Here is a 56,327-nt window from a genome sequence, read left to right on the forward strand (position 1 = left end):
TAATTTCACTTACTTTTTTTTACATCAAATTCACGATAATTGCAGCAGCCGTGTTAAAACCCAGTTTTTCTTACACATTTTTATAAAAAAAAACAACAATTGCGCATGCGCATTTCAACTTCCGGATACGTTCGGTTTTATCGAGGAGCTTTGTTTCATATTATTCAAAGAGCTATAAAAATAAATTTTATATTTCTTTGTAATTTTCAGCTCTTCGTAGTCTTATATATTAAATATATTTAGGACTCGGGTATTTAAATATGATTCAAGAAAGCTCGGCCTACATTATAACATGAACTTGCTCTGTTGCCTATTTTTACACAGAGCGGCTTTATCAAAGAAAGGAAAATATTTATAGACTAAAACATCAGTATTATGTAACAGACTGAAAAAAGTCTTACCGCCAATCTTGACAATTACTCCGTGAAACAATTCCTTCGGTTTTCCAGGTAACTTCCATGGCATTTCCACCAAACCCCGAACAGTAAATTCTGACAGAATCTTTAACGAAGGGTCATTCCTATTGACAACACTTAAACTAGCATCTTCCTTGAAGTAAACGCAAGCAAACATTTTCCAAACGTAGACGAATGAATCTTTTAATGGTTAAAAACCTTTTACTGATAATTAAGTACTGAACAAGTGTTTTTTTGTTTGTTTGTTTTTGTCAATAGATCCTCTGAGAGCATAAAACACAGTCAAACTGAAGCCTAATAGTGGATAGTATTCAAACTGACCAATCGGTGCACGATGTCATTGTGTAATAGTAGAAGGGGGCTTATCAGCATATCAAATTTCATTAGAGTAGATAGGGCCACTTACAGGGAAAAACAGAAACAATGTTGTACAAATAAGTTTCATTGCACATGTGTTGGCCTATTTGTAAGAGTTTCAAACCAAAGAGCTATCTTTGTTCAACTAAATATCAGTGATTGTAAATTATCATTTTAAATGAAGACAAACAGTCAAATCACCACACACATTTGGAATTTTTTAAAACGATTACCATGCCCTCCACGGAACCCCATTTTTTGTGGTCGTAGAATTTGCTCCAGATGTTACCGGACTAGCACTTGTATACATCAGTTAGGAAACGCTTGTAATGGTGATTTAGAAACAGGTTCCTTTTTAAGTTATCGTACAAATACCATGGAGAAACGTAGGCGGGGACCGTATGGCAAACGGAAGTTTTTGGAGTCCGATGATAAAACTGACGAAACCGCCGGGACCTCAAAATCTGCCAACGAATCGTATTTAGTAGATGAATGTCTTAAACGGCCAAATGAAGTTTATAGTATATTTGACAACATCGATGCATTCGAAGACAACTTAAGTCCACAGCAAAATAGCCATGAAAACGATATCAACACACAAACTGCAAGGGTAAGACAGATAAAGGTTTTTTTTTTGGTTTTTTTTCTTCACAGCATTAACTTTGTACTTTGGGAACCAGACTGCAATTCCAAGCTGGGAACCAGACTGATCAAATATGGCCGCCCCCATGAAGTCGCCAGTGAATGCAACTAATGCGTGTGAAACTGAGTTCAGTAGACAGTAACTGTCATATTTTGGTGTGAAATAGGTAAAAACAGTTCATTTGCTAACTCACTGATTACAAGATGCATTCAAGATTTTCTTTTGCACGTGTCTAATCGAATATTAGACCAAGAAGTTAGACGTGAAAAAGTTGTCATTTGACTTTCAACATTTAACGTTTTTATTATCAAAGCTTTTTTCGACATAACTATTAACATGGAAATTAAATATGTTAAATGAACTTGTAAAGCGATATGAGATATCAGGGATATATTATAAACTAGCTATATTTATATAGGGGCGTGGACTGCCAAAAATAAATGTTATATTATAAGGTATAACTTTAAGGGCATTTTCTCCAAGTAGTTTAGAGCCCTGGAGCCCAAGAACTAGGGACCTAAATGGGCTACTGGGCCCCTGCTAATTTATATCCATGGTTATGCCAGGTCTTGTATTTAGGACTAATCAAATAAATATAAGAAATAGTTTGTTGTGAATTTTATATGCGATAATAAAATAAATGGCATTGGCTACGATTACGGTACTGTAACCCTAGCCTCCGGTTCTAGGATTACGGGAGTTCTGTATTCCTAGACAACCTATGAGAATAGGCTAGGATTACGGAAGTATTTAAGAGGCATCAAATTTATGTTAAGACATGCATAAATGACATTGTAAACTTACTCATTTCACTTAATTTTACTAAATATTTTGTGCTGAGGCTCGATCGGCCGTTTTGGGTTAGTATAATCTTAGTGGTGGTGGGCGGAAATATAGAATTATCTATGTTTCGTATATACCTGCATTTTTTTCATCAAGTCACCACAAATGGTCTTTAATAATATACAATATGGTTATAAATAATAAAATCCAAAGTATAGAACTTTGATACTCATGCTTCTAATATATTTCTGCGCGCCGCCATAAAAATAATAAAATTTAAGATTATACTAACCCAAAACGGCGGATAGAAAACACGTAATAATAAGGCAGGCTCGAAAAATTAAGTGAAATAAGTTAGTTTACAACATCATTTATGCATGTCCTAACATATACTTGATGCTTCTTAAAATAATCCTGTAATCCTAGCCTATCCTCATAGGGTTTTTCTAGGTATACGGAACTTCCGAATTCCAGAAACCGGAGGGACAGGTATGAATTGGTACCCCAGTTAGGCACTTCCTGTCTTTTAAAAAGTGATAATGAGTGACTGTATACTACAGACTATTTCAAATCAGTAGTATTAAAAGATTTATTTATGTTGTTTTTCATTTCTTCTGCAGGAGAGTGAAGCGAATCAGCCATGTGGTTCAAGGACAGACATTTCAGCTGTAATAGATTTTAATGAAGAAAACACTATCACAGTACAGGACTTCAAAACTGTAGATGATGAAAATGTAACATATACAGATTCTACTGATGATCAGGGTATAGAAGACAGAGATGTTGATTTTAACTTTAGCAACAATGAAAGTGAAGTTATAACTTACTTGATATTGATTCTGATTTGGAATACACAGAAGATGATATAAATTTGGATTGATGAAGATCCTGAATCAGAACCTTTATATCCTGGTGCCGCAGTTTCAGTTGGTGCCCTAATTTTTATTGTTGGCATTATTTTGTACAAAACATAAACTTAGCTGGGGATGGTATTCACCCGCTTCTAAATATTTTTTGCTGTTGTTTACCACATGGACACAGAATGGAACCACTTGCATGAATTCACAAAATTTTTTAAGAACTTGAAAACTCCAATTGTGAAACATTTTTATTGTGAATTCTGTCTTGGTTTCCTTGTGGAGCATAATGCTGACGTTTGTTTCCCCTTTTCTACGTTTGGGGAAAAGGGATTAAAACAGAATAAAGAATACTTTCTGGAGATGCCAGTGGAGTCCCAGCTACAGAATTTGTTTCACACAGGAAGGTTTTTATACTCACATTCAACATAGATTCACCGGAATAAAAATGATGTTTTGAGTGACATTTATGATGGAAAATTTAAAAAGAATTATGTTGAAAAAAATGGACCTCTTTCTTTTGCAGATAATTTATCATTTTACATTTAACACAGATGGTGCATCAGTATTTAAAGTAGCAAAGTTTCTGTATGGCCACTGTTTCTTTTATCAATGAACTACCTTTCAAACTTTGAATGAAAAAAGAGTATATGATTCTAGCTGGGCTTTGGTTTGGGAACAGAAAGCCATCTATGGGCACATTTTTACAACCCTTTTTTGCAAAAATTCAAGACATTTGAGCAAGGGATTCGCTATCCGTAAAGAGCGAGGCCAGTTTTTGTGCAAAGCTTTTTTACTGTGCGGCACCTTTAGACTTTCCTGCAAGATGCTTACTTTGCAATAGTGTACAATTGAATGGGGCACATTCTTGCTGGAAGTGCCTGCAAAAAGGTCAAACTGCAAAAGTAGGAAAAGGTCATTGCCATGTGTACCCATTTCAATCTGAAGGCCCTAAACTTCCAGAACGCACAAAAGAATCTGTAATCTATGATTCTAGAAAAGCTCTTGACAAGTTAGAATCTGGGGGAAAAAAAATATTCTGTAAATGGAATAAAAGGGCCATCTTGCTTTCTTTTTTCCTCATTTTGATATTGTTCAAGGCATTGGCATTGACACATGCACGGCTTTTTATTAGGGAAATTTAAAAACTACTGTTTTAAAACTTTGGGGTTTTTAAAATGTGCACAAAGGTAAAGCTTTTAATTTTGGCAGTCTGGTTATGGAAGTTGACCGTAAAACTTCTTTCAATCTGTCCAACACTCAGTATTTCAAGGTTACCAAGATCAATTCAGAATGAATTGAAATACTGGAACATCTGAATTCAGATCTTTTTTGTTGTTTTATGTGCACCTGTACTCGTGGTATTTTAGACAAAGATAGATTACAGCATTTTTTACTGCTTATAAATGCTGTTCATATCCTCTTGAAAGCAGGCGTACAGAAACACAGATAAAATCTGCAGACCTAATGTTAACTGAATTTGTAAAAAAATTTCCTAATTTGTATGATACTTGTTTTAGACCCTTAATTTTGCATCAGCTATTACATTTGTCTGATAATGTGTTAACCCTTGGACCACTTTTCACACATAGCTGTTTTCCATTTGAAGACAAAAATGGGGTTTTACTAAAAATGATCCGCGGAACACAAAATATTGATAGCCAGATAATAACAGGTGTTTCTTTTCCTTCAGAAGTTCCAGAATTAAATTGAAAACAATAATAAAGGGTCAGAACTTGAAAAGCTGTATAATTCCATTGAACATCCAACTATTCTTACAAGAGGTTTGAAGATTACAGATAATATATGTTTTAGGATCTGTTAAAAGAAGAGTTCTTAAAAATGAGGAACAATTGCATTGTGTCACTATTTGGATATGATCCAGTTTTAACTGAATGTGTAAAATATTTCAAAAGGATGGAATTTTAAGATTACTTGATATATGGAACATCATATTTTTAGAATGAAGAAGAGGGACCAATTCTACTATCTGTTATAAAAATGTAGATATTCATAACATGACAAAAGTAAAACAATGTTTTGGGTGTGGGGAAAGATTTTCTCATAAAGATGTTAGTGATGACCTTTATAAGAATGTATTTGCTGTTGTTAATGAACTGAATTGCAAGAAGTATTCACCAATCAGTACTATCTGTTGAAGAGTCCAGACAGCTGTCTGTAGTGCCTTTAAATTCCATTGTGGAAGGTTGTATGTATGTGTCTTTTAAAACAGTAGACAATGTAAAGCATTCATATGTTTGCAGATTTCCAAACACACTAGAGTCAGATTAACTCTTTAAAACTCACGAGCTTTTCGACTGTGTCGATCGAAAATCCCGAGTAACAAAATGCCTATTTTTTGTCTTTGCCTAATAATGTTCAGAATTTTCCCTTGCACATTCTCTCCAAATCTGGGGTCAATTAGCCAATGGGAAAGGGTGAAACATGAAGAAATGAAAAACAGAATAAATTGGGAAATAAAAAATGCCCATTGATTTTGCTGATTGGGAAAAAAAAGCCAAATAGTGAAATTTCCCAAAATTTTTTTAAGTTACAAGTGTATTTTCAAAACTTCTCAGTACTCAAGAATGTAACTCAAGCATTATACCCCAATTAGCATTGTAATTCATAATGGATGTTCTTTTGGGTTGCTTAATTTTTTTAGAACTGATCTGAAAAATTCATTATTCTGTATTTTATTTTTGATTTAGAAAAGGCGGGAACCAAAAAAAAAAATCTATCAGTATTACTATATTTCTTGTCTTTGAAAGTTTGATTTTCAAAAATTTGAAGACTTTTCTCTCCGTATCATATTTTCAGTATTTTTTTTCTTTTAATGATTTTGAAATTACTAAATCATGACTAATTTGTTGACGATAAACAAAAGAAAATTTTCTGTTGTTTTCTTTTTAAAAAACAAACATACAGGGCACTTAATGTAATTTTAAATTTGGTTAAGCACAGTTACTGTGATTGTTTTGATTTTTATAGAGCAATTAAACGATATTGTATAACGAAGAAATTACTACACCTTGTTTATTTTTCATTTGCTATGTTTTTAATCAATGTACATGAACATTCTGCAGTTTTGTATTTCCTGTATTTTTATGCCTGACTTTACGTTCTGAATTTCATTTAAATTTTCAACTTAAAAAATCTAAGATTTGATTTCTGCAGTTTGATTCTGACAAGGGGTAAAATGTATGGTAAACAATAAACTATTACTTACACTAGATTGAGCACAAGTGTCTAAGTTTATTTTACGTGTTTTCCTTTTTTCAGACATTTTGGACTTGAATTTTTTTTTGACTGCACCAAAGATTTTTGTTTTAAAATCTCAAAGTACCATTTTACGTCTTTAATTCAAAATTCTAAGTTCAACTTTACGCCTGTAACTCTGGAAATTTCCTGAACTTTGCGTTTACGCCTGTAAATTTTGAATTTTACGCCAGTAAATTTTGAGACGAAATTGATGAAAACAAGTTACTCCCAATTATACACGTAAAATATAGTTACGTGTATTTTACGTGCTTTTTACGCACGGAATACGCCTCATTTTTTCATACGGGCATCCTCTAAAAATGGCAGCTTTGCTACTGTGTAAAAGTTAAGAGAATATCACCTGTATATCTTATTATTCCATATGACTTAATACTTACATGTACACTTGTACAGTTTTCCCCTGTATGAATCAATTCAGACATTCTCAACAAAAAATGTAAAAAAAGTGTTAAAGATCTTTTTTTTTTGTCATATTTTATTGTCTTATTTATATTGTGCATGCTACAGACAAATTGAATAGTTTTGAATTTAGTGTGACATGCCCCTTTTATAGACATATATAGAAAAATAAATGTTTACCTGATATTTAGACTCTTTGTTTCATGTCAATTTAAATTTTAATATCATATGTTAGAATAAAAATCAATCATCATCAAATAATGATTTTTATAAATATTTTCCATGTTTTTGAACTTAGAATTTTTACTGCTTCCCACCTTAAAACTGGCATGAAATTTTTAAGTCCAGCGTTAACACAAAAAGCTTGCGCAAGCTTGCAACTAAAAAAGCTTGCGCAAGCTTGCAAAGCTATCGCAAGCTTGCAGAATTCTGTATGTAAATACACGCAAGCTTGCGTAAGCTTTCTGCAAGCTTGCAATAGTCATGATCAGCCTGTACAAGCTTGTCACAAGCTTGCCGCAAGCTTGCCGCAAGCTTGCGGCAAGCATTCATTTTGGTTTGGGAAATTGCAATTAGAGAAACCGTTAGTGAACAGCATGGATTCATGCTGGTTGCAAAATCACTATTTTGGTTAGATCTATACATAGATCTCTGAATTCGGCTACCCCTGTCGGGCCTGTCAGTTGTTTAGATGGCATAGAAGCTATGAATATATGGGACGCACCATGACATTTTGGGTCCAAATTCGGCGTTACGTCATTTGAGAAAACATCGATTAAAGTTACGTCACAAAAAAATGGTGGACGTTACCACGTGTTAGCGGCAATTAATGCATTTCTTGTTTCCAATAATACTCAACCTTGCCACAAGAAAAAAATGAAGTGACTTTTATAAACATTTCCGTGTTCTTTAAAATTTTTAAATGATTGATAATTTATCACCCTTTGAATCGACACGCCATTTGTAAACATCGAAGGTCGCGGAGAAAATGAAACTACCAAAAACAATTATTTGATGATTTATTTCGATTGTATAAAGAATGACAGTTAGCGAATCTCAAGGTAAGTAAGTATTTAAGCGATATGTAGTGTTAAAAATATTATTTGAGTTCATATCGACAGTTTTGTCCGATATCTTTTCCAAAAATAGCCCGGATTTGACACTAATCAGCTTATGACAGATTCGAGGTAGACTTAGCGCAGTTCACATTTTATTTACAAGTGTCAATATATTGTAGACTTTATTTTATTTACTAAATCTGCCATAAATTCAACTTTTTTTTTAAATCGGTTTTGAATCTTATTCAGTAGAATCTGTATGCAAGACAATTACAAGAAGTATTCAGTAGAATCAGTATGCAAGACAATTACATAAGACCTTGTGACTCTGGTGCCAGACAAAATTACAACAGTCAGTCATAATGTTTAGTTACATATTAAAGTTAAAGCCCTGATCATTTTATAAATATAGCCATGCCATGAAAGTGACTGATTAGGAATAGTTGAAACACATCTATTGTCAGCTTCAAACACTAATTTCTTACATGTACTGTAATTCAAATCAGTCCATACATAAAATGTCTACAAGGCATAAATATTGTTTTTACACGGAAAGAGACAGTTTTTTCCAAAGCTTTTCATGTTAAATTTGCATACTGTTCACTTGGTCATTATTTCTGGATTCCTCACCATTTTGTACTGTTCTTAGCAAGTGACTAAAAACCACTTAGTAAAATAAATAAACTTTAGATACATTTTGTTTTGAAAGCCTTGCCAGGAATTCAAACCTATTACTCTTTTTATAGAAATCTTTGTGCTAAATATGTACTGAGCTGACTGCCCAGGGCATTTTTATCTCACATTTGAAGATTTCAGCCTTTTTCAGTATTTTTTCATTTTACAGATCAAACACTGAGGATTGTTTGGCTTGATGCAATGACCTTAAACAGTGAAATGATTTTCCAGGAAGGTCTATACACAAAAAGCTGGATTTTATGGGGGTTTGTACATTTCTTCATACATTTTTACAGTTACTAAACTGCTATTCTAAGAAAGATAAAGACATTAAAGTAGCATAAACATAAATGATCTATTTCATTCATAACATTTTAAGAAAAATGATATTGATTATAGACCCATTCAACAAATATGTGTAATATATTAAGAAGTGAATAAGTAATGACATACAATAATTTAATATATCAATAAAGACATGTATGTATTTTTTCATATTTTCAAAATTATTTTCACAGTATTTGTGTTTATATTAAGTTTGATTGCATAAATTGTATGTCTAGTCTGTAGGAATCTTAGCTAGTTTATGTATTCTTGAAAAGCTACTTTTTCTGCATGAATACTGTAAGATTATTGGATGAGTTTATACTTATCAAATCTGCTTTCATTCAGCTTTTAACAAAAAGACTCTCTTAAGCTTAAAAAGATGCTTTACAGTCTTATATTCTGTAACCTTATACTAATCTTATTAAAATGAAGTTCTAATGTTGATGAATTTTTGTTTTGCAGTGATGAAAGAACTATGAATATGTAAATGGGAATGAAACAGAAGGAATTAATATGTTCTACTGATCATCCAGCTGAAATCATGCCTGTGGAACAGAGTGCATGTCACAAATACTGATATGAGCAAATAACTCCATATTGCACAAATAATGTCATGTTTTCTGCCCTCATGACCTGAAAAAGTTAAGAATTCTAGTTCAGATTACAAAAAGTAGAACTTAGTCAACTGTGAGAAATATTGGGTAAAAGTAGTGTTTTGATGTCATGACAGCTGTGAAGTTGTATGAGAAGCACTATCCTAATACGGAATTTAACTTATAAATTTTTCAAAACTGCATGCATGAAATACTAAGACATGTCTGTTGGATGAATCCTAGTTGTTTCAAAACTACAACATGTGTGACATTAAAGCACAACCTTTGGAGGAAACATTTTTACAATAAAAACTGCCTTGCCAGTGTGAGTGTAGGAAGGATTTTTCCAGAAATGACAGAAAACTACTAATATAGCAGAAAATATTTGTTACTGGCTGAATATAATATATCTCATTTCAAGAATTAATCATGTTAATCCATGGTTATAATTGTGTTAAAAGATATTTTTACATGACATGACCTTTGCAGAAATAGCTAATTGTTTTGCAAAACATTGTGAGTTGCCATGGTAACACAAATTTGACTTAAATTTAGATTTTTTTGATTATGTAAACAGCATGTGTATATATATTCTGCTAATCAGACTATGTTCTGCAAGAAAATATCTTTTATGTGTAACCATCAACAAAACATGTTATAACACAAATCTGCCATAAAATGGCAGAGCTGTAATGCAGGTAGGAATATCAGGAAAATATGCAGTTCTGGAAGACAAGTTATATTACATAAAATGATATTTGCTTTTTATAAATGATCATAATTGACCATTTGTGGTGTAAAACAAATACATCATTTTTCATCATTTCGTCCATACGTCCCTTCTCATAACTCGAATTTCGGTTATCTCGAAATAAAAAGCACGGTCCCTTGAAATTCGAGATACCGAGTTTCGACTGTATATACTGAACAGATGCTAAATGAATGTGCTGATTCTTTCTGGAAAATTAACAAAAAACTACTATTTTAAGAAAATAGTGCATTGTTGCCATGGTAACATTAATTTAACTTTTAAATTATTTTGGATATCATCATATGTAAACAACATCTTTCTTGTTTATATGTTATATATGTTAAGCTGTATTATGTTAGTGAATATATTTTCATATGTAATAATTGCATCAATAAAGCACTATGTTATTACACAAGCCTGCCTTAAAATGGCAATAGTTGTAACTGAGAGAGGTGTATCTGAAAATTATGTATTTCTCAAACCATATTACATTAATTTTCAGGAATGATGTCTACTCTCTTACTTTTAAATAAGAAAACAGACAGCTTTTGATGTAAATATATGGAAAAACACTTCCAATATTCAATTTATTACAAAGAAATTGTCAAAAATGTTAGTATTTTTGTAAGAAAATACCACATTGTTGCCATGGTAATGTTAGTATTTTTGTAAGAAAATACCACATCGTTGCCATAGTAATGATTCACTGATCAGTATATCTAAGTCTTTTGAAATTTTAGCAAACTCACAGTTGATAATAACAGTCTAATAATTATATCTTCATGCCTGATTTTCTTTCTTACTGTTTAATATAGATAAGGTGTCTATAATAGCAGAGCTACCGGCGCCGCAAAGCGGCGCCGACAGCGTCGCATTACGGTTAGACGTGTGAAAAAGAAAATGAATAGAGAGATCTAATTGTGTATACTATCGAGTTGAAAATTCGTGGTACTTTTTGGCATCGGTGTTGTTCGGATTTTTTTCATGTGTACTATGTACATAGTAATTAATCAGTAAAGACGTCAGTAGACGCTTACTGTTTACGGTTGACAAAAGCGTCTCGCTTACTGCTTTGAATATAGAATAAAAATGTAAATGAGCGTTTGATAATAAGAAATTAAAGTCTGTTCCACCTATTACGTTTACCTCGTTTCTGAATTATCAGTATCGATAAAATCGTCCAAAAAACATATTTATATACCATACATCAATATCTCTAGACCTTTTTTTCATTTTTTCAATAAAGTGTATTTTAAAGATATAATCTTGGATTTTTCTTTTTTCCCCATAGGCCGTAATGCTATATGACGTTACGTCGACTTTCCAATATGGCGGCGTCCGTAGCGCAACAAACTAGGGGTCAACTCAAAATTAAAAACGCCCGAGTTAATATTTTGAAAATACTCTGTTTGTTATCGTATTATGCTAATTCTTGGGGAATTCATGTCAGGCCACCTCAACATGAATAATAAATAATAAATAAATAAGAAAATAGAAAGAAACAAACACAAAAATCATGGCATTCTAAAACAAATGTGCGTGCGAGCGTCTCGATATTTTAATAACACATGGGTATTCTTCTTATATTATGTTTTCTGTTGTTAGACCGGAAAATTATAATATAATTTGACTTCTGTGGATGTGACCTAGATAGATATTACCTCCCGGAGTATTTTTATGGATTTAATTAATAAAAGTGGAAACTAAACTTCGCAGTCCGTAAGGATATTCCCTTTCAATCACGTCACATTATCTGAACGGACAGGACAAGGAAAAAAATGTTTTAAACATAAAATGGTTAGATGTCTACTACTCGAAATATTTGCGTTGAAATACGTTCATAGTTACAAAAACTATCTTGACCGTTTAGAAATAGAAATATTGGGTTTCCTAAATAATTTTGTTAACATTTCTGTATTTTTTAGTTATATTTAGGACCCAGATCTAATTATAAAGAAATATCAGTTTATGTAAATGTTCCACTGAAAGGCCAAATTTTTATATTGGACCAGTGACGGAAAACATACAGAAAAGTAATAACGTAAACAAATTTTTCTTTAAGACTCCATATTTATTGTTGCATGTAAACTCCTTTAGTCACCACTGTGGATAAAAAATGTAGAACGGACAATGGCCTCTTTTTCAAAGGTAACAATTTAACGTTTTACTGACAGGGTGTAAAATTCCACTCGCCCGCTCGCATTGGCGAGTTAAAGTCTGAGTAGGACGAGTGGACCTCGCTGTATACTCGACCGATCGGGCGAGTGGTTTTTTACGTCCTTACTTACCAAATTCAGAAATTACAACTCCAAAACCTCAACAAACTTTGAGATGGTTCAGTCGCTACCTGGATTGACTGGAATTTACCCGCGAATCGTAAGATATCAAACGTCATGCCGGTAATTTTCATTCCACAAGCACGTGCGACCTGTCGTATTAAATATCTAATTTACATCGACACGTACACAAAAACCGTGCGTAGTGCATTCATTTTTTAACATTTTCGCTTCAAGTTTTCAACACCTCTTGAGAAATAATACTATTTGAATTCTATAATGATTTTAATAAGATATCGACAGAAATGTAGGCAAAATTCTATAAAAACGGTCGAATTTTGATATAATCATTTGTAAAAATTCAAACAGCGCGATCTTAGATACTTATTTCTTTCGAAAAGTAAATAAATGATGAATACTCTGGGCATAAAATTCAGACTTTTGACCTGAAGAACAAAAAACAAATAAAAAAATCTTAAATAATGAAAAAGCGGCAGCAATTACAATACATAGAGTAAAACGATTTTGGCCAACAGATTTCTGTTAGTGCGGCAGAATAGGGTACGTGACCTCATGAACGTAAATAGAAATGCGATTTTAAAATAAAGCAATGTGATGTCATTGCGGTTTTTATTAAGTTTTAAATGAATCTTTGTACATGTATTTTTTTTACCAACAATTTAAAGGTTTTTTTTTTGTCAAACAATAATGTAAATTCCTTGAGGGCAAATAGGTCACAGAGGTAGGATATCCGCTATAGTAACTATCGTTTGAGACATTTACCTTTTATACGGGATATAGCACATTCGCTTTTGATAACAAATTAAAGAAGAAACTTTTTATTGATTTCTATTTCTCAGCAATTTTAAAGGTGGTTAATCAGATTTTGGTCAACTTTCAGACTTTTAAAAGACTTTACCAACTGATAATTTACACTTATTTGTGTTTAATTAGTTCTTAATACACATCAGATTTTCACTGGAAGAATGTTTAAACTATGATTTTCCTATCCTGGTTGCCCAACCAACATACATTGCCTAAAGATTGTTATGAATAAAAGCACTACTGTATTAGAGTTGTAAAAGATTTGCATTGACAAGAACATATCTTGCCAAATTCATTAGAAATGCAAGTTTATAAAATTATTATTACCTCCCTTTGTCTATCTCGGTTGCGCAACCCAGATAGATTTTAAATAAATCAATTCCAAAGCTACACTTTGTTTCAAACTTGCCTTTTGTTTCAGATAGTTGTAATATTCCAATATATATCAAATGCAAATGTAAAACTAGAAATTATATTGAAATTAAAAGAAATAATCCACGTTTTAAACACTTTTGTATTAAAGGGAGATAATTACAAAATTTCTTAAGAAGTAATAAATCATACATTTCCAATAGGTATCTAACTTTATGTAATGGGTCTTTTCGTTCCTTAAATAAATCTCTAACAGAATATATAAATACTGAAAAATGGTCAGAAAATGTTCCTCAAAATTAATGTGATTGACTACCTTTAAGAACCGATGCGGTACGATCAAACAGTGATGTGTCACATGGCGCGAAAAAACATGACGTAATGCCATGACAATCTCGAGCAAAAATACCGCTTTGATCTCCACTTCAGATGTCAAGATACTGACACACTTCTTTTAGCTCTTTGAGGGGGTGTAAATTGATCATGAAAACAAGGTCAATTACTTAGTTTATCAACTGAATAATTACCGATAATCTTTAACGTTTTTTTCATCCTTTCGACACGGGTGGATGGACGATGGTTATTGTGTCCACATTTTTTTTGACACTTTCAAATAAATATTTTTCGGGAAATAATACTATTGTACATAATACTCCTTTCATAAAAGTGACAGTATTAAAAGTGTCAATTATTAGGGCGAGTGGCTGTTCACTAAGGGCGAGTAGATATTACTGGCTATTAGTCCTGCAGGGCGAGTGGTGGGAAAAAATTTTTTACACCCCTGTAATTTAGTCTAAATTCTTATATAAATGCTTTCTCAAATGGACTTTTTCTGTTAATTCTAGGAAAAAAAACCTCTTGTTTTAATTAAAGTGCGGGAAACGACGGGGAGGTAAGATGGAGGGGGGGGGGGGGGGGGGGGGGCAAAATACATGCTGTACACCGGGTGTCCTTCAGGTCCCGCTGCTCCTACGCCTATGTTACACTTTTTGCTTATCATTTTGATCATTCTATCATATTTTCTTCGATCGCGCGCCTCGTCACGTGCCAAATGTTACACGTGTGAGCACCGACCGAAAAGAAAAGAATTATCAATCTGTCTCCGTGGACCTTATTAACAAGACTTTGTGCCAGAGACAATAATTAATCTGTGCTCGTTAAATCCAGCACAAAAAATCTGAAGTTACGTAACACTTGCGACGATTGCGCTCATACCTTTGTGGAATTTAAAAGCATACTCCAGACTGCAAATTCAACAGGAATATAGGATATATTAAAAAAAAAAAATAATGATTAGAAACAAAAAGAAAATATCAAACCTTTGTTTAAAAAAAACCCTGACTGGAGTAATGTAAGACTAAAGCAAAACTTTAACGGAAAGAAAACAAGTTTCAGCTCGCATTAGCGTTAATTATTCATGAATGATTTGAAAATAGTTTGTAAATGTTTAAATCTGTTTCTGGACATCGTAGCTCAGATGGACAATAAAAGTTGATAAACGATAGTTCGGGGATATTTTTTTTATAATTGAAATCGGCGGTTATGAATAACAATTTTACGTTCTATGACTGCTCTCTGGACTTTTTACCAGTTATTTAAGTCAAATGTAAATCTGGCATAATAAGATAATAATAATAATTTAATAAAAACAGAGAATGGGTCACTATCCGATTTCGCTTTTAAAAAAGGAGATGCTTTTATATAAACAGCAACAATTAAAAAAAATAAAACAGATAGGTTGACGAAATGATAAAGAATTAATCATTGTTTAAATAGATCTATAAATTTCAAAAAGTAAAATATGATTATAGCATGACACACCTCAAGATTTCTATCTTCTATGGCTGATTGTACACCTATGTAAATTTTCCTTGTGCGCCTCATATAAATCTGCATAGTGCCAGCAATACTACGTCATTTATCTCATACGTCATAAGTTTCTTTCAAAGAAAAGAAGCATACACAACTGGACTCGATAGGGTGAATATTGTGTTCATTGTGAAAGAAATTGGATATGTGGCGGACTGTAAATACTTCATAAGGATGCTAAAATACAGGTTATCTTTGAACCATGCGTTTGGAAATGATGTTAAATTGAACAAGTCATCGTTTCAAGGGCATGGTGCGGTTGATGCCTAAATTTCATCGATGTGTAAAAGACTTTAAAGAGCTTGTTTGTTTACAACTGATTCATTGAGGATTGGATAGAGCTATTGAAGACTTGGAAGAATTTTGGAGTGTTTACAACTTTGATAGGTTAAAAGTGAGTCAATTTACATTTTTTCTAGATCTAAATAACATGGTTTTTTAAACACAAAATTTCATTTCACCCATGCATTCACTTGTAGTGAATTGTGAACGAAATGAGTTTTGAGTCGCTCCCGATAAAATTCACAAGAATTTTCCCGCAATACTTCATATTAGAGAGCAAACTCCAATGGCGACAAGAAATTACAATGGGAGACTGCCGTTGAAAATATAAATTTGTCATTTATTTGGATATTTGGCAAAGCAGAAAAAAATCGTTAAATTTCTCGAGGGTGACTTTTTTTAGTTTATCAAACCATGTTTACTTTGCCGGTAAGTGTCGTAGTTTTGTCATATGACTCCAAAGTTGGGGTAAACCTTTGGAATGGAACAGACTTTAGTGCTAAATACATTTTCTAGGAAGAAAAAAGAAATAAAATACAATAATTTCATTTTGAAACGACTTTCGTCACGCTGCCATTACTGAACTTAATTATATATACTTATGTTTGTCCCAATGACGTTATAACTCCACAGTGGTGTAGTGGTTAGCGAGTTCGCGTTAAAATCCAGAGGTCGTGAGTTCGAACCTCACCTGGACCAAATTTTTTTTAATTCCTTTTTTATTTCAGTTCTTTTTTGTATTATTATAAGTTTTGAAAATATTGTATAGCTAAAGTCATTCATGTGAAATTTAACAAGTGTTTAGTTTTGATGTCAGGTTCCAATGCAGTGCTTGTGCAGTAGTCAGTAGACATAACTTTAAAAAAAAATAGCTTTAGGACCATAATATACAGGCATTGAACTGTGAAAAGCAAATAATGCTCTTCTCCCCGTTCACATATATTTCGTCCGTTAGCTTTAAAATCACTAACCAGAGTTTATAAAAATAAAAATAAAACTATTGGCGATGAATTATCAATAAACATCAAAAAGGTTCTTACTGCCATCCCTATTCTCTAGTGCTAAAAGATTAACCATAAAAACGCCATAGATTGTGAACTTAAAAGTTCTGTAAATAAACTGTAGGTGTTTTCGAGAATTTCGGCAAACACTGTTTTTCTCTAGGTAAAATTCTGATCATTAACTTTTAAAAATTGCTAGTCTTTTGGGTTTAGAACAAGCTTTGTACAGTCATGTAAATGATTGTAATTTTCCCATACCAGGCGTCTTTTATAGCAGTTTTTTTTTTACTATAAGTTGGACACATTCTTCCATCCAAAAAGAATCAAAATTTGACAATAATGGCATTTAAAAGAATTACAATAGTCATTTCCAGGATTACGTAAATTCAAATTTCTATTAACTTTGGAACTGGAACATTAACTTTTTACATTAAGTCCTCATTGCCAAACATTTACACGCAAAGAGACAGAATTCTTTTGGCTGTTGGTGTAATGAGATTCTGTTAGGTTTGAAATTTTCAAGATTCAAGCTTTTCAATTTGAAGGAGTTATCATTTGTGACTGGTTTCCAGTATGATAATAATTTATGTAAAATTTTTGATGCAGTACGTTTTAAGAAAAATAACAGAAATTATTCAATTACGTTTTTTTTTCTTTATCTTGGTGCCGATTTTAATCTATATCGAACTTTCTTTTGATTATATATAGAATATCTTTCGAGTTTTCCCATGTCAAGAATTAATCTTGATGCAGTCTAAAACATGCATTCAGAAATCATGAATTATTATTAATACTTATAATTTTAATAGATCTAATAGAACATAAACTTCCAAAACGAATCCATAATTCCAGATAATTCCAACAACACTCCTTTAATTTTTAAGGGCACTGGTGATTTTCCAAGGGAGCTCTGCCTTTTAGGTAGCACCTAATTTCATATTAAGATTAATGTCCTAGTATTTGGCATGTTGTCTAATTTGATATCAAATAAATTCTGTATCTTGTTCAAAAGAATGTCATAAAACAGATGTCTGTAAACTGTTAGCACACTAGAAAAGTTAATTGTGTATTTATTTCACATTCTATGTAATTTATTGCTAGATTCATCAAGAGACTGTTAAAAAAGAGGTTAAACAACAGTGTTGCTATAGAAACGATTTTTAGAACATAAATATTTTTATACTACATGAAAGAAAGAGACAAAAAGAAATTCATTCCATTAATTGCATGTTGCTTTTGTTATTTTATCATGTATTTTATCTTGATATTATTTAAATATGGTGTCATTATTAAGATATACTGCCTCATTTTTGATACAGTTAGACAAAAACATGGTGTCCGAAAAGTGGTAATATCTCCATGACAACGACTGATTTTTGTTGTCAAATTGAAGATTTTTACTCAGAACGGATCAGTCTGTCAGATTAGCCCAAAACCCCATTTTTGACCAAAATTGCATTTGGACCCAAAATCTCATGCTCTTCACATATTTTGGTCTTCTCAATCTCATGGTGCAGCTCAAATGAAAGTGAATTTTGTTGTTGTTGAATCTGTAAGTGTCAAAATTAAAAATATGTTTCATATTTATAAACAAACGGATGCGGTAACCGGATCCCTTGACCCTTTGTCTACCGGTCTGGGTATGTTATAATTTACTGGTAATTACTATTGGGAAAAGCTGAAGTAAGTTATCATCAAAATTGCCTCTTTCCATTTGTTATTAAAGAATCTATACATTTGTATGAAAAACAAGTATCTACAGTATGAGGCGTTAGACTTGAACTTAGATTATTAATTAAACCCTAGGTGACCAGTCTATTTGCTAAGTATTGTGATATACTAAAGCCTGTGTGTGCACGTACTATGATTTCCGGGACTGAAGTCCATTTTGAAAAATCTGGAACTGGAATTACAGTCTTTTCTACATTGTTAAAGATCCACCACAACCTAGTGACCTTCTTTTTTCTCCTTAAAGAACTCCGTGAAAATCATTCTCATAATACTGGTATAATACAGCTATTCCACGTGATGACAGATGGACAATTTAAGCCCTCCCAGAATTAATGTTTTCACAACTTCATCTACAAATTTAGTCATTCAATCGCATTTCAGAGATTTAAAATCATAGAGAAATAACTGTCTTACCCTGTAGAAACAAAGTTTGATCTAAACTCAGTACTTTTATTAATGCTACATTTATCCAGTACAATGTTTAGACATTAAGCACATTGTATTTGGCTTATATATGTCACAATAAATCAATAAATTTGTTAGTAGATACTTGTACAAGTTTCTCATTTTTTTTTCATGCAAAACATGTATTATTACCGTCGTGGAAATACAAAAGAATACAGTTATTTTGTGGCGCATCTTTAAAGAGAATTCCTATAGTTTTTTTCCTTTCATATATTTTTTTTAAATTCACATATATGATAGGAAAATTTGTGCTGAAAACAATGAACAAATAAAAACAATAGGTCACCAGGCTTGTTTTTGTGAAAAATTGTTTTGAACACACCCACTGTTGCTGAAACTGCCAGCGATTTTTCGACATTTTCATAATTTTCTGCTTTTTTCTAAATACCAACCAAAATATACATCCAGGCAGCACAATACGGTTTTTTCTTTTTACAGATTTTATTATATACTTATTTGATATCATAGTCATATTTGTAATACTCTATCCTTACAATAATGGGTACAAATGAAAAAAAATATTGTTTCATATTTACTTTTGTGAACTTTTTTCAATGAAAACTACCCATAGTGAAGAATATTTTTTTTTAATTTTGAAAAAACTCTTTCATAGAATTTTTTCTTTTTTTTCTTGTGTATAGATAATTGTATTGTGAGCATAAAAATGTATGGGTCACCAGGCTAAATTTTATGTTAAGACCGCTAGAATACAACACCTGTTCGGACGGAAATGGCGCAAACCTGACCAAATTGATTACATGTATGTCTGCTAAAAGTTAAAAAAAAGTTTTAAAAATTCTTAATTCTTTTTATAATTGAATACTAAATAATCTGAAAGGTGATATTGTCTTATCAGTACTAAGTCAATTACCTTACATTATATGAACAACACTGTCTTTGAACTAAAATGCGATGTGAAAACACAACCACAAAAATAGCAAGATACCTGTCAGGCACGATACTTGTCAATACAAGATAAACCAGTATCAACATTTGATTACTGATATAACTTATCAAAAATGTTATTTCATTCAAAATTCCTCATATTTAAGATTGTCTGTAACATGTTTCAACAAATATTGACTTCAGTTCAGTTTTCCATAGAAAGTGTCGGCTGCGCGGAAAGATGCGCATAAAAAACTATATGAATTCCCTTTAAGTCTGTAATAAATTGGACACCAAAAAGTTGTTGCCAAATTTTGTTTCATGGTTCGAGCGCAGGGATGTGTTTTTCTGAAAATTATGAGCAACAAATCCTATGAACATACTTTTTATCTGCGGAGTCCTTTAATGTCCCAATGTTTCGTAAAGTTTTCAAATGTATGTACATCTTTTATTTTACGCAGAATGAATGTATTGCTGTACGTAGATCTAAGCTGACAGGCCAATGTGAGAGCCTACCAAAGTCCTGGGGAAAAGACGAAATAATGGAAAGTGGATATGACTTTGCGAAGAAGATCTTCGTGCAGGAAAACTTTCAGCCACCGGTAATATTACCTATGAACAGTTATACTGAGTGTAGAATGTAGTTCAAAACATCGTTAGTGTGGTTGTAAATGTAAGATTTAATTAATGAAAACAAGATTTAATGACTGGGAAGTAATCCTTATATGTACAGGTAAAAGGAGGATTTAATTATTCATTTCAATGAGTGTCCGATGGAACAAGTTAGGCATGTTTTAAGGTTATGCCTTTTTGACTATGTAAAATTCCTGTGTAAAACTGAGATCGTCGAAACAACACGAGAAATGCACGGGGATAAAAAGAAACTAATAATAGTAGTACAGAACTGGTGGGAGCTAAATCCACATCAGGAGCCGAAATCCACAATGGGGGTTAAAATGTAGAACGTTAGCTAATTGTTGTAATGGGAGATTACTACATAGAATATTTTCATACTTTGATCAAGGGGTTGTTTCCCTTTGCTTATAGATATATTAACCTGGGTGGTGAGGGTTTACTCAAGTTCAATTTCACCTTTGATGGGACTCGAACTCAGGTGATACTTGAGCACTGAACGGTATCTAAAGCGGGCACTGAGTGTCTTGTAATGGGAGATCACTGCATAAGATATTTACATAAATTTATCAATGGGTTATATCCCTTTTGCTTGGGGATATTTCCTGAGGTAGTACAATCTATGGAGGGGAGGGGGAATTCCAGAAAGTCTGCGAGTGTGCCAGAAACAGTCGCAGACCAGTGCACGAAAGTCTGCGAGTAAAGCACCAATAATCCTGGAAGTCTGTGAGTGTGCCAGAAACAGTCGCAGACCAGTGCGATGGACTCCTGAGGATCTCTAAATGCCAAAACTAGTCTTAACTCGGTTGTCACCAAGATTCCTGAAAGTCTGCGAGTATACCAGAAACAGTCGCAGACCAATGCAATGGACTTCAGAGGGTCCCAAAATGCCAAAACTAGTCTTAACTCAGTTGGTACCAAGATTCCTGGAAGTCTGCGAGAATGCCAGAAACAGTCGCAGACCAGTGCAATGTATTTGGGAGGGCCACTAGATGTCAAAACTGGTCTTAACTCGATTGGCACCAAAATTCCTGAAAGTCTGCGAGTGTGTCAGAAACAGTCGAACCTACTGCTATGGAATCCGGAGGGCCCCTAAATGCCAAAACTGGTCTTAACTCGGTTGGTACCAAGATCCCTTAAAGTCTGCGAGTGTACCAGAAACAGTCGCAGACCAGTGCAATGGACTGCGAAGGTTCCATAAATGCCAATACTAGTCTGTTTCAAAGGTTTTAGTGTTTAAACTTAATTTTGAGAACAAAAAATCACGAACAACTCTGATCGATAAATATTTTATTTCCAACAATTATTTTCACCTTCTTTTCTTTCGGTTGTAATCATCTCAATGTGCATTGTATTTAATTTAACTTTATATGTCAGCCAATATTATTGAAAGTGCACTTTTTGTGTAAAAGGTTACAGTTACAACATGATATCCTGTACATAGTTGATCGCTCCATGATTCACTTCTCTAAATCTGCTTTTCTCCTGTCTCAGAATCTTCCTCCCAATCTAAGTCGTTTTCTTCATTCAGCTGAGGTATATTGAAAGTGCGAAGAATTTTATCAAACAGAAATCTCCTCTTAAGGATTGCATACTTTAGTTCCTCATCACTCTCATAACCTTCTGTTTCAATAAGCTGATTTATGGTGCCCTTTATAGCTTTATAAAGGGCATCTTTTTGCATGGCGTTGACAAAGTAGCTTCTTGCCAAATGCATTCATTAAGGCTTTTCTGTATGTACTTTTCATGTCCTGGAAAACTGTTTTTTTTGCATCATTTTCGCTGATTTCTAAATCTTCTTTTAAAAGTTCAGCGACTTTAGCATCATACTGCCACTGGCATTTTGAAAACGCCTCTTCCACAACTTCCTCCCAGGGATCAATTTCCACAGACTCCTCCTCTGTTTTCATAGAGGTATCATCACCCTGATCATAATAGTTTCCAACTGGCCCAAAAAAGTCTTCTTTGTCAGAAATACCTGACATGGATCCATCATCAGAGTTCGAGTCAGAGTGCGCAGCTTTTCTGTGACGAAACATTTTATCCTTTCATGCAAAGTTTTTCAAACAAATATCGCAATCAAACATCTCCGAGTTAAGACTAGTTTTGGCATTTTTGGACCCTCTGGAGTCCATTGCACTGGTCCTCGACTGTTTCTGGTATACTCGCAGACTTTCAGGAATCTTGGTGACAACCGAGTTAAGACTAGTTTTGGCATTTAGAGACCCTCCGGAGTCCATCGCACTGGTCTGCGACTGTTTCCGGCACACTCACAGACTTCCAGGAATATTGGTGCTACACTCGCAGACTTTCATGCACTGGTCTGCGACTGTTTCTGGTACACTCGCAGACATTCAGGGATCCCCACTCCCCTCCATAGCTTGTACTACCCCAGGAAATATCCCCAAGCAAAAGGGATACAACCTATTGATAAATTTATGTAAATATCCTATGCAGTGATCTCCCATTACAAGACACTCAGTGCCCGCTTTAGACACCGTTCAGTGCTCAAGTATCACCTGAGTTCGAGTCCCATCAAAGGTGAAATTCAACTTAAGTAAACCCTTCCCACCCAGGTTAATATATCTATTAGCAAAGGGAAACAACCCCTTGATCAAAGTATGAAAATATTCTATGTAGTAATCTCCCATTACAACAATTAGCTAACGTTCTACATTTTAACCCCCATAGTGGATTTCGGCTCCTGATGTGGATTTAGCTCCCGCCACTTCTGTACTACTAATAATGTTGAAAAGATAAGTAAATTATTAAGTATTAATAAAACTCAAAAGCGTTTCACAACACTGTTGTAAAAGAAAATGCATGGACGTCTTCGGGACAAGCATTTGGTACCGTACGTTGCTCATATTTATATAAAATACATATTCATCAGTCAAGGATATGTCAGTGTAAATGAGCTTAGCATTAGTTTTCTAAGAAAACATCGTTAAACTGCCTACACAAATCACACGTGCACCGATTTTGTTTTTATGAAAGTATGTCCGCCATGTTTTCTTCAGTCAATGAAATATATTTCCTAACTGTATAATTACGATTCACTTTTTTAAAAATATAATTTCCCGATCTTTCTGACCAATTAATGATCTCTCAAAATTACAAAACATACGCTGACTAAACAAGAGATGAAGATTGGAACGTTTTCAAAAATATTTTGATACTCGTAACTTTAAACAACCTAGCTGTATGCAAAGAAATAACGAAGAATTTTTTAAATATAGCTTTTAGTTTGAATTTTGGACCTATCTTTTTCCGGCTCAACAACATACATCAATTGGGTAAGTTCACACCAAAGCTCTAGGGTAGAGTAGAGACCGACTCTATACTCGATAACCCGCTTGAACGGTATAAGCTAGTAAAGTAAACTCTAGGAGAGAAAATACTAAGGTCCCGACTGGGGCTCGAACCCTGGACCTCGAGATCTGTAGGCGGACACTCAACCACGTCGCTAAAGGGTTAACCCAACAGCAAGGCTGTTGGAAGTGGTCTATAAACCTACTATCACTACACTTCTCCCCCTTTACTTTTCGGAGCTTACCAGCTCTCTAGAATGACACTCCATGCACACCGCATGAGTCCGTCACACTACTGACACCATTAAAGTAAACCCTGGGAGAGAAAAAACCAAGGTTCCTACTCGGGCTCGAACCCCGGACCTCGGGATCTGTAGGCGGACACTCAACCACGTTGCTAAAGGGTTAACAAAAGACTGTTGGAAGTGGCCTATAAACCTACTATCACTACACTAGTACACCAATCGTACCTTCCCTGTCGAAGAGCTGAACTCTACAAACTCCACGGCGAGGTAGGGTTTACTGGTTCCCTGTTTTTCAATACAGCGCTCAATGTGCAAGTAAAAAGAAGTTTTACATATTTCCAGGGCCCAGGTTTTGATTTACTGGTAGAAGTCAATATCAATTACACAACAGCCTACCCTTTCCAAGAGCTCTGACGTGAACATCCCCTTTATTGTTTTACAAACCCGACTAAATAAGTGTCAAAGGTTACTAGAACATTAATACAATGAATAAACAATCGATTACTATGTTTCTGTAAGTCCCATAAGAAGAAACGACTCGTGTTTATACATGTATATATTCCGTATCGAGAACATTAACAATCACAGTTCGATCTTTTCCATCAAAATGAAAACAGTTAATATTATCCATTTGTTTACATTTAAAACATGTGAATTCACAGTACTGGAACATAAATTTCGAGCATTCCCACCCTCGTGGTGTGCAAACTTTTTTAATTTAAAGTATGATATATTGGACAAACTTTTTGTAATTTCCGACCGTTAAAATCATTAAGAGTGTCATTTATGTTAACGAAATTTAAGTTTAATACTTGCAACAACAGAATTGATATGCAAGTCAACGTGAGAATTTCACAACGGTATACTTCTAAATATGCCTCCGTGACCGGATGGTTAAGACGCTGACTTCGGATTCCTTGCCCTTATTTGAGGTGTAAAATTCTCATGTAAGGAAGCCATCTAGCTGACTTGTCGAAGGTTAATGTCTCTACCTAAGTGATCGCTTGAGACTAAATGCCTGGAGGGGCACCTGTAGCCTGAGACTGAATGCCTGGAGGGGCACCTGTAGCCTGAGACTGAATGCCTGGAGGAGCACCTGGAGCCTTTCCCAAACAACGAAACCTTGGAAACGTTATTTTGTCGTTACGGTGTTACTCTTAGCCCAACAAAATAAAAAGATAAACATTGTTCCCGTTTTTTCTTTGTTTGTTACTTTTTATATAAATGAATATGCAAAAAGGTTTTTATTTTGTTCAGTTTAACGTCATAATATTGTAACGTTTTCGCCCGAGCCTGGTACTGAATTATCGTCTCAAACAGACTAAATATAATAACAAAGTATCAATATAAATTTTCCAGCTATCTAGCTTATTTAGGGTATAAAAATGTGTATATCTATAATTTTTCTCAAGCTACCTTGCTTAATGATTCTTCACAAATGATTGTAAAAATGATTGGAAAATGTTGGAACAAATTAAAAATACAATTATGTTGTTAATCTGAGCTTGTAACTGATTTCAATGTTTCAACTGGTTTCAAACAAACTTTCTTGTCCCTTATTAATCACTAAAATATTTATGTTCGGAACTTTGTTAATAAGGTTTCAACTTGGTCTGAGACTATATAGCTTCTGTCTATCCAGTATGCAGTATATGCTACGACATAGGTCTCAACCCTGCCTCAGACCTTCACTTCTGTACTCTATGTACCTTTAAGTCTCAAACTTGTCTCTAACTCGAATATACGCATGTATGGAACCTACGACCCGGACCCAATTTGTCTTAACCCGCAACTCAGAGCATACGCTGCTACTCTGGGGTATTAAAGGAACCTGCAACTCAGGGCATACGCCGCTACTCTGAGGTATCCTTATAAGCTACTAGTAGTTGGTCCAAAGTCCTAGAAATTTCCAAATATCGTAAATAATTTATTTAATTATTATTTTTCTCTTCGATCTGCTCTCTTCAAAAGCCAACGACGTTCTGCCAAAGCGCATCTGCTGGCTTCTATTTATGTGCCAGATCTCATGCGGATCCCACGGACTTTTCCGTTGGTCCTAATGTCGTACATATTTTAAACACTCGTTTTCCTATACTAGACTCTTTTAGACCTAAAAATGCAATTGATTTCTTAACTAGAAATAGTTTATGAAGTTTACAGAACAAAATTATAACTTACTTTTACTTTCCTTTTAATAATCGCCGTTTCAGAATTTCTGCAGACAACTACAGTATTTAACCCAAAGATGATTATCTAGCGCAAGTATACCTTATTACCGGAAAGTGCGTTTTCACTACATTACCCACGCCTATATTTAAAGCGTCTCGCTTACATATTTGATGAAGCAACAAAAATAAATCTTAACAGATTTCGGAATCATTTATTCGTAAACTACAAAACCTTGTAGAAGGTTAAATAAAACAAAACATGTCTTTGTTACGTATACCTTTACCATAAGGTTACTTCTAAATTTTCAAATGAAATGTTACTTCTGTATCTGTATATAACTACTACTACTGTCAAATCATTTTCAAACTCTTTAATAATCGATGATTAACCTTAGTTTACCCTCTCTCATCTCAAACTTTACATCTTTCGGTCTGATCTTTGCATCTCCCTCAACGAAATCACTCATTCTAAACTCCTGACTTGCCCCAACTTCCCTGACAGCAATGACACAGAACCAAGCATACTTCGTCATCAGTTTTACTTCCATGTTCCTTTTGAGCTTGTCACTACTGGACTTACCAATGCTAAAATCAAGCTCAACACATGTTTCTCTGGCACTTTGTTACTTTTGCTCGACCTTCTGCTTTGTTGATCTCTTCTTCTGAACTAGAGTCTGAACTTATAGCTTAGAGGCTGTTTCACAGACCTTGCTTTTGGCTTTACTTGGAGCCTTACCTCTGATTTGCTTAGCAATCTAGCCTGAGAAGTGGACAGACTGTACTCTTACTTTGTTCAGTGTCTTAATTGGTGTCTTCACTTTTGATTCCGTTTTCTTAGCCTTGTCTGAATCTTTGTCTGAGGGTTTTGGTGCCTCTTTCATTTTCTTTGGGGTCACAGGATTAACAACCTGTTCTGGATTGGTGCGTTTTCTGTAAAGTCTACCAATCTCAATATCACCTTTCTGCTGGCTGGTACTGTTATCTTCATCCAGCAAGTCAATTTCTTCTTGCTCTTTCCACTGACCATTACTTTCTGAACTACTGTCACTATCTTTCTTTGTACTTTTATTTCCATCTTTTGTCTGATTATGTTTCATTTTCATGTGTCTGATCAGGTAATCCTTCTTCTTGAAAGTAAGGTTACATATGCGACAGGTTTCTCGCTTAAGTGCGCACTTTACTATGTGCTCATCAAATCTTATATCCTCTTTTACTTCATCTTTACAGACAGGACATATCGTCTTACATTCTTTTCTGTCACTTTCATACATCTTTGACCTGAAAATAGAGGAAATATAATCTTTAAACCAAACTGGTTTCTTTCTTACTCTACCTCTAGTACTTAAGTCTGATTCAACCTCATTTTCAACTTCTTCGTTGAATGTCTCAGCTGTCTCATCTGGAACATATGGTTCTGCTGACATATCATCTTTACCTGTATCAAACATATTTTCACCTGTTAGTATTTGATCTCGAGCCTTCCTCATTCTGTCTGCATGAATAACCTGTAATGAACCAGATTTACCACAGTGTACTTTAAACAATACATCTGTCAGCTTTCTTCAACCTGAAATGGACCTCTCCAATATGAAGTGAACTTTGAAGAAGTGCAAAGATTTTACTGGAAAATAGACATATACCTTGTCACCGGCTGAAAATGATTCAAAAGAAAGTTTAGAATCATGATATTTTTCTGGTCTGTTATAGATCTAACCAGTGTACTCACGTACAAACCTATGGACATTTTCAAATGTTTCTTGTCCATACCCACTGATTTACTGGTATTCTTTTTTATTGATGATGGCATTTCATAAATAAGATCAGTGGGTTGTTGTTTCTCGCCCAAGCATCATTTTATTTGGACTCACACCTGTAGTTTCATGCTCACAAGCTCGATATGCCATCATTACATATGGAAGTTGATCATCCCAGTTTTTTGTGATTTTCCTCTACATAAGCACTGAGCATGGCACACAGTGTTCTGTTGAACTTTCGACCATTCCATCTGACTCTGGATGATATGGAGTGGTCTTGTTTTTCTCAATCTGAGAAGCTACACATTTCCATGAAAAGTTTACTAACAAATTGTCTTCCTGGTCAAAAGAATTTTTCGGGTATTCCGAACGTGATATGAATTGTTGAACCATAATTTTTGCTACAGTTACAGCCTCCATGTTTGGCATTGGGTAATCTCAGTCCACTTTGTAAAGTAATCTGAAACACCAGTATGTATTTATTTCCGTTCTCTGTGACTGGTAATTCCCCTAGAATATCCACGGCTATCCTTTCCATAGGATATCCGCTTCTTGAAATCTGCATGGGAGCCTTCTTGATTCTCATCGGCCCTTTCCGTTTCAAACAGACTTCACAACCATTGACATAAGCTTTGACGTCATTCTGTAGTCCCGGCCAGTAGTATTTTTGTCTAATCTTGTTTAAGGTCTTTTTGATTCCAAGATGTCCAGATGCCTTAATATCATGTGAGTATCGGAGTACAGTTCGTCTTTGGGACAAGGGAACTATTGCTTGCCAATATATTATACCTGTTCCAATCTCATCCCATCTTCTTACAAGCAACTGGTTTTGGATTCCAAGTCTTTCCCATTGACTACAAAGGGACCTCAGGAAATAACTATGTTCCAATGTTTGGTCCTTTTCTGGTTTGATACCTTGTTCCAACCACTCCTTTAGTTTGCTGATGTCGTCGTCCTTTTCTTGAGCTGTTTGCAGATCAACAATTTCTTGACTGTCTGTTGTTTGAAACAGCTGCCACAGTATATTTTCTTTCTTTTTCTACGACTTGACAGTTTTTTGCCACATTGTTTACATGACCTTCTACTAATGCATCAGCATTTCTATGTTGTCGACCAGGTCTATGTTCAATCTGCATCTCATAGGAGGATAATACTTCTAGCCATCTTGCAACTTGGCCTTCTGGGTTTTTAAAATTCATAAGCCACCTCAGGGATCCGTGGTCAGTACGAAGTAGAAATTTTCTACCATACAGATAGTGTCGAAAATACTTAACGAAGTTAACTAATGCAAGCAGTTCCTTTCTGGTTACGCAGTAACGACGTTCAGACTTGCTTAAGGTTCTGCTTGCATAAGCAATGACATGTTCTGACCCATCTATCTTCTGAGAAAGGATTCCAGCTATGGCAAAGTCACTTGCATCGACATCTAGTATGAAACTTTGGTTGAAATCAGGATGAGCAAGAATCGGGGCTTCAACAGTTTCTGTTTAAGTTTCTTCGAAAGCTTTATCACATTCAAGCGCCATTCAAATTTGCTTCCCTTCTCGGTTAGTTTATGTAATGGCTTGGCTATTTCAGCAAAACGGAATATGAAGCGACGGTAGTAGCTACATAATCCTAAAAATGACCTCAGGTCTCGAACACAACCAGGTATTGGCCAGTTTCGAACTGTTTCTGTTTTCTTGGGGTCCGTATGAACACCTTCGGCCGATACTATATGCCCAAGAAATTCAACTCTTTTTGAGAACAGTACACATTTTCTAGGCTTTAGTTTGAGCCCAGCATCAAGCAATCTATCAAATACTTTACTTAAATTTTGGATCATTTCTTCAAACGTTTTCCCAACTACAATTACATCATCAAGGTATATCAAACAAATCTGCCACTGAAGACCAGCTAAAACTGTTTCCATCAGCCTCTCAAACGTTGCTGAGGCATTGCATAACCCAAATGTCATGACCTTGAACTCAAACAAACCCAATCGACTCGTAAATGCTGTTTTCGGAATATCATTTTTATCTACTTCAACCTGCCAATAACCAGAGTTAAGATCTAGACATGAAAACCACTGATTTCCGGCAAGCTGATTTAGTGAATCATCAATCCTGGGCAAGGGGTATGCGTCTTTAACCGAGAGATCATTCAAACGTCTGTAATCGATACAAAATCTCCTAGTTCCATCCTTCTTTTTCACCATTACTATCCCACTTGCCCATGGGCTTGTCGAAGGTTGTATCACATCTCTTTCAAGCATGTCTTTGATTTGTGCATCAACTTCGGTATTCATGTGTACTGGAACCCTTCTGAATGGCTGTTTTACCGGTTGAGCATTACCTGTAAAAATTTTGTGCTTAATGATACCAGTACGCCCAATGTCATGATCATTCTTTGAAAATACACAAGAATATTTGTTAAGTAAACTTGCTACTTCTTTCCTTTGAGTATGATCTAAATTAGGAACTGTTCTGCTGTAGAGGTCTTGCAAATGTTCAGGAACTGTATGTTTAACAGAAGAGTTCACTTTATTAAGTTTTAATTCAGTTACTTCTGAAACAGGACTGGCTGAGGCAATGTGTGTCCCTTCGTTGAATGTTTGTGTTTCGTCTGATAAGTTCATAAGACGAAGTGGAATTTCTCTACTACCAGACACTAAGGTTTTAGCTAGAATTGTGTTACTGGTTTGAGACAACTTCTCCGTTGGTTCAATTAAACAAGTCATTTCCTCCTTAAAATTTTCTGCTGATACCCTGCCTTTTAAAACTATTTCTGATCTGGCAGGTATGACCGTCTTTTCTGAGATGACTACTCTGTAACAGCCGGAATGCCCTGAATAGTTCAATTTAAACGGGGTATTACTTAAGATAAGTTTATTATTAACCAAGTCAAGACTACCTCTTTCTCGCCTTAAGAAATCTAATCCCAAAATAACATCAGCATCAATGTTTGCAATCAGAACGTCAATTTAAATTTCGTATTTTGTATCTCCATACATATATCAACCCTTCCTGATATTTCAATCGGTTCACCCGAAGCTGTAACAATTTCTTTATCAAACTGATTTAGAACCTTAGACTCATTATTTATCTTGTCCCATATCTTTGTTGAGACAATACTTAAAGTTGCCCCAGTATCACACCAAACAATCGACAACGAAACCATTTATACATCCAGAAATGTAAAGTCCTGAGCCATTTAAGTTCGAGACGTTAGCAGACTCATCCTTCTTCGGTTTTGTACCAGTTTCTGTTTGCTTACTTTCCTCATTTTTAGCTGGCCCCTTGTTTGATTCAGGTTTCGGTGTCGGCCTAGGTCTTGGCCTTCTTTCTTATTGGACAAGAAAATGACAAGTGTGTCTTTGATCCACAAGTATAACATTCCTTATGTTTGTTTGGCTTGTATCTTGCATTATTTTGGTCTCCCCATTTTCTAGGCTCATAATTTCTACTCCCAAATTCTGATTTGTTGGTATGAGACCTTTGCCAAGATGAAAACTGTTTCGTAAGATCATCTACTGCCTTCTGTAGTTGTTTCATACTGTCATTTTTACCCTCAGTTTCGTCACTTGTGGCAAATAAAAGTCCTTTCGCTTCAGCTGACTTTTTCTCTGCGCGATAATAAGCCTCTAGCTCAACAGCATGCCTGACCGTATCGTTCAGATTTATAGGTCTCGCTTGTTTGACCTTAATTCTAATGTCCGAACTCTGCAGAGAATCTATAAATTGCTCCTTTGCCAGGGTCTCCCTAACATCCGATGGTGCAGTTGGATACGCCAAGTTTGTGAGTCTTCGGATGTCTTGTGCCAGCTCAGACAAATTCTCAGATGCCTTTTGTCTCCTTTCCCGAAGCTGACATCGATACAACTCTGTTTGGTTTGGAGGTAAAAACCTATCCTGCAACGCCGTTACAAGTTCAACATAATTATTTGATTTTGTTGCCAAATTTCCAAATACACCCTGGGCTTGGCCTCTCAAGGATACTGCTAGGTATAAGCCCTTTTCATCATCAGACCACTTATTTATCTCTGCACATGCTTCAAAATGAGCCTTGTAGTCAAGCCATGAGCCTGTACCGTCATAAGTTGCCGGTTTCACCATAACACTTCGTTTGGAACGAATGTTGTCATCCTGGGGTTCAGGCTGGTTTATTCTAGTGCTGTTATTAGTGTCAGGCTTTGCAGCTCTAACCTTTCTTTTGTTCGAACGAGTTCTGCGAGTAACATGTCGATCCCAGGGCTCTTTTTGTGTTTCAGACGTCTCAGAACTGCTACTGTCAGATAAGCCCTCCTGCTTACCAACCTGGAACCTAGTTGATACTTTACGTTCATTCTTCAGCCTTCTTTGATCAAGAGGTGTGGCGAACTTTCGTTTCCGAACCTTCGGTGTGGATGTTACAGGTTCCACACCATCCTCGTGTCCGTTTCCATCTGCACTTTTGCGAAATGTTAGCAGGCCCAACTGTCTTTCTAACATAGTAATCTCATTCTGCATTCTGAGGGCATCGTTTTGCCGTTGTAGTTCTGTAAGCTGCTGATGCAAATGTTCGAGCTCGCCCTGGTATATCTCACTGATGTTTTCAGCCATATTTTCATATGTTAACGTGGATAAGTGATACTGGTATGGTTATCAAATATCCCACCGCTGCCACCAATTTGTAACGTTTTCGCCCGAGCCTGGTACTGAATTATCGTCTCAAACAGACTAAATATAATAACAAAGTATCAATATAAATTTTCCAGCTATCTAGCTTATTTAGGGTATAAAAATGTGTATATCTATAATTTTTCTCAAGCTACCTTGCTTAATGATTCTTCACAAATGATTGTAAAAATGATTGGAAAATGTTGGAACAAATTAAAAATACAATTATGTTGTTAATCTGAGCTTGTAACTGATTTCAATGTTTCAACTGGTTTCAAACAAACTTTCTTGTCCCTTATTAATCACTAAAATATTTATGTTCGGAACTTTGTTAATAAGGTTTCAACTTGGTCTGAGACTATATAGCTTCTGTCTATCCAGTATGCAGTATATGCTACGACATAGGTCTCAACCCTGCCTCAGACCTTCACTTCTGTACTCTATGTACCTTTAAGTCTCAAACTTGTCTCTAACTCGAATATACGCATGTATGGAACCTACGACCCGGACCCAATTTGTCTTAACCCGCAACTCAGAGCATACGCTGCTACTCTGGGGTATTAAAGAAACCTGCAACTCAGGGCATACGCCGCTATTCTGAGGTATCCTTATAAGCTACTAGTAGTTGGTCCAAAGTCCTAGAAATTTCCAAATATCGTAAATAATTTATTTAATTATTATTTTTCTCTTCGATCTGCTCTCTTCAAAAGCCAACGACGTTCTGCCAAAGCGCATCTGCTGGCTTCTATTTATGTGCCAGAACTCATGCGGATCCCACGGACTTTTCCGTTGGTCCTAATGTCGTACATATTTTAAACACTCGTTTTCCTATACTAGACTCTTTTAGACCTAAAAATGCAATTGATTTCTTAACTAGAAATAGTTTATGAAGTTTACAGAACAAAATTATAACTTACTTTTACTTTCCTTTTAAATAATCGCCGTTTCAGAATTTCTGCAGACAACTACAGTATTTAACCCAAAGATGATTATCTAGCGCAAGTATACCTTATTACCGGAAAGTGCGTTTTCACTACAATATGATATTACTATTATACATCAACTGTGAATGCCACATGCGTTATATGTTCACGAGGGGGTTAAAGCTTTAATCTTACATGTAAAACAAACATTTTCTCCTTTTTGTTTAATATTTTCAATGGTTTTAACTAAATTTTACCAATTCTGTAACTCCTTATCAATAAAATGTATATCCAATATGTGCATTGTTCCTGTGAAATTGCCAGATATATGTTTCAGTTTTAATATTTGAATGTTACATTGAAAAAAAAAAGAAAAAAAAGCATTATAAGATACTTGTGGAATCAAATGTAAAAAGCACGTATTCGTACTGCAAATCATCAATGCTGCATTATACTTACGATACGTTTGCTGTCTCACCGTCTAACATGTCCAAAACGATCATCTTTTACATTAATCTCGGTTCTATGGTTCTATAGTTTCTTTTAGATTAAAGCAAAAGTGCTCAATGTGACATTAAACTGAAACTTTGAAGTTTAGTAGGTTGTAGCATCCTCTAAGACAATGGTATTTTAACCGTGATATTCTTTCTGTAGTCAGCCATTACCTATTGTAAAAATGTTTTTAACCAAAGTGGAAAATATTAAGTACTTGAAAATGCAGCTTTCTAAATGGTCAGTCAGTATTCCCAATTTTATTTGTCAGTTATACGCCTGTAAATAAATAATAATGTTACAAAATTAATACTGCTATTTTTTGTTGCACTTTGCAGAATTATGGTAAAGTTATATGAACATTTATCTGAGCAGTAAATTCCAGGTAAATGCGCTTTACGTAAGCGCTTGGGCCCTTCTCGCACACCATACCTATACTTCGGACTTCTTTACTGTGTGAAGGCATGTGCATAAAAAAATGACAAATTTTGCCGACACCTGGTTAATTATAATGATTCTTTTTTTAGAAAAGTGATAAATGGAAACAGAAAATAGTGCTCAGCTAATTTACGCGGATAGTTCAGCTTTATTATTGCTTTTTTATTATGCATGTTATTTGTTTACTTACTATGTTTATTATGCATATGAGACGACGTACGTACTTGAAGAATACTAACATCACTGTCGCATCTTCATCATTTAGCAGCACATAACCTATCTTAGATTACTCGAAGGATGCTTATGTTACTGTCACCTGTTCATAATTTACTACCAGTGACCTATCTTTGGTTGAGACGAGGATGCTACATAATTTAGCAGTCCGTGTTATTGGGTGTATTGACAGGCTACAGAATTGACTACATGGTCCGTCAATAGCTGCCTTTTCAGACAGTATTAATGAACTCCCTCATTGATTTCACATATCAATTTCACACTTAAGATTCATGTTGAAATTTTCCCCGCAGCGAACAGTTAATTCGTGGCCATTGTATCCTAGGGCAAAAACGCCAATCTATATGAAATACAATTCTGAAATATACGTGTACTTCTACATAATCACAGTCTCTTCCAAAGAACATCTTACATCTATCACTATGCAACGTACAAATGCCAAAAATATATGATCACGATGGGAAAATATAAAATCATTAAAACGATGGTAGCAAAATCAAATGCAACCTGCATCTTCATCAAATTACATTTGTAAAGGATTTGCAGCGGCCATTTTCTTATTCTGTTACCAGTCACTAACATAATTTCCTTAGAATATATTTCTTGAAGAAGTTGTCCCGTATTCAAGTTTCCTTAAAGTTGGAACACTTGGCATTGCATCATGCTTTTGCATCATGCTTTTTTATGAAATTCAGTCGTTAAGGCTTATTTCGTATTTCTGCCATCTGCTCAAGGCTCATTTTCTTAGCCTTATACAATGATATCTTTTCATTATCAGCGTGAAGTTGAGGACGCCAAACCCATGTACTGGAAGATTCCTGGAGCATTGAAAACCGGTGCAAAATTGGACGTGTTCATGACGCTCCTGTCTGAATTTCAAGGGTAAGGCTTATATGTATATCCTTACTATACCTGGTATTTGGGAACGTAGTTCTATTAATTCCTTAAAGTACCGTTATATATACATGGGATCTTGGAACCGGTCGGTTTCCATTTGTTTGGGTCTTTTTGCCAATCCACTGGGTGTTCTAATACTATTTATTGGGTCTTCAAGACCCAATTATATATAGAGATACATATATGCATAAATATATATACAAGGCAGTCTGAAAGACAGCTAAATCCCCCGCCACTGTTACGGATAGTGAAAGGGTAAACCTTTGACCTTGAGCTGTGACCTTGAACTGACATGGTTGACCCATAAATTCAGCACATCGTCTTGATGAGGTGATCATTTGACCCAAGTTTCATGAAAATCCTTTAAAGGGTTAAAGAGATACAGAGCTCAATCCTTTGACCTTGAGTTATGACATTGACCTTGAATTGACATGACTGACTCATGAGTTCTTGATGAGGTGATCATTTGATCCAAGTTTGATGAAATTCCTTCAAGGGGTTTAGGAGATACAGATTGGACATAAAATGGAAGGCACAAACCTTTGACCCCAAGTTGTGACCTTGACATTGAGCCGGCATGGCTGACTCATAACTTCTGCACATTGTCTTGGATAGGTGATTATTTGACCCAGGTTTTATATGAATCCTTCAAGGGGATTAGGAGGTACAGAGCGGACACAAAATGGAAGGCTCAAACCTTTGTCCCGGAGTTGTGACCTTGATCTTGAGCCAACAAGGCCGACTCATGAGTTCTGCATATGACCTTGATGAGATGATCATTTGGTCCAAATTTGATGAAAATCCTTCAAGGGGTTTATGAGATATAGAGCGGACACAAGATGGAAGGCTCAAACCTTTGACATTGAGCTGTGACCTTGACCTTGCGCCAACATGGCTGACTTGTAGGTTCTGCACATTGTCTTGATGAAAAGGTTATTTTGTTCTAAGTTTCATGATTATCCTTCAAGGGGTTTAGAAGATACAGAGCGCACACGAAATGAACGGCTCAAACATTTAACATTGAGTTGTGACATTGACCTTCAGCTGACATGGCTGACTTATGGATTCTGCACATTGTCTTAATGAGATGATCAGTTGACCTAAGTTTCATGATTATCCTTCAAGGGGTCTAGGAGATACAGAGCGGACACGAAATGGAAGGCTCAAACCTTTGACCTTGAGTTGTGACCTTGACCTTGAACCGACGTGGCTGACTCATGGGTTCTACACTTTGTCTTGATAAGGTGATCATTTTACCCAATAAAATCTGTAAAAAGATCCTTTGGAAGCAAAGAATGCAACCAAGAAGAATAATAGCAGACTCGGTTTGATTGAGTCTGTTCATGAGAGGTAATGAAATGTGCAACACCTCTCACGCCCCCTAGCACCGGCTTAAGTGGAACTCTATTACACATACGTTGAGTGGACTCTATGATCCCAAAGGACCAGAAAATATAAAAACACTGAATCCAAGTTTCATGAAAATACTTCAAGGGGTTTAGGAAATACAGAGCGGACCCAAAATGTTACGGAAGGACGGACGGAGACCATTCCTATAACACCCCATCACTCGTGGCGGGGGATTAATAAACTTAGTGGAATATATATCACACCTGCACAAATTTTTAAACTTGCTATGTTGGATATACACCTAGACGCATGCCATTTCTGCGTATTTTAAACTATGAATCTAACTATCCCTCTCTAAACGAAAATCAAGTATATAATCCACGTACCACAATTTCTGATCAGATGGGCATATAAGTATGTGCAAATACTCGTTCTTATTGTTACATGTTGAGCGTCCTTCGAGCTATCATTTATTGATTTTTTTCGAATCACTGCACGTTTAAACATTTTGCACTACTTTGCAATGTTAGATAAAAAAAATATCAATTACACGGGTTGCCCTTTTTCAGTGCATGTTGCCGATTTAAGTTTTACTCCATGATATTAAAATAAATGCTGTTTAGCTATTATTTCCATCATGCACAAAAGTCTGAAAAAGAATAGCCGTTACTTCAAACCACAAGCGACAAATTCAAACCACAGCCTATTCTATATACCTATGATTAACCCGACCCTAACCTCTGGTCAGAGTATTGTACGCAAGGTTGTAGGGTTGAAGTTTGAATCTCTTGAAGTTTGAAATAAGGTTTCCCGTCTGGAAAGAACTATTTACTTTATTGACCCTCCGTTGTCCTAATAGTAGTGAAAAATGTTTACATTGCGTGTTTATCATGTTGTTTTTTTAAAAACTTTTTTGCAGTCCATCTCTTTGCCTGACTAGCTTGCAGGAAGAAGAAGAAGGCGCAATTTTAAATCGAGGTCACTACTTCAATTTAAAGTAAGTTAACAAGTTCAGGTTGTCAGCCAGTAATGGCAGTAACTGTTGGCAAATGATGTTCACTACTTTTACAATTTCAGTATTGTCCGATTTTATGAACTACGTTTACCCCTGATGCGAGAATACACAGCCACACAGAAATGAACGAGTGACATTTACGAGTGAATCTTAGCATTTGTTTCATACATAATTATCGAAAGCAGTGAGACATATCCTTGTTCAAATTGTATGCGGAAATATTTGAAATTCGGCATTATGTTATACATCTGATCTTGTGAAACATCGCATTGACTGAAGCGAAAACTGGTTATGTTCAATCCGTCTAAACCAGATTTATGTTCTTTTATCATGTTTTTTAAGACCACCCTATCTCGCCCTTTCCACATACTCCCCGTAGTTCTTTTCTTCCCATAAACATCCAAGAATAACTCTCTGTCAAGATAGCGGTCAGTTATAGTGTTGCTTTTGGCGTCTGAAGTTTTTTTTACCTATCTATTTGTTTAGAGTGTTTAGAAAAAGCTATGTTAACTGTAAATGTAATAGAGATTATCAGGAAAAACATACAATATGAAGCCGCTAGACTACTTACAAAGACTTGACAAAAAGAATCACAGGAAATCGGCTACATGTCATTTTCAGATTGCAGAAAATCAACAAAATAGCATTAGTTTGTAAATACATTGCTTCATTGTTTTTGTCTCAGATGTACAACAAATCAAGTGGTTTTCAAGTTATGGATCGGAAACGGTTTTCCAAGTTCTGGTCATTATGACCTTGACCTCTGAAAGAATGGTCCTATGATCAAAATGGAGTCATTTTCTCTTTGTGTTTAATCATCATACGAAGTTTCAGCATCCTAGGTCAATTAGTTCGTAAGCTATTGACGGTTTTCCATGTTCATGCCCCAGCGATCTTGACCTTTTATCCAAACAACAATAGAGGTCAACTCAGAAAGCCCTATCACTTTATGAAGACTTAATGCACTAGATCAAACGGTTCTCCAGCTATTGACCAAAAAAGCGGTTTTCCATGTTCTTGCGCATGTATCTTGTGGAGATTCAACATTCTCGGTCAAGTGGTTCTCAAGTTATGGATCGGAAACGGGTTTGCATGGTCTGACCCATGTTACCTTTGATTCGCCCGCCCGCTTAACTCAGTAAGTAAAGCGTTGGTCTACGAATCGCAGGATCGTGAGTTCGATCCTCGGGCGGGGCGTATGTTCTCCTTAACTATTTGATAAACGACATTGTGTCTGAAATCATTAGTCCTCCACCTCTGATTCATGTGGGGAAGTTGGCAGTTACTTGCGGAGAGCAGGTTTGTACTGATTAAGAATCTAGGAACACTGGTTAGGTTAACTGCCCGCCGTTACTTGACTGAAATACTGTCGAAAAATGTCTTAAAACCCAAAACTAACGAACAAATTGACCTTTGATTCAGTGATCCAAACATCATCTACTCTGCATCATCCGATAAAGTTTCAACAGTCTTGGTGAAGTGGTTATCAAGTTATTAACTTGAAATAGTTTTCCTTTAACAGACACATGTGACCTTGAACTTTGATTGAGTAACCCTTAAACAATAGGGTTATCCTATGAAGGATAGAGGTTCTAGGTCAAATGGTTCTCCAGTTATTGATCGGAAATGAAGTGTGACGGACGGACCGACGGACGGATATCTTCAGGCAACTCTGACTTAGATCTTTGATCAAGTGATCCCATAAAAATAAGTGTCATTTACTTTGTATTCCTTGTCACCACTTGAAGGTCAAATGGTTCTCCAGTTAATGTTTGGAAACGGTTTTCCATATTCTGCCCCCGTTGGCCATACCTTTTGATTAAGTGACCTCAAAATCATAAGAGGTCAATTTCTCTGCATGTCCAATCATCCTTTAAAATTTCAACAGTCTGAAACGGTTATCCATGTTCAAGCCCCTGTTATCTTGACCTTTGATTAATTGACCCCGGAAAATATTTAGCATTCACTCTGCATGCCCTATTACACTACGAAGTTTGAAGATTCTAGGTAAAATGATTCTCCAGTTATTTATCGTATATGAAGTGTGCCCAACGGAGTGACTGACGAATAGACAGGTTAAAAACATGTCTCCCCCCAGTGTGGTGGGGAGAAAGGGGACGGGGAAGAGGAATTTGTGAGTGTGGCTTGCATGCCACGTGCGATTCGACCTGACAAAATCAATGACATGCTCTTGAGAAGACGACCATACGTTACAAAGAGTGTAGATGAGATAATTACATTATAAGAACCTTCTGACTTAGGCAAATATAGTTCAAGCAGACTAATTATACCACTTGAATTTATATTCAGTCATACTATTTTTGCATACAAGAATAATATATTAATTTGCAAGTTTCGTATTCGTTGTTACATAAGCCGACTTTTATTATTTCGACCGTAAAACATGAATTTTTACCAGTATTAACAAGCCTTGTTCACACTGTAACTTTGGGTTTTGACGGTGAATGCCTTACTTAACACATTTTATCTTGAAAGGTGTTGTTTTATCCCTTTAAGTTAGATGATTGTCCGACTCTAAGCAATGATCACAATACGTGGAAAACATTTATATTTTAACATGACTATCTGTGCATTTTATGTTTGCAAAATAACCAAAAAGTGAAATGTACAATTTGCTTTCAGCTTCCTTGTTAAACGCATTCAGGTTTACGAAGGTGTCGACGGATCATCTAAGGGCGATAAATACATCGAAAATTGGTCTGTAAAAGCCGGTTCAAAGCTGGAGGTTAAGATGTCCTGGCTTGCTCAGAAAGACTCAGTTGCGGTAAGTTTTAAAGTGGAATAATTTGAAATCAGTTAATTTTTGGGGAAACACACACACACGCACGCACACGCGCACACATACACACACACGAACAAACTTCACGAATATCATTCTGATAATACATATCGATCAACAGAATGAGTGATAAATAAAAATAGCGGTTTTATAAAAATAGAGCGTTTTTGATTGGTTCCCTGTGTTTTTCCTGAGGATTTCGTTCATTGGTTTTGTGTTTAACGCCGTTTTCAACAGAGAAGGTAGCGGAAAAGGAAAATCTATGTTGTGGTCGATGTTAATTAAACACTATGTCCGATTGTCTAAAGTGATTTAAATATCTGCTAAAATGAACTACTAAGTATCTGTGTTTTTAATCTTAGTGGGGAAAATAATGCTTCAGCAGGCTAATCTAGTCTCCCTTATTGATGCCTATAGGTTGTAAGGTGTTGAGACGGCGGATCCAATGTGTTTGAAAGGCATTTCGTTGATGTTTTTTCTTTAATATCTCACTTATATATATATAAGTACTTATTTCTGCGGGCTTAATACTCTGCGATGTTTTTAAAAATGAGGTGGTATTAAATTCTGCGTACCTTATTTCTACGGTGTCTTCCTTCTCACGTTGATTGAATATATTTCTGCGGTTCTGTATTCACTGATTGTTTCATTAAATAATTTCAAATAGACAGGTACGTATTTTGTTGTGATTTTGACAGTAACTGTTATGTTGGCTTCCGGTTTGAAAATAAGAGTTGACGGATACTGACGTAACATCGTAATCATCATTCACATAATGTTAAATGCATGGAGAAACAGTCATTTTATGAATACGATCATGCCAAACAGACACGAAAAATGTCTGAATCTATATATTGCGAACATTCTCATCTGTGCATTGTAACGGTATGATATTTTTGTTAATCACGCATTTTTAAAGTCTCGTACAAATAACGGCAAACATGACCATCGCCGGACGGATCGGTTGACAATAGACACAATAGATAAAATGGATTTTGTTTGTCACATAATTAAAGAAAATTGAAACTGAAAGCTGACTGCTAAATGGTGAACGAAAATCAAAACAAATTCTATGTTTTTATTATGGTTTATTCAACAGCAAAACAATAATAAAAACGGTTCTATTACATTACCGTTACTACTCAATGTTCAACTTGCTTCGTCGGCGATAACGCTATCAGACACTGTCTTATATTTAATCGGATTATAATGGCGGCTTGTATCTTCGTATCACGGCATCTCAGGACAAAATTTTCTGCGGATTTTAAATCTGCGGTCTTACTATCTTCCGCAGAAAACGCAGAAATAAAGTTCCCGCGAAGCTCGAGCCTGATATGGATTTTCGAGACAGCGTATATCCCGTATCCTGTCACCAACAAGCTGTGTAACGATATTAACTTGCTGACTACCCTTTACTTACATGCTATAATCGACACATTTTGTAAATTAACAAAGCTACTTACAGTGCAGACTACAGGCCTCCTAGTGAAACATTTAAAACCTTTAAAAACCTTTAATTTCAGAGCAAACCTTTAAAACCTTTAAATCTTCTGAAAAAACCTTTAAAACGGCCAAATAGCCTGTAATTTTCACTCAAAACCTATATTTTTCACGGTGGGGAAACCAAGAATGCAACGTCATCAAAAAGCAGCGCAAATGAGCTGGCCACACACAAATTTACGTCGATTCAGGTAAGAAAAGTCTGTAACTTTTTTATTACTGCAGCTTTCGACTCGAGATAAAGAGCACCGTACCCGGCCTGGAGTATACTATTCTGCGGTAGTGTTCCATGCTGTACGTATAGCTTGGTTTTTGCTCGAAAACGCGAACAGTTGGCAAAGAGGGTATGAGCTGTACCACAATTTTGTCTAAAAAAGTGAGTTTTGATCGTATTTTCGTGAAATGAGGACAGATTTGACGCTCATTTAATATCAGTGACGAGCATAATAGTCAACCACTGTTTTATTTTGCTATTTACAAGGATATCTGACGATATTTTATTCAAAACAAACAACATTATTAAAATGAGAACATCCACACTGACGACTGTTGGAGAACATCCACAACGTACAACATGGAACACAACCGCAGAATAGTATACTCCAGGCCGGGTACGGTGCTCTTTATCTCGAGTCGAAAACTGCGGTGATAAAAAAGTCTTTTCTGACCTGAATCGACGTAAATTTGTGTGTGGTCAGCTCATTTGCGCTGGGTTTTGATGACGTTGCATTCTTGGTTTCCCCACCGTGTTTTTGTTCAGACTGCTTGCCGTGCCAGTTTAAAGCAAGTAATGGTTATACTACTGTATTTCTTCCCCCCTTTTAAGAGTTGTTATTAGGATACTGCTTGTGTATCTTTCATCTTGAGTTTTTCAGAATGCTGTTGTGTTCATATATTATGTGTTTTCAACGAGAATTCCGACAAAAATAGCCTTTATTTACTCTTTATTTTTTAATATTTTACACTAAAAGGCCTTTTTTTCCATAGATTGGAGCTTTTATAAAAACCTTTATTTTTGTTCAGGCCTGCAAGGAGGCCTGAGACTAGAATCCTGCAATAATTTGTTTGGTAACCATGTTTTGTTTATAGTTGATTTACACAAGCCATAAAATGCACTTGTACTTTGATTAAATCACAAAACAAAAAAACTCATTTACACAGGTTATGAACTGGTTTAGATCAGAAACAAAAAGCTTTCCGTATATACCCTCCTTTCGAAAGTCATCAGATTTCACAAAGGTCTTGAAACGTCGGCTTTCAGTGTTGTTATATTTTCTGGTCAGTGGGCAGTGTTGCATTTTCCATTATTATTATCATTATTATTATACCAGATTTATATAGCGCCCTTTTCATGATAAACACGTTCAAAGGCGCTTTACATATAGCAAACGCAGCCACACAGGGTACGAAATTCATCCTCTACTAGTACAGACACAGAGCGATCTGACCAGAGGGACAGAGTGAGATAAAGCCTCCAGAACAGATAGAGATCAATCATTTTAGACAGGCCTGTCCGGCTAACTTAGCCTAGCTCTTTGCGAATAGACAGTCTGGTTCTTCGACGTGCCAGGTGTATAGCACGCGTAACCAGTACAGGCCTTTTAGTTAGGTGGGATACACTCGAGAGCATCACGGAAATTTCCAGTGTCTGGACCGGGATTACAACCCCGGACCTCTGGATTGACAGTCAAGCGTGTTACCACTAGACAACCGGTCTAACTGCTCATGAACAGACTCAATGAAACCAAATCTGCAATTTTCACTGTTTGCCTTGTTCTCGGTGCTTCAGAGGGATCTACTTTCCAGATTTTATTTCATCCCGTTTCCTGTAAAATTATTTATCTTGCACGTAGATTGAATGATCCTACAACAAACTGCTGAGCAACAAATATGTTAATTCCTTTGATTTACAATGATTAAACTTAAAAAAATATGTCGCCCATATCGAGTTATTCTGCTTTTACTGCTAACTCTTGTCAAACTTCACGAGCCTAAACTAAGAATGAAAACGGCAAGAAAACACTGAATTTACTCTCGGAAACGATACTATCGCTGGAGTTAATTAATAATCTGACTTGATTCAATTACACCAGCGATGCGGCAGCCATTTTGGTTTAATCAAAATTCATATCTAAAAATGTTCTTGCAGGATATGGAATATGTCCTGTCTCCACGTGACGTCTATTGACCAATAGAAATCCAAGAGACCTGTAGGAGGCAAGATAGATGCCACTTTCATTTTGTAACAAGATACTTGTAATTACTTAACGTAAATCATGTACTATTACCATCATGGAAACACAACAAAGTACATTTATTCAATGTTAGATTCGAAAATGAACAGAACTGAAATGAATATAGAAAAGGATGCTTTGTATGAACATTGAACAGCAAATATAACATGTTAAATATGCTGCTACAAAATTGTCAATTTATTGACACAGGCCTCAGAATCAAGAAAAAGGGGTACGTTCAATAATTCATTGTTTTAATACAATACTATTGTATTAGAAGTGTATAACTTGCACATTTTTATGTATGTGTTATACTTATTTGTTTTGTTATTTATTGTCGTGGTTTACGTCACACCGACAAACTTTAGAGGTCATATGGCAATCTTCCAGCTATTTCTGGTGGTGGAAGACCTTAGATGCGCTTTTGAGCATTATTATTTATCTCGCCTCCTACAACTTTCTTGCATTTCTATTGGTCAATAGACGTCACGTGGAGACAGGATATATTCCATATCCTGTTAGTATATTTCAGATATGAATTTTGGTTAAAACAAAATGGCTGCCACACTACTGGCGTAATTGAATCAAATCAGATTATTTATTAGCTCCAGCGATAGCATCGTTTCCGAGAGTTAATATAGTGTTTTCTTGCCGTTTGCATTCTACCAATTTTAGGCTCGTGAAGTTTGACAAAAGTTAATCGTAAAAGCGGATTAACTCTGTATGGCATACAAGGACGTTGAAATCTTGTTTTAAGTTAAATCATCGTAAAATAAAAGAATTGACATATTTGTTACTCAGCAGTTTGTTTATAGGATCATTTAATCTACGTGCAAGATGAATGATTTAACAGGAAACGGGATGAAAGCCAAAGTATCAAAACATTTGTGACATCTTGAAATCTGGTGGCTTTCGAAGGGATGGAACAAGAAGTTTTTTTAGTGTTTCCGATCTAAACCAGTTCATAACCTGTGTAAATGAGCTTTTGTGTTTTGTGATTTAACCAAAACACAGGTCATTGTGCATTTTATGGCTGGTGTAAATCAACTATAAACAAAACATGATGACCAAACAAATGATTGTAGGATTCCAGTCTACACTATAAGTAGCTTTGTTAATTTACAAAATGTGTTGATTATAGCATGTAAGTAAAGTGTAGTCGGCGAGATAAAATCGTTACACTGCTTGTTGGTGACAGGATACGGGATAAACGCTGTCTCGAAAATCCATATCAGCTCGTAACTAATGGTACACGAGCAGGCACCAGTCTAGATCCATCGACCTTCTGCAAGGCACCTGGATAGTTTTCACATCAAGCGTAGCTTCGAGCCCACATCGGTGAGGAGCAAGTTATTCGAAATCAGCAACCTTTACCACTTGGCCACGTCAAGTCAGCAACCTTGACCACTTGGCCACGTCAAGTCAGCAACCTTGACCACTTGGCCACGTCAGCCTTGACCACTTGGCCACGTCAAGTCAGCAACCTTGACCACTTGGCCGCGTCAAGTCAGCAACCTTGACCACTTGGCCACGTCAAGTCAGCAACCTTGGCCACGTCAAGTCAGCAACCTTGAGCATTTGGCCACGTCAAGTCAGCAACCTTAACCACTTGGCCATGTCAAGTCAGTAGCCTTGACCACTTGGCCATGTCAGGTCAGCAACCTTGACCACTTGGCCATGTCAAGTCAGCGACCTTCAGCAACCTTGACCACTTGGCCACGTCAAGTCAGCGACCTTCAGCAACCTTGACCACTTGGCCTCGTCAAGTCAGCGACCTTCAGCAACCTTGACCACGTCAAGTCAGCAACCTTGATCACTTGGCCACGTCAAGTCAGATGTTTTATGAAAGCTTTTATGAGTATGGTATTTATAGCATAGGCTTTAGTTATCTGTAAATTTTAAACCTGGTCCAGCTCTTACGCAAAATTCCAGAAGAGAGACATTTTCAACATTGAAAAAGCATTTGAATAAATAAATACGAGCTAGGATTTGACTTTTACGTTTTCTGTGCAATTACTTCAAACTGGAAGTCAGAAACTTTCTTCGTTCCAGAAACTTTGATACAAATACCCAAGCGCAGCACTCAGACACAAATTGTATTATGCATGACTGCAATGTCAATAATTATTAACGTTTTACATCGAAAATGCCAATATATACTTGAAATGTATGTATTTAATCTGTGTGTTTCAGGTATATGCTAACGACGTAGAGTTGCTTACGTATCGGCTCAATGTTAGTCTTGACGCAATGAAGCAGATCTGTATATATGAAGTAAATAGACCGGACACACGTTTAACAGCCACTGTCGACCGCATCCAGTTCACTGCATAGTACACAATGCCCGCATATAATCGGACAATGTTTACAACAAAGTACAGATTGGATGTCGATATATTAAATTTCTGCCGTGTATTAGTTTGATATTCTGTCGCCTTTATCTATTTACTTCACCCGAGTTCAATGTGCTTAGGGTTAGCTATTTTGATCACTCCCAATCCGTCTTCTGTCCGTCCGTCATTTTCTGTAAATCCTTTCTCCTATTTTACATTATGGACTTTAATAAATCATTATTATTATAATTATACCAGATTTAAATTACACTTAAAAGATGTAAGTTTCTTAAAGAATTCTTTATTATAGTTGTTCAATAAGATCGAAGCCATGCAAAACCCTTCGTTTATAGCACAGCTTACAGTAAAAAGAATAACTCGTGTTTGAAAATGCGGGCCCGATTTTAAGAGGACTCTCCATAAATAATGATTCTTGCGTGTATATAGCAGAAACTTTATATTCTTGTCAGAAACAGATGGCCAATTTTAAAATGATTTCAAACAATGACTTTTTTGGTAACACTTTACCACATTATTCAAATTATCTGCTTGTTAATTATTAAAGTATCTTTTTCCCCCGAAAAGTATCTTGTTATACCTGCTTGAGTCTTGAAAATCTGGTGAGCGGTATACTATTAGGTCCTCTTATTGCTAATTTTGATTCATTATAATTCTGTATACCCAAAACATTTTTCGTTGTTTTTGTTTGGTCGAGACACTAAGATTTGACTTTGTTCGTACGTCTGTCCGAATTTGTGCCCCACATATCTTAAAAAAGTATTTGGCCTGGATTCATTAAACGTGATGGAATGGTTACTCTGTAAGACCAGAGTTATTACTATTGACTTTACATAAACGGCCTTAGAAACTTCTGCGTCGTATTTAGCCTAGAGTCAGGAAACCATTTATGAATAGTATTTAGCATATGAAGTTGTGCTCCTTGGGTTTTATTTTGGTTTAACTTTGTACCAGTTTCCTCTTAACGTTGACTCCGTCAGAAATCTGAAAAAATGGCTTAGAAATTGTATTGTTCCTAAAATGGGTGTGACAAAGTGTTATGGAATTTTATACGAATATTGAACTTGATTGAAATGTTTTTCAGTATGTGAAGTCATGTACTTAAGGTTTTATTTGGAAATGACATCCTATAATCATCCCAAATCCATACATTTTGATGATGATTATAGGATGTCATTTCCAAATAAAACCTTACGTAAAATATATCTTTCTACATACGAGTACCATTTTGTAGTGCGTGTAATCGTACACTGATCATTCCACATTGTATTTCCATAGGATCTAGACGTGTTGAGATTAAATGAAGGAACTTGGATCAGATGTGAACATGCAAGTTGATAAACATATTTATGAAAACAATTTTTGAATTTTGAATTATTTGCTTTTTCAAACTAGAGATTCAATTTACTATATTTTTTCATAGACTAGAGTGAATGATAGGTCAAACCAGATGTTACCATATCCATGAAGGAATTTAGGTTTTTGCTGTGCATAAGTATAGGTGATTTTTCCATCCCGCATAGCTATGACATACTATTTTTAGGCAACAAAGCAAACGTAGTTTATAATCAGTACAAGGTGTTTAGATGTTCGACAGATGCTTCAGTTTTGATGCTGACTATATAGACAGAATAGCAATGCTGTAAACCAAGAGAAGAATTTGGAAGAAAGTAAAGATAAGATTCTGCCTATAAAATGAATTTTTTATAATAATGACAGCAACAATTTATTAAAGGTGCATTTAGAATTTCAAAGTAGTAAAACAATTAATTTTAATCACAGCAATGAAAGAAAAAGAAGAGTTTAAAAAATGCCATTTTGAAGTTAAACATGGGCTTAATTATAACGTCAGCTACACTTTTGCTTACTGTTAGAAGAGAATTTTGAGATTAAAGTATATTCGTCTTTTTGTGTTATGTCGACGCTGCCATTTTCTTTGCGACTGATTGGCTGATATTGATCATTTTTCGTAGTAATGAACAATTTTCTATTAACTTGAAGATCATGGTTGAATAATATTTCCTTTCCATAAATTTTGCATTTACGGCAACGGATTGAGTCCCTAATTGGTATGTTCTCAGACTGGATGTTTGTCTATGTCAGTCCGTCAAAACATATGCAGTTAGCAATATCTTTTAAAGATCTTGAAATGTGGTACCTAGATAGAGGAAACATTTGCATGATTTTTTCTTTTAATTTTCTACTTTGTTTTTCAATTCCATTTTATTTCACAAAGTAAAACTTCTCTGAAAATATAAATGTGTTACTTTTACATGCAGCCAATTTCCCTGTTTTAAAACCAGTATATGAGCATTATACTACAGTGCCTTTAGTCAGTTTTACTAAATTCGAACACGACCAGCAAATAACCTACATACATTTAGAACAAAATCTATCTCGAGTTATTCTGCAATAAACCACTGCAATGACGTCATCCGATCCAGGGGCGTAGCACGGTCGTAAAAAGTAGTTATCATTTTTAGCTCACCAGAGCACAAAGTGCTCAAGGTGAGCTATTGTGACAGGTCATTGTCCGGCGTCCGTCGTGCGACGTCCGTCAACATTTGCCTTGTGAACACTCTAGAGACCACAATTATAACCAAATCTTTATGAAACTTGGTCAGAATGTTAGTCTTGATGATTTCTAGGTCAAGTTCTAGACTCGATTATGTGGGATCAAAAACTAGGTCAGTGGGGAAAAGCTTGTGAACACTCTAGAGACCACAGTTTTGACCAAATCTTTACGAAACTTGGTCAGAATGTTAGTCTTGTTGATTTCTAGGTAAAGTTTGAAAATTGGTCATGTGGAGTGAAAAACTATGTTAGTAGGTCAGATCATATGAAAAGCTTGTGAACGCTCTGGAGACCACATTTTTGACCCATCTTTATGAAACTTGATCCGAATGTTAGTCTTGATGACCTCTAGGTCAAGTTCGAAAATGGGTCATGTGGGATCAAAAACTAGGTTAGGTCAGATCAAAGGAAAAATATGCGAACACTCTAGAGATCATATTAAAACCTAATCTTTATGAAACTTGGTCAGAATATTGGTCTTGATGATCTCTAGGGCAAGTTTGAAACTGGGTCTTGTGGGGTCAAAAACTAGGTCAATAGCTCAGATCAAAGGAAAAGCTTGTGAACACTGTAGAGACCACATTTTTTACCCAATCTTTATCAAACTTGGTCAAAATGTTACTCTTGATGATTTCTAGGTCAAGATTGAAACTGGGTCATGTGGGTTGAAAAACTAGGTCAGTAGGTCAGATCAAAGGAAAAGCTTGTGAACACTCTATAGACCACATTTTTGTGAAACAATCTTTATGAAACTTGGTCAGAATATTAGCCTTGATGATTTCTAGGTCAAGTTTCAGACTGGGTCATGTGGAGTCAAAAGCTGGAATAGTAGGTCAAATCAAAGGAAAAGCTTGTGAACACTCTAGAGACCACATTTATAACCAAATCTTTATGAAACTTAGTCCGAATTTTAGTCTTGATGATCTCTAGGTCAAGGTGAAACTGGAGCATGTGGGTTCAAAAACTAGTTCAGTAGGTCATGTCAAAGGAAAAGCTTGTTGACACTCTAGAGACCACATTTATGAAATATTCTTTATGAAACTTGGTCAGAATGTTAGTCTTAATGATCTCTAGGTCTAATTTGAATCTGGATCATCTTGAGTCAAAAACTGGAACAACAGGTAATATCAAAAGAAAAGATTGTGAACACTAGAGACCACATTTTTGACCCAATCTTTATGAAACTTGCTCAGAATGTTAGTCTTGATGATTTCTAGGTCCAGTTTGATTCTGTTTGGATCAAAAACTAGGTCACCTGGTCAAATCAAAGGAAAAGCTTATGAACACTGTAGAGGTCACAGTTGTGTCCAAATATTTATGAAACTTAGTCAAAAAGTTTGACTTGATGATTTCTAGGTCAAGTTTGAATCTGGGTCATGTGTGGTCAAAAACTAGGTCATTTGGTCAAATTAAAGGAAAAGCTTGTGAACACTTTAAGAGGCCGCAGTTGTAACTCAATCTTTATGAAACTGGGTCAGAATGTTTGTTTTATCATTTCTAGGTCAAGTTTGAATCTAGGTTATGTGAGTTCAAAAACTAAATCACTAGGCGAGATCAAAGGAAAATCACTAGGCAAGATCAAAGGAAATACACTAGGCAAGATCAAAGGAAAATGACCACAATTTAAGTTTGAAACTCATGTGAATTAATCAGAATGTTTGTTTTGATAATCTGTAGGTCAAGTTCGAATCTAGGTCATGTGGGGTCAAACACTAGCTCACCCAGTCAAATCAAGGGAAAAGCTTGTGAACACTCTAGAGGCGACAGTTGTAACCAAATCTTTATGAAATTTAATTAGAATGTTTGTCTTGATGAGTTTTAGGTCAAGATCAACTCTTGGTCATGTGGGTTCAAAAACTAGGTCAGTAGGCCGGATCAACTCTGGTGAGCGATATATAGGGCCATCATGGCCCTCTTGTTTCTAACACTTTTGATGTTATTATGTCGTGTTAGAATCGAAATAATAAGTTCCCAAGTGTGATTTATCGTAGAATAACCCGAGTTCTCATGCGAAGCAATATATTTTGTTTTTATTATTATTCTACGAAAAACCACGCTTGGGAACTTACTATTTCTTATGTAAACTGTATCATCTACTCCGGTTGACCATGGTAAAGTATGTAACAAGGCAAAACTGATTTTGACACATGCACATGCTGTAATTTTCATAAACGGTATATTACAAAAATGTGATTTTCCTCATTTCAACACACTTTCCTATCTTGAGAAATTTCTGAAAGTCATGAACGTATAGTTATTAAACAAATACTAGCAGTACGTCTTCCACAGAATATTTTCCACTTGTACTACTATATTCACGAGTATTTAGCCGTATCGTCCAAAGTTTGTTGATTTTTCTCTTTTGCTTGCAATTTTGCAAACAGCATTTTTGTTCTAGTTGCTAAATGAAACCGAAGCCGTTTTAAGTTTATACCATTAAGTCGTGAACATAATGCTTTATGCCTTTAGTTTTTAGAATGGAGATTTGTAGATTTTCCTTTATAAATTTAAACAAAACAGGTGACCGCCAGTGCGCAACCAATTTTAACCCAGGGACATGGCTTGAACAAACTTGTACAGGGTCATTAAACCACGCCGCAAAAAAAAAACCCCAAAAAAAAAACACACACACACACACACACAAAATAAAATAAAAAAACAAACAAACAAAAAAAAAAAAAAACAACAAAAAGCAAAAAACATCTATAACAAGATTTTATGGAAGCAAAGAATGCATCCAAGCAAATTAACGGCAGACTGGGTCTGTTCATGAAAGGTAAGGAAATTACAACACCCATTTGGTTTAAGCACAATTCTTACTACAAAGATATTGAATTGACTCCATGTTCACAAAGAATCAGAAAATATCACAACACTGATGTCAAGTACAGGGAGACATCTTCAGCCACCGACTGCTGTCTTTCATATATAAGTACATGTATTAAAAAGGGGTTTTAAGGAAATAGCCAAATCCTTTTGAGCTTGTATATTTGATTTATTCCTCAACCGGTTTCAAAAATTATCATCAGGAGGGTTACAAACAATATCGACAATACAAACAATATAAGTACATGTATATATAGACCAAGCACACACAATTCGATTCAGGGATGTTATTCCCTAGTAATGTTACTTCTTTTACCTGCTAATATTAAGGTCACTTTCCCTCATATTAAGGATTAGTCTGAGAACTCGATAGATAGATTTCAATGTATAATGTAGTCCTTGTCTTATGCCTGCTGTATAACTTATATTGTTTCAGTCAATACTTTTACGCCTCGGTGTGTATGTTGTAAATGAGAAAACGGACCCCGCTCTGTTCGCGCACGAGTCCATCTCTGTTCGCGCACGGGTCCATCTATGTGGCAAACAATATTCCAACGTCGCCGCTTTGTCAGTGTTGAGTCCATTTGAATAACATAGAAAAAACTCATTAATAAGTCTCAACTAATTGATTAAGTTGACTTCATGTATGTTATCCTAAATTCAGTGTAAATTTTATAGAATTATGGTCCGTAAAGTAACAGATTATTTTCATAAATGTCATAAATGCCCTAACAACCTATACAAAATATATAAAAAAGATCTTAAATATCAAATAACAAAATATTTCAAGATAATTCAGTATATTAAAATTGGGGGTTAAATTAAAGTCTTGGGAGGAAATGTCTTGGGCGTGAAATGTCATGGGAAGGAAAAGTCTTGGGGATGAAACGTCTGGAATTCTCTTGAATGAATGTCTTTGTTACGGGGGTGGTATCGGTGCTATATTAATAATAATAATAGTCCGAACCCCTAAGGGTCTATGAGTTCGATTAAGAGTCCACTTGTGTAACTGGATGGTAGATCTACTAATAGATCTAATATGATAATATGTAACGACTAGGTCAAACTCTTCTATATCCAATTTATTCAACCGTTTACTTAAAGGGAATTCCTATAGTTTTTTATGCGCATCTTTCTGCGCAGCCGACACTTTCTATGGAAAACTGAACTGAAATCAACATTTGTTGAAACATGTTACTGACAATCTTAAATATGAGGAATTTTGAATGAAATAACATTTTTGATAAGTTATATCAGTAATCAAATGTTGATACTGGTTTATGTTGTATTGACAAGTATCATGCCTGACAGGTATTTTGCTATTTTTGTGGTTGTGTTTTCACATCGCATTTTAGTACAAAGACAGTGTTGTTCATATAATGTAAGATAATTGACTTAGTACTGATAAGACAATATCACCTTTCAGATTATTTAGTATTCAATTATAGAAAGAATTAAGAATTTTTAAAACTTTTTTTTAACTTTTAGCAGACATACATGTAATCAATTTGGCCAGGTTCGCGCCATTTCCGTCCGAACAGGTGTTGTATTCTAGCGGCCTTAACATAAAATTTAGCCTGGTGACCCATACATTTTTAGCCATTTTTATGCTCACAATACAATTATCTATACACAAGAAGAAAAAGAAAAAATTCTATGAAAGAGTTTTTTCAAACTTAACAAAAAAAATTCTTCACTATGGGTATTTTTCATTGAAAAAAGTTCACAAAAGTAAATATGAAACAACATTTTTTTTCATTTGTACCCATTATTGTAAGGATAGAGTATTACAAATATGACTATGATATCAAGTAAGTATATAATAAAATCTGTAAAAAGAAAAGACCGTATTGTGCTGCCTGGATGTATATTTTGGTTGGTATTTATAAAAAAGCAGAAAATTTTGAAAATGTTGAAAAATCGCTGGCAGTTTCAGCAACAGTGGGTGTGTTCAAAATAATTTTTCACAAAAACAAGCCTGGTGACCTATTGTTTTTATTTGTTCATTGTTTTCAGCACAAATTTTCCTATCATATATGTGAATTTAAAAAAAATCTATGAAAGGAAAAAAACTATAGGAATTCTCTTTAAGTAGTACAGCAACACATTCTGAAAAGCAAAGGTTAAAAGATATTCAATACATGGTCAATCATATTAAAAGCAATACACAATACATATATTCTCGTAAGTACCGTACATTCGCATTTAGAACATATCAACAAACGCGTCTAGTGGCCAAATAACCTATTTGTCCTATAACGTAAACAATACTTATAAACACATATAGTTACATATACAACACATTTAGTTATACATCCAGTTACACATAGAGTTACACATAACACATCTTGTAACTTACCATCTAAGGGATGAATGCTCTGTAACTGTACAATTCTCAAACAGGCTTCATTCTCACCAGTGACTGTTACTTGATACTGCAAAGTTAAATGTTAGCAGTGAATAAAAGACAGAAATGTGATTGCAGAAATACAAGTGTCACTCTGAAACTCACTTCTTAATAAATCATGAAATTCACAATTCTAAAGTTACTAAACTCAAAGTGAACCTAATACAAAGACTTAATTCCCTGTACAATAAATCAATCAATAAGCAACAACAGGACAAATACAAACCATTGGAAATACATTTTCTGACCACTGGTAAAAACACATCTTTCCAACAAAGACTAAAATGGCTGACTGACCAGTATTTTCAAAAAGGTCACAGGTCAATTGAAAACCACCAAACCGCGGTAAAACAGATAACTCTTGATAGGGTAGAGATACAAGGTGGACAAGGTTGACGGAGTTGTCTCCCTTATGAAATATTAAGTTTTAATAGAAAACTGACCCTGTTACATACTTCCCTGGCCTGATAAATGACGTCTCGTCATTTGTCTTATAAGTCTCAGGTCTGTCGATACCTAAGTACATAAGTGTACATAACTACCCTACTCTAGTCTCTAACTCATAGCTTGTATGAGAAATACTTTGACTTACACTTATACTTTAATTACTAACTCATAGCTTGTATGAGAAATACACTACTTACATGTTAAATTACACCTATTGTAAAACATGCTTTTCTATAATCTCTACTCCCCTTGTTTGAAATGCGACCTCACATTTAGATAAAAACAACATCATTTTTTTTTTTTTTTTTTTAAAATTTCATAAAATACAGTTTTATTTAAAATATCACATTTCATAATTCAATGTTTGTCATTTCATAACAGTAATGTTTATCATTTCATTACAGCTTGTAAAAGTCGATGTGCCACTTCTGTATCTACCTGATTCAATATACCTGATTCCATAAGGACATTCATGGCTTGAATTTTGGAATCATAGGGTCTCGGTATCATGGAGTACATCTGGTAATCTTCAAGATGCGGTGGTAGTTTCTTGTCTCTACCTGAGCGTCTGGGGGCTGGTTTAGGGGGTGGCTGTGGGTCTGGTCTAACTTCGGTATCTTCTACGAGTTGGGCTTTATCATCTTCGTGGTCAACATTGTCTGTCTTCTGTTCTACAAGTTTCTCATCTGTTGATTCTTCTTCCTTATCTATAGGCTCATCATTCCTGTCGTCTGTTATCTCTGTTGTTTCTATTTCTGTTACATCTCCATCAATTGCTCCTTCGGCAATAACCTTTTCATGATCGTCCGAGTGACTCTCATCTGCTGCTCCTTCTGTATCTGGTAATTTATCCAGAATAACATTTGCATCTCCGTCTTCTGTTACACTATCTTCTAATATTTCCTCTGCCTTATCTGAAGATCCTGATTCAGAAGGAATATGGGCGTCCCCAATTTTATATGTACTTTCTACAAATAATTCTTCCTCATCTGAGTCATCCTCTGAATCTTCTCCGACGTCGGTATGAATTCTGTTATCTTCACTTCTCTCAATGGATGCATCCTCTTTCATATCTTTTGTCATAGAAATCTTTTCCAACACTTCCTCGAGTTCATCTTCTTCTACTCTGTGTTTAACAGGGTGAAGGTGATTTCTATGCAAAGTTTTCTCTCTCTTTGTCTTTAATGATCTCAACTTGAAGACAGGAATGTCTGCTCTAGGTTGCTCTATTACCTCATATATTT

At 35.3% G+C, this 56,327-nt stretch overlaps 1 protein-coding gene and 1 long non-coding RNA gene across 2 annotated transcripts; both read left to right on the forward strand.

Moving 5' to 3' along the window:
• Positions 1-7,439: 7,439 nt before the first annotated feature.
• Positions 7,440-11,492, forward strand: LOC128550111 (uncharacterized). The gene is made up of 3 exons (XR_008368074.1): positions 7,440-7,798; positions 8,640-8,736; positions 9,260-11,492. It is a non-coding gene; the product is annotated as an uncharacterized LOC128550111 (long non-coding RNA).
• Positions 11,493-20,323: 8,831 nt separating this feature from the next.
• On the forward strand, positions 20,324-47,394 carry LOC123563081 (uncharacterized). The gene is made up of 5 exons (XM_053528281.1): positions 20,324-20,449; positions 35,461-35,564; positions 37,849-37,926; positions 40,588-40,729; positions 46,672-47,394. The coding sequence occupies exons 1-5, from the start codon at positions 20,390-20,392 to the stop codon at positions 46,810-46,812; spliced, it is 525 nt and encodes a 174-aa protein (XP_053384256.1). The 5' UTR covers positions 20,324-20,389; the 3' UTR covers positions 46,813-47,394.
• Positions 47,395-56,327: the final 8,933 nt, after the last annotated feature.

This window comes from Mercenaria mercenaria, chromosome 2, assembly GCF_021730395.1.
Source record: "Mercenaria mercenaria strain notata chromosome 2, MADL_Memer_1, whole genome shotgun sequence".
NCBI lineage: Eukaryota > Metazoa > Mollusca > Bivalvia > Venerida > Veneridae > Mercenaria > Mercenaria mercenaria.

Bases quoted from the DNA above. Each gene is read 5' to 3' on its own strand.
- LOC123563081 (XM_053528281.1), top strand. From the start codon at position 20,390: ATGGAAAGTGGATATGACTTTGCGAAGAAGATCTTCGTGCAGGAAAAC. The intron at 35,565-37,848 runs GTAAGGCTTATA...ACTTTTTTGCAG, and splicing joins CTCCTGTCTGAATTTCAAGG to TCCATCTCTTTGCCTGACTA. The intron at 37,927-40,587 runs GTAAGTTAACAA...ATTTGCTTTCAG, and splicing joins GGTCACTACTTCAATTTAAA to CTTCCTTGTTAAACGCATTC.